The 55,980-nt window shown below is 40.7% G+C and overlaps 3 protein-coding genes and 1 pseudogene across 4 annotated transcripts; 2 read left to right on the forward strand and 2 right to left on the reverse strand.

The window, feature by feature from the left end:
• Positions 1-2,852: 2,852 nt before the first annotated feature.
• Positions 2,853-7,972, reverse strand: LOC105724653 (intraflagellar transport protein 70A). The gene is made up of 2 exons (XM_012463424.3): positions 7,885-7,972; positions 2,853-7,314 (listed from the first exon to the last, which is right to left on the reverse strand). Exon 2 carries the CDS (start codon positions 7,233-7,235, stop codon positions 5,247-5,249), a length of 1,989 nt encoding a protein of 662 aa, XP_012318847.3. The 5' UTR covers positions 7,236-7,314; positions 7,885-7,972; the 3' UTR covers positions 2,853-5,246.
• A 114-nt stretch (positions 7,973-8,086) lies between these two features.
• On the forward strand, positions 8,087-37,708 carry CRNKL1 (crooked neck pre-mRNA splicing factor 1). Of its 2 annotated transcripts, XR_010342406.1 has the most exons (15): positions 8,087-8,255; positions 9,905-10,057; positions 11,209-11,300; positions 12,132-12,290; positions 12,699-12,865; positions 15,284-15,462; positions 17,046-17,216; positions 18,194-18,385; positions 19,095-19,154; positions 19,896-19,976; positions 21,429-21,668; positions 22,798-22,899; positions 23,351-23,599; positions 24,643-30,447; positions 37,538-37,708. XR_010342406.1 is itself a non-coding variant. In XM_064375399.1 (14 exons), exons 1-14 carry the CDS (start codon positions 8,205-8,207, stop codon positions 24,808-24,810), a joined length of 2,064 nt encoding a protein of 687 aa, XP_064231469.1. In that variant the 5' UTR covers positions 8,087-8,204; the 3' UTR covers positions 24,811-37,708. The 2 variants fall into 2 exon arrangements, 1 of the variants encoding a protein (XP_064231469.1); XM_064375399.1 differs by having other exon boundaries at positions 24,643-37,708.
• Positions 27,756-44,088, reverse strand: NAA20 (N-alpha-acetyltransferase 20, NatB catalytic subunit). The gene is made up of 6 exons (XM_012463448.3): positions 43,985-44,088; positions 38,656-38,680; positions 35,692-35,782; positions 34,536-34,671; positions 29,120-29,265; positions 27,756-28,645 (listed from the first exon to the last, which is right to left on the reverse strand). The coding sequence occupies exons 1-6, from the start codon at positions 44,035-44,037 to the stop codon at positions 28,560-28,562; spliced, it is 537 nt and encodes a 178-aa protein (XP_012318871.1). The 5' UTR covers positions 44,038-44,088; the 3' UTR covers positions 27,756-28,559.
• A 2,586-nt stretch (positions 44,089-46,674) lies between these two features.
• LOC110568853 (zinc finger protein 195-like) lies at positions 46,675-48,475 on the forward strand (annotated as a pseudogene).
• The last annotated feature ends 7,505 nt before the right edge of the window (positions 48,476-55,980 follow it).

The raw sequence follows: 55,980 nt of genomic DNA on the forward strand, positions 1-55,980 counted from the left end.
GGCAGGTGGATCATGAGGTCAAGAGATCGAGACCATCTTGGTCAACATGGTGAAACTCCATCTCTACTAAAAATACAAAAAATTAGCTGGGCATGGTGGCGCATGCCTGTAATCCCAGCTACTCAGGAGGCTGAGGCAGGAGAACTGCCTGAACCCAGGAGGCGGAGGTTGTGGTGAGCCGAGATCGCACCATTGCACTCCAGCCTGGGTAACAAGAGCAAAATTCCATCTCAAAATAAATAAATAAATAAATAATAAATTTTAATGCAAAATATATACATATACATTACATACTATATATGTGTATATGTACATAATGTATAAGATATATCTATATTTTATAATATAGATATTTTATATATATCCCTAGCTCATTCATGTTCCATACAAAATAGTCAATGGGCTGAATTTCATCTATGACTCATAGTTTTCTACTAGAATAGTGTTTTAAAAATATAAAGGGAAAAATAACCATTAACCTAGACTGATAAACCTAGCTAAACAATCATTTTTAAATGAAGATGAAATAAAGACAATTCATACAAAGACTGAAAGAAATTCAAAGAATCTTGTAGAAAGAACTAGGAGATGGTATATTCTGAGAAGAATAAAATTAAAATCAGAAAGAAGTGGAATACAAGATTAAATGCTGGGAAATAAGAAGGTAAACATGAAGGTAAATCTACAAAAGCACTGACAGCAAAAAGTAAGAAAGATAATACATTTTTCAAAAAAAAAAAAAAAAGGAAGAAGAAAAGAAAAAAAAAGAGATGAACCGAATTGCCAGACAATAAAAATGTATAGAAGGATGGTGATTAGAAGCAAAGCATTCTAACATGTTTGTACGTTTGAGCTAAAGCTAACGATGATTAAATCAATGATTCGTTTGCTAAATCAATTGTTTACAGTTAGACATTTAAGAAAAATCACTTAAAAGAATATCTTTTTATTTTAATAGATATTTATTTTGTTAGGTGGCTTTATGAAAGTGATATAAAATCTCTAAATTTTGAAAAGTGAGATAAAATATCTTAATAATATGGTTAATAGAGTTATGGCAAATATACTGATGTTGTTTATAACTGACTGTAGTTTTAGAAATCTGCATAAATCTTTTTTGAAAGCAATATCTGCAATACATAATCTGCATTATGTATTACTACATACGTAAATATATATTTTCCCCAAACACCAAAAAGAGCCTTTTGCAACTGTGGAAATTATCCTAACAAATGTGCTGCCAAGTCATGTCATTATACATTTGTCCAAACTCATAGAATATACAACATCAAGAGTAAACCCTAACATTAACTACAAACTTTGGGTGATAATGATGTGCCAATGTAGGTTTATGGTTGCAACAAATGTACCCCTCTGGAGGAGAATATTTTTCAGAGTAGGAGGCTGTTGGAGGGGGAAGGAAGTACAATTACTGACAGTAGGAAGCTGCTGGAGGGGGGAAACCTCTGTACCTTCTACTCAATTTTGCTGCGAACCTAAAACTTCTCTAAAAAGTTGTCTATTAAAAAAATTATCTTAACCTTTGCTTAATTTTTAAGTTTTTGAGGGCAGGTTATTATAATAGCTAACATTTAATGAGCACTTATCTTTAATCCTAGTGAAACAGATGTTACTATCCTCGTTTTTTTTTTGTTTTTTTTTTTTGTTTTTCCTTTGGCATTTTGTCAAAAGTTTAATGGTAATGAATCAATACAAGAACAAAAGTCCTAGAAACAAAAATACTGTATTAACTACGGAAAAAGTTTTTGTCTTTTCCAGTAAACATACAAAATAATGGCACTCCTTAGCATATGTGAGTATGTGGTATTGCCTTCTGATTAAATAGTTTTCAGCAAACTGTTGCTGTTATGGTCCCATTCCTGAAGCTTTTTTTCTTGTTTCGTTTACAATGTTAGGGTGTGACTATCTCTTCCTATGGTACTTCATGACTTGAGTGGAATAGACAATTTATATTCACAGAAGCATACAGTCTCCTTTCCATATATGAAGTACATACACTATAGTGTATGGTTTTGGAAAATTTGGAAGAACTGGGACTAAGAGGTTGAGTTTTCATAGAACAGACCCTGACCCTGATTAGAAAAACTAACCAGCCAGTAGTTTACTGTTGAGACTTAACAAGATATTGGGGGTTTGTGGGCACTCCACGGACACATGTTTTATAGCAGTTGCCATGAGTGCTGGTGAAACTTTTAGTCATGTGTCCTTTATCGTAAGCATTTGACTCTCCTAATGAAATAATTAAAAATAAAATATTAGCAGCAACATACGCTTTCCCACATACCTTACTAGGGTCCTGTTTGCATAGTACAAATTTAGCCATTTGCTATTTTGAATTAAGATATTCAGTCATTGATATTGATGTGTTTTATTTCATAAACATGCAAGTTTCGCTTTTGAACAAGGACTTGGGCCCATTTCATATGTTCACATGGTATTAATATTTGCAATCAAGTTATTCGCAGGTCTCACTTCAACTAACAAATGCTGATTTTTCACACTAGAAATGTACTTAGAACTCTCTATATTCTAATAATTTTTCTTTATGAAGCAATTCCTTTTCGAATAAATATACCTTATAATGTTGTTGAAAGGATTTCAGTATGTGGTGGATCAATCTTGGCCCAAATCCAAAGGAGCTGATTTAATTAAAGAACCAAAAGAACCTCAATTAACAGTGGTATCAAGTATAGAGTGATCACCTTGTAAAGACTCACTCCCCAAGAGAATACTAAACACTATACCTATGGCTAATAAATTAATTACCTTCTGGCTAATGTCTGGCCCTATTTTTCAATATAAAATGATTATAGATTACAGTAAGGCAAATGTCCTCTAAAGTTAAGTATGTTTAATTCCCAATGTTACAGAATTTAAAATGATACAAATACTACATGTCTTTAAAATTTCAGTCTTTCGAGTTCAAAAAGTTTAAAAGAGGCAGCTACCACAAATATATTTTTAAAAGTTCACTCGATTCAACAAATTATATAGATCTAGTACTTTTGGTGAGTCCTCTTAAAATTTTTTCTGGCTTTACCAATCTGAGAGTCACTTTTCATCAATACATGTTATCTTTTTTTGCAAAAATGGATTTTTAAAAGGTTTCCAAAGTCACATTGATAATCATAGTGCTCACTCACTTGACACTTACTGTTAAAAGGCTGGTATGTATCTTTTATACCTGGTTAAGGTTCAACTTTTAGCTATCAGAGAAAAGTGTCCCTATACTTGACAAAAGGGAAAAGATAAAAAAGGGAAAGAGAAGGGGGTGGTAAGAAAGATAGATTTTTCATTTCTTATCTTGTGATACATTCTGCAGCAGTAAACACCACTATCTCTCAAGTAGACTCTTTGAAGGCAGTGGGGGGAAAACACTCAAAGAGAAATCTTTAAACTAGAGATTGTCTTCCTGTTCTATGTGGCTTTGACCTTTTCGAAAGTCTGCATGGCCTCTTCTCCTTGTATTAAATAAAACAAGAGTATAAGGACTGATGATTTGATTTGGTGAGTTAGTTATGGAAGTAGCTCTGGCATCTGTTATTTCCATTATTTTATCCATTACCTCTGTTCTGTTAACGGCAGCAGACAGTTGATTAACTACTGAGATTTGGACGTGATGGGAATCCAAGTGGACTGTGAAATACATCATGGAGCTAAATCTCCATTATATCTTCACTTCACTTGTTCCTCTGTTTCCAGATTTCTGGCAAACTGGCATCTAAAGGCCTTCACGTTAGAAGCAGGAGAGGGTCTGATTGTTTCAAGAATTATTGGGGAAAAAATACATTTTAACAGCCTGTCAATAAAACTACTGAATGGAAGGGTGGTTCATCATTTTTGGGAAGGATTAAAAGCAAATGTCCCCTTCTCCAACAAAAACAAACATTAGTATGAAATCTAAAAGGGTAGTTTAAGAAAATTATACAATTTTTAAATACTTACAAAATTATTAATTTATGCACAACCATAGCAGAGACTGGGGACCACACTATATATATTCATAGCTAGAGTTGTAAGCAAAAATTCCAAGTAAAAAGGCAAAAATCCAAATGTCTTATTAATAATCAGTATAACATCCAACAATAAGATAACAATCATTTATGGCAGGGGTTAACATGTACAGTAAGCCAAAATCCTAGCAAACATTAATATAAAACACAATTATATATTTCCTAGCTGATTTGTATATATATCCAGGTCATAAAAACAGAAAGGCAAACTTTTTTCTATATATGGCTTCTACAAAATAAGATGTTACAGCCAAAAGTAATTGTAAAGGCTTCTGATAGTTCAAATGATTGTGAAACCCCAACGAATAAAGGAATTTCTGAAAGTGTAAAATTAGAAGGTATGGAACTCATACTTTAGTCTTCTCATTCTCATTTCAGTGCTTATTTTTTCCTAATAAAATTAAAAAGTAAAAAAATTTTCAGTTTTCAAAAAAACTGAAAATATTAGTAAACTTCTACACTTAATATGTCAGTATACACAAGGAGGCAAAATCACTTCTATAAAATCAAAAATAGAAAATGAAGAAAATGTTTGTTATAAAACTTAAGCAACCAACCAAATTACAAAAAAAAAAAAAAATTAAGTCATCGACCAAACCTCATAACCTGAAAAGAACAAAGAAAAGAAATTCCCATTATACTTGTACTTCTAAAAAGGACTTAGAGAAGGTCTAAAGTAGAACTTTGTTGTGATCCAGAAAGTTAAAGGACTAAAAAACTGGAGAAATAGAGTTAAGAATAAGATTTATTAGACAGCACAGTCTATCCTGAGATGGCAAAATAGACATGGCTTTATTTACTGATTGAGAAGTGGTCCAGCAGTTATTTACATACCAGTGACCAAATGCAAACATACACATATTGATAGAGCTTTGGTCCATGGCATACCCTTTTCATAGCTCAAAGCTGAAACATCAACTCTATTTGGGGTTAACTGCTTAAACAAAGATGTCACACTTGCAACTGTCGCTTGAGGGCAAGACCAGATGGTTGTCACTAGTAGGAAGAAAGCAGAAGTGATTCAGCTTACACTGCATAGTCCCTACTCTTCTGAATTAAATGAAAAAGTCGTTCATACATAATACTTGTTATTATAATGTAAAGTGTATAAAGTTCAAAATAAAACAAATATAAAGATGCCAAGGCTAAGTACAGATTAAAAAGTGTGATAGGTAAGAAAGCCATTTTGAAAAAAGCCACTATCAGCCAGAACTACTTATTCCATCCTATAATCTCATAAATTAAAGCTTTCAATAGTCTGGACTCATCTGTGACTGTATTCTTCCCAACATGCATTCTTTCTTCTTCCAGGGGTTCCTCAATAACAGCAGGTATGTTTGTGCCATGAAGTTCACAGTGTCCTAGAAACTGGACACATTCTTGAATAACACTGTCATGAATGACTATCATGTGTTTTGACATGTTTTCTAACAAGGACAGGAAGCATCTTTTGGCATAATACCAGGTATCTGTTCCCAGCTTTTTATTATAAGGCTCCAAACTTTTGATAACTCGAGAAATACCAAACTCATAGTTTCCTTTGGCGCAATAAAGAGTTCCTATCACCAAATTCACAATGCAGAGATGGTACATTTTCTTATCTGGGTCATGATAAGAGAGCTGCTCTTCCTCCTTTTCAATCTTCCTCATCAACTCCTCTGCTTCTTCATTTTGACTTGTCATAATATAGGAAACACAGAGATTAGCCAGTACAATAGCACTGACACTCAGGATGTTATCATAATGCTTCTTAACTATGGGTTCATAGAAACCAATGGCTTCTTTGTATTTGTTTTCCTGCATGAACAGAACATGAGCCATATTCAGCTTCCACACATCATGGTCATTACAGAATTCCACAGATTTGCGGAAGATCTTCTCCACCATTGCATAATTTTCAAGGTTCCAGTAGATTTTTGCCTGAGCCATCAACACGGGAATATACTTCTCCAGGGTTTCATCATATTCATTCACTGCCTTTTTGATAGCTTCATCATCTCTATCGTCCTGTACTTGCTTAGTGAGTCTCCGAAGCTGCTCAATCAGCATCCCTGCTAGCCCATCAAGCTTAAGGAGAGCCTCTTCAGGAGCTGTCAGGCAAGTGATCATGGCATCCAAGAAGTCATAGAGATAGGGTGTGAGTAACCTGTAAGTTAAATGGGCATTTTCTGCCAGGACATCTGCTGCAAGGTCAAAATACTCATATTTACAGTAGAGCAGTAATAGGTTGCCAAAAGTCTCTGGGGGAAAGGGATTCTGCTGGAGCAAAAACTGTAGCTTTTCAAACCCTTCTGTAGGCCTGGCATCCATGTTCATTAGTGCCCGGTTGTGTAGAGTCACAGGGTCCAACTCTTCCTCTGCCCTGGGTGGCATGTGAGTGAGGGTTTCTTGGGCTACCTCATAGTTTCTCAATTGGTATTCTATGGCTGCCTTAAGGTTGAAGGCTTCCACCAAAGCAGTCTGGTGGAGAACTAAGGTGTTGCCAACACTGCGAACATCAATGCCCTCAGTGGTCATGCCCACACCTAGCTCAGGGTGCTGGCGGATACCACGCTCAATAATCTCAGTGATATGCTTCAGTGCTGAGGCATACTGCCGGCTGCTGTAATAAGCCAAAGCCAGGTTGTAGGAAAGGTCAGGTTGGTAGCCCGAGGCCTGCAGGGCCGCATAAAACTTGGAGCACGCAGCTTCATACTGTCCCTCCTTGTAGAGCAAACAACCCAGATTGACCTGGCCATCAGTCTCATTCTCGACCCCACTATCTTCTCCCCCTTCCCCACTCAGCTGCTGCTCCACCAGGCTCCTGGACCCTGGCAGATCGCCCTCGCTGTATTTGATGGCAGCTTGCAGGCGGAGGACCCGGCTGTGGTAGGCGGGGTTATCCAGGAGAAGGCAGGCGACCCGGGTGGCCTCCGGATAAAGGCAGGCCTTGTACAGGGCCTGGGCCTGGTACAGGCGGTACTGCTCCAGTTCCGGGTGCAGCTGGCTCAGCTGCTCATAGCATTCGGCCGCCAGCCCAAACTCCTGCAGGCGGTAGTAGCAGTAGCCCAGCAACGACAGGCCGGCGCGGCTCCGCGGGCTCCGCTGCGGCTCTCGGCCCAGCAGCTGCACCGCCTCGGCGTAGCGGGCATCGCGGATGAGCCGGTACACGACCGCGGTGAACTCCCCGTCGGGGATCTGCGCGCCGTTCAGGCCAGCCATAACCGCCACGGCTGTTATGTCTGTGGTTACCACGGCAACCGGAAACGGAAGACTGCCGGTTAACTTTGCTGCAAGAAATCTGTTAGGAATAAAAAGAGACTATTGATCTGCAAAGACTCTGGACTGCGGAGTGGCAGGAGTTAGGTGGGGAAAAGCTACTTCTCTGGGCCGTTCAGAAACCGAAACTCCCCATCCCCTACTATCCTTGTTTTATAGTTGAGGACATTGAAGCTAAGAAAATGTGATTAAGGCACACACAGAATTTAAACATGTTTCTTATCACAAGACTGAGTTGTTTTCTAGTTACTCTATGTATTTTCATTTTTTCCTAATATCTGATTTCGAAATATCTTACGTTATTTTTAATTCCAAATCTTAGAGTTAATTATTTGGGCACCTTAGAGTTAATTATTTGGGCACGACTATCCAGAAATCAGAAACGAGGGGGCGTGGACTCCAGAGACTACTGGCCCTAAAATGAAATGAAGCGCCAGAAAGCTTAAAGGGCGGGGAATGTAGTTTCCTCGCTCTCCCTTCTTCCCCGCCCTCGAGCACCCAGATTGGAGCTTCGTTCCTACTCCCTTGCAGGGCGCCACGGCTTGACAGAACCTCTAGCCCTCGCCCAGTCATCCCAGTTCCGGAAGCTGACCTGGGTATGCGCCCTTGACGCCCTGAACCGCAGTCCCTGCGTCGCGGCGAGGCAGGCCGGCGCTACGCACCTCACTCGCAGCTCCAGGGCGCCGCACTTCACGCGCTGCTGCAGGAGTACGCGCAGCCTGGTCACCGTGGAAACGGAGCCGCCTCCGTCACGGCGCATGCGAGAGGTCAAAGGTCAGCCTAGCGACTTTCGCTTCCGGTTCCGGGATCTTGTTTGTTGTCAGAAAAGCTTCGTGGTTTCAGTGAGCTCTCAGAGCAGATTTCTAGCGTCCGTGCGTGGGGCCAGGTGTCCCGAGGTCCGCTGCTGCAGACATGGCGGCCTCTACTGCGGCCGGGAAACAGCGGATTCCCAAAGTGGCCAAGGTAGGCGATCGCGAGGGGCCTTGTGGCAGGTGGCCTAGGAGAGGGGCATCCCTTAGCCCTGGGGGTGCCCCGGGCGGAAGAGAGTGTTCCTGCCGGGGAGAAGGCTCACCTTGAGAGATGGAGAGGAAGGATCAGCTGGTGGTGGGGCGTGGGCTCTTGTCATCGTGGAGCGCGACCCGCGTTGGCGTGGCCTTCGTTCTGGGGTGTTTGTGCAGTTGGGAGGAGTGCGGTGGATCAGTGAAGACTTATTGAGCCAAGCACTGCACTGGGCGCTCGGGAGCTACGCTCGGACGCGAACCGCAACAATACCCAAAACACGAGTTAGTGTATAAAGACGACCTTGCTAGATGTTACTGAGGCAAAGTAGAATATGCCATGGGCTTGAATAAGCAGGTCGTATGAAGGGGTCCTGAAAGTAAGTTTTGCTGAGAAAATGACCTTTAAGCTGAGACTTGAAGGCTGAATAGGAGTTAGCCCAGCTGACAGCGGAAGGCGAGAGTAGACGGAATTGTATAGTATCGTTAAGTTAATTAAATAGTAGATTCACTATCTGGTGTTTCCCTCGATAGCTGATATTTACCAAGTGCTTAACATGGGGCAGGCTTTGTCTCAAGCCTTCACAGATACGCTCCCTCAAGTATTTCTTGAGCCCAGATGACTCTCTTGAACTGGACCTTTACATAACCATTTATTTGACTCGCAGAGATAATGCGTATAGAGCAAGTAACACTATGTCTGGCACTTAGTGCTTATTAAATATGAGCTATCGCTATTATCATTACTTCACACGTGGCATTAAATAATATTTTTTATAATTCAATTACATAAACTTTTATTGGGCATCACTGGTCCAATGGAAATATAATGCATGCCACATATGGAATTTTACATTTTCTCATATCTACATTAAAAAATAAAAAAACAAAAAAGGAGACATTAGTTTTAATAATAGATATTTTATTTGACCTAATGTATCCAAAATATTATTTCAACATTAATCAGTATAAAAAATGTAATAAGGTAGTTTATTCTTTTTTTCATACTCCATCTTCAAAACCAGAGTGTATTTTACACTTACAGTCCTCCTCATTTTATACTAACCACATGTGACTCACAGCTACTGTGTTGGACAGCACAGCTGTAAACTACATTAGACTGTAAGCTTCTAAGACCTCAAGAAGCTTACAATCTAATGATGGGAAGTTATTGAATTTTGCCTTGGTCTTGAAGTGCCATGAAAAACCAGACTCAATTATCCACCAGGGGCATTAGCTAAGTTGAAGAATTCTGTAAATGCAGGTTGTAATGCTATTAATAAGATGTGGTACACATCTTGATAAAACCTCTGGTCAGAATTTTACCTAGACTGCCTCAAAGTTTATTATTATACTCATCTAAAAGGGAAAACTTGCTATTATTTTTGCCACCTTGAGACTTTTACCTATGGCTTTGTAGTAGATATCATGAATAACAAAGAAAACGTAGTATTTTTTTCTTTTCAGTCTCGTGGAGGAATGGGAACATGTCATACAAAGAGGGTATCTTGTGATAATACTAATGAAGTTCATATCCTAAAAAATGTATGCTTATTTCTTAAACCTTGTGTGAAGAGCATCTACTAAAAATAGAAATGTTTTCTTTCTTAAAAGGTGAAAAACAAAGCTCCAGCTGAGGTACAGATAACTGCTGAACAGCTCTTGAGAGAGGCTAAAGAAAGAGAACTTGAGCTTCTTCCACCTCCACCTCAACAAAAGATCACAGATGAAGAAGAATTAAATGATTATAAACTAAGGAAAAGGAAGGTCAGTCGGTATGATATCTTTCAGTCCACTAATTGTTAAGAATGTATTGGTAGTCTGGGCATGGTATTGTACGCCTGTAGTCCCAGCTACTTGGGAGGCTTAGGCAGGAGAATCACTTGAACCTGGGAGGTGGCGGTTGCAGTGAGCTGAGAACGCGCCTCTGCACTCCAGCCTGGTGACAGACCAAGACTCTGTCTCCAAAAAAAAAAAAAAGAATTTCTGTAGGGCACGATGAGGGTAGTGTTTATAGACACATGAATAATGTACTTCTGGTTACCAGATAACATTTTTATGAACTATACAAAATATGCCATGAATTGTCTGGTTAAAGTACAAAGAAATTGAATCTGCATAATTTTTGGTGCTGAATCAAACATGGGTGGAAGTTTAGCAGGTGGAACAACTGGAACTGGAAGGGGGTTTGCTTAGTATAACTGCACTGTGTGCTTCTGTCTATACCACCTTCTGTGTTAAGAATTGAGATCTGGCCAGGCATGGTGGCTCACACCTGTAATCCCAGGACTTTGGGAGGCCAAGGTCGGCGGATCACCTGAGGTCAGGAGTTGGAGACCAGCCTAGTCAACATGGTAGAACCCTGTCTCTACCAAAATTACAAAAAAATTAGCCGGTTATGGTGGCAGATGCCTGTAATTCCAGCTACTCAGGAGGCTGAGATATGAGAATCACTGAAACCCACGAGGCAGAGGCTGCAGTGAGATTAGATTGCACCACTACACTCCAGCTTGCGAGACAGAGTGAGACTTCATCACACAAAAACAAGGAATTGAGATCTGCAAAAGGACCATGAGAAAAGACTCTGGAATCTGATTTGACCTCCTCACTCTAGAATGTGGGACTGTTTTAAAGCACTAATGCTATTATGTATGAAATTCTGAGAATTACCAGAGGACTCAAAGGTAATATTCAAAAACATTTTTTATTAGGGACAAGCATAGACTATTTTAAAGTATCAGTTAGTTGATTGTAACCTTCTGTAGTGGGTTTCTTATTCCTTAAGGATTCCAGGATGCAATTTCTGTTAAATATGAACAAAATGAATTACCATTTTAGTATAAGACTTTTACTAGACCAAGGGTGGTGTCATTTTTAGTCATTTGCCCTTGGACTTGACCCTTTTTGCCTTCTTCCAGACTTTTGAAGATAACATAAGAAAAAACAGGACTGTGATTAGTAACTGGATAAAATACGCACAATGGGAAGAAAGCCTAAAGGAGATTCAAAGGTAAAATTGCTGAAAGTACAGTTTTATATATAAAGATTTGTAGGTTAACAGATACCAAAAAGGTATCTGTGCTTTAAAGCACAAGTAAAAGATTATGCCTCGGATAGAAATTTTCAACTTTGGTTCCATGGAACCCTAGGGTTCCCTTGAGGGCCTCAGGAGCACTGGGGTAGAAAAGTCCTGGCGGGGAGTGGCAGGAGAGGCTTTAGAGATATATCTTGTCACTCAGCACACACTCTGTAGCTAAAGAAGCACAATTTCATCTGTTTTCTATGTATTGAGATTTTTAAAAAAGTGTTTAGCTGAAAACCAATGGCCAAAAAAGTAAAAATTGCAATCTGGCCTTTCCTATTGTCTAGCTTTCCTCATTCTCACCTCATACTTCCTGACCCCACTGTGCCTGTGTATGTGCCTTTCCCTGAATATATCATGTATCCTTATTGTGAGGCTTGGCTGTTCTCCTTGCCTGGAATGAGCACCCCTTCCCCACCAACCTTAGTTTCCTGGTAAACTGGAACTTTCCTCAAGTTCTCAGTTCTGGAGTTACCTACTAATTAGCCTTTTCTGCCAGACATTTTCATTTCTTCCTCTCTGCTTCCTGTGCAGATCTTGACTATGACATAAATCACATTGCATGATAATTGCATGCGTGTCTTTCTATAGGACTTTGTAAGGTATTTGAGAGCATTGTAGCTTTTCATCTTTTTATGCCCAGAACCTGGCTCATGGTAGACACCTAATACAACATCAGAGCATTCCAGATAATTTGAAATAACTGCTACACGTGTTGTATACACTACTTTTGATGCCTTGCAAATCTTGCTTCGTAAGGGCTCGATCCATATACGAGCGTGCTTTAGATGTAGACTATCGAAATATTACACTCTGGCTGAAATACGCAGAAATGGAAATGAAGAATCGCCAAGTCAACCACGCACGAAATATCTGGGATCGGGCCATAACAACGCTGCCTCGAGTCAATCAGTTCTGGTAAGTTTCTGATCTAACAAAGCAGCCTTTGATAAGACTAGAAAAGTTCCACATTTTCTGTGTTTATTTACGTGGCGATAGTTTAATTTTACATTCTACTTTTTCTTTAACCATAAATGCTTTTTAATGTCCCATAGTCTATTAAGTCCTAATCATAATGTTTAATAGCTTTGTAATCAAAACTAAAATTTTGATTGCAGTTGTTCATAAGCTGCTTGTTGAACTAGGCAATTTTTAAGAAAAAATATCTTTTTTTCCAATGGTTCATCCTTTTTCAGATTTATATTTCAATGACAAAACTTATTCGATTTAACCCTTAAGAAAGATAAATCTTAAATCTTCTTCCCATTCAACAATGGAAGAACTAAAAATTACCACAGCAGATATTTTCGGGTGATTTTGTTAAAGGTACAAGTACACATACATGGAGGAAATGCTGGGAAACATTGCCGGTGCCCGGCAGGTGTTTGAGCGCTGGATGGAGTGGCAGCCTGAGGAGCAAGCCTGGCACTCCTACATCAACTTTGAGCTGCGATACAAAGAGGTGGATCGGGCCCGCACAATTTATGAGCGATATATCCTTTGGACGAGATCTGTGTGGTGCCATTATTGTCTTTGATGCTGCTGCTCCTGTTGAGATGGTTCATGGTCAGGATACACAGTCGTTAATGTCAGGCAAGTCAAAAATGCCAGTTTATCAGCTTCCCTATGTTTTGTAGGGAAAAAGATTGGTCAAAATGAAAATTTGTGATCTGGGTAACTGTTTAGTCTTTTCTGGTGAGTGCTTGGGTTTATATTTTCATGCTGAAAACTAATGTTTCCTTGTGGAAAATGATATTCCTGGGGGATTGTTTCTAGGGCCTCAAGGGGATACCAAAATCAGTGATGCTGATACCAAAATCACTGATATAAAATGGTGTAGTATTTGCTTGTAACCTATGCATAGCTTCCCATATAATTTAAATAATCTCTAGAATACTTAAACCTAATACAATGTAAATGTTATGTAAATAATTGTTATTCTATATATTTTAAGGAATAATAACAAAAAAAACTACACGTTCAGTACAGAAGCATTTTTTTCCCTTGAAGACTTTCAATCTCAGGTTGGTGGAGTTCACAGACATGGAATCCACGGCTGGAGGACCGAATGTACTAAGATTCTGGCTGCCATTGCCAGTCCTGTTTTTCTTTTTCTTTTCTTTTTTTTTTTTTTATTGCATTTTAGGTTTTGGGGTACATGTGAAGCAGGTGTTGAACAATGAGAACACATGGACACAGGGAGGGGAGCACTACACACTGGGGTCTGTTGGGGGGAAATAGGGGAGGGACAGCGGGGGGTGGGGAGTTGGGGAGAGATAGCATGGGGAGAAATGCCAGATATAGGTGAAGGGGAGGAAGGCAGCAAATCACACTGCCACGTGTGCCAGTCCTGTTTTTCTAAAGTTTGTGTCGGTCATTAGTACCATTGCTGGAGTTCATCCACGACGTAGACAAGTTCAGTGACTCTTTAGCTCTGTGGCTCCAGTGAGTCATTTAACTCCTTTGAGACTTGGTATTCTCTCCTTAAAAACAAGAATAAAAACACCTTTGTTGGGCGGTTGTGAAGATTAAATTATACACATGAAAGCACTTTTAGAAACTCAAGTACAGTCATTCCTCATTATTCACAGATTCTATATTCGCAAAATCACATACTTGCTAAAATTTATTTGTAACTCCCAAAATCACTAATTGTGGCACTTTCACAGTCTTTTGTGGACATGCACAGAGCATGAAATCCAACAAGGCGAGCCTCTGCCTTCTGATCTTAACCTCATATAACCTTGCCCAGAGCTTGGAGAAAGAAGGTCTAGTCTCACACAGCTCAAGGAGCTCTGGCTCTGGGGCCAGTTGCAGAGTTTAAATCCCTGTCAGTGGGACAGCCTCAGTCCAGTCACTTAACATGTCTGAACCACTTTTCTTACAAAATAATGAAGATAGAGTCTGCCAGGATGAGTTTTTTTCAGGATTTAAGATGATCATGAATGTGAGATTGTATATATACATGTTTCCCCTAGGCGCAGTGGTTCAGTACTCAATAATTAAATGTTCGCAGTGACTAAATAGACCATAACTACCACAAATAATGAGAATCAACTTTATTATGCAGTATTAAGATCTTTTTATTTTTTTACTCTTCTCTGTTCAGGTGACAATGTTAAGATCTTAATTATGTCTACTAATTTTAATACTATTAGCTTGACAAAAGCTTTTATAGCACTTGCTATGTGCTGGGCATTATTCTACATACTCTACAAATATTGTCATTTAATCCTCATAACAGTCTTGCAGTGTAGGAACTTCTCCATCCTATAGGTGAGGGAGTCGAGGCCTGAAAGATGAAGTAGCTTGACTAGGCTCTCATAGGTGCTGATGGAAATGGAATGTGAACCTAGAGGGGGAGCTTCAGAACTGATGCTCTTAAATTCTTTGCCGTATTTGAATATATTACCACTTTGGAAATTAATGATTTATTCAAGGAAGATAGATTAAAATGGCAATTCAAAACTTTCTGCTTTGACCATTTATGGTGCCATGTTCTTTTGGCCAGAAACTGTGCTAAGGGCTTAACATACATTTTCTCATTTAAAGCCAGCAGTAATCCAGTGAGGCTGGCATTATTCTCTGTTGACCAGTGAAACAGCTGAGACTTAGACAAGTTCAATGACTTATCCAAGATCACATGGTTAGTAATCTGGGTTGAGATTTTTCTTTGCTTCCAAACTCGAGTTTGTACCCACTACTAAAATCTTAACTAAGCACTGGAGGAAGATAGAATGAGAAGGTGTGGCCCTACCCTCAAGTAAGCCACCGTTTAGTTCTACACTTTTGTATGTGTTTTATTCCCCTAGAGTTGTAGTTTGAATTGTTGGGGTTTCCAGGCTTTGGTATGGTTTTAGTGTTTGCTTATTTATTTAAGCCAACCTGGTATTTCCTTAATTCCCTTGCACTTGTCCTTGTGCACCCTGATGTTAAGAACTGGATCAAGTATGCCCGCTTTGAAGAAAAACATGCTTATTTTGCTCACGCACGGAAAGTGTATGAGAGAGCTGTGGAATTCTTTGGCGATGAACATATGGATGAGCACCTTTATGTCGCCTTTGCCAAGTTTGAAGAAAATCAGAAAGAGGTAAGTATGCTTAAAGAACTTCGTTACACTGTAAAACACCTTAGCAAAGATTACATTTTGTACATGGTGGGTTCATTTTCATTTTTTCTTACGTACCCTTGGAGAAGATGTTTTCAAAATACAAAAACGCAACTTCTCACAGAGAACTGCATTAAGACTTTTAGTCTTAATTTTCAAACAAAGCACAACCAAATTAAGACTTTTAGTCTTAATTCCCTTTAAACTGAGAGCTAGTCATTTGGCATCCTACGTAAAGGACTTTACAGGTAATAAATATGGGAAACAAAAAGCATAAAGCCCCAGAAGAGGAAACAAAATTTAGAATGGAAACAAGAGACTGCCCTACAAATAAGGCGAGGAGCTTGAGACCAGCCTGGGCAACATAGCAACACTCTGTCTCAAAAAAAAAAAAAAAAACAATTGAGTGGGCCTATTGGCACACACCTACAGTCCCAGCTACTTGGGAAGCTGAGGCAGAAGTATCACTTGAGCCTAGGAGTTTGAGGCTACAGTGAGCTATGGTCATGCCATTGCACTCTAGCTTGAGTGACAGCAAGACCCTATCTCTTAAAAAAAAAAAAAAAGGGAGTTCAAGTAATACAGAATTGAGAGAGGTAGGCTGAGATCCATCCAAATACAGGTTTAGCATTCCCAGTCTGAAAATCCAAAACTCAAAATGTGAAACTTGTTGAGTGCTGACATGACACTCAAAGGAAATGTTCATTGGAACATTGAAGACTGGGTTTTTGGATTGGGGATGCTGAACCAGTAAGTGTAATGCAAATATTCCAAAACTGGGAAAACATCCCAATCCGAAACACTTCTGGTACCAAATGTTTCAGACAAGAGATACTCAAAAGCATAAAGCCACAGAACAGAAAACAAAATGTAGACCTGTACAAGGTCTTGCACAGACCATGCTAGGGAGTTCAGATTCTGTTTGAGCCAGTAGGAAGCACTGAAAGGTTTTAAACAGGACGGTGATTGGATATGATTTATATTTTAAAGAGAGTCCCTGACTAATTCATGGAGAATGTGTGGGGGTGGATGGCAAAAGTGGAACCAGGTGGGGAGACTTTTGAAGTGGTCCAGGTAAGCAGTGGAGCTTGATGGCTGGAGTCTGGAGAGAAGCGAAGGGCTGCGTGGAAGAGGTTGAAATGGCAGGGCTTGTTCAGGAGTGAATATGGAGAATGAGGAAAGGAGAGGAATCGAGGAACACCTGAAGGTTTTGGCATGAGCAAATATGTGACTCCAGGTTAGGCGTTGCCTACTAAGGTTGGGAAGATGGGGAAAGTCCCAGGGTGAGTAGGGAGGAAACAGAAGCTGAGTTTTGGGCCTGTTTGAGATGTGCAGTGGACATCTAATTGGCGGTGTTAGGTAGACAGTATTAAATGTGGAGCTCAAAGCAGAGTACCAATCCATCCTGACAGTACTTTCAACAAGAGGGAGAAAAACATTTACTTTGGACATTATGAGGCCTCAAAATCTAATTTATAAGTAATATTTTGTTACATATACTTTCCTTGTTGTGACTGGCATGAGAATATTGTGTTATAGAAGGTAATCATCCTCTCTGCATTTAGTTTGAAAGGGTACGAGTGATTTACAAGTATGCCCTTGACAGAATTTCAAAACAAGATGCCCAAGAACTCTTTAAAAATTATACCATCTTTGAGAAGAAGTTTGGTGATAGGCGGGGTATTGAAGATATCATCGTGAGCAAACGGAGATTCCAGTACGAAGAAGAAGTGAAGGTGAGCGCTGGTGTGGATGGTCAACTCTGCAGATAGCCAAGATGTGCTCACCAATACTAGCAACACTAAAATAAATAACAGCAAGTTAGCACTACCAGTGATTATCCTCTTGATGATGTGCCTGTGATCAATTGGCAGCTATTTCAGACAAGTAGGAATAAACAAGGGTGATAGAAAAGGCAAGCAAACAACACTTGGATTTGCTCTGCCACTCACATGTTGAAAGTCATTTTGTTGGTTGCTGATTATATGTAGAACTTGAGCAAAAGAAATGTGGAATCCATTTGAGCTCATTGTTGCAAGGAGGTGGAAGAGTCAGAGATTGGTCCAAAAACCTGTTTTTGCACATCACCTTTGAGCTTAACTGCCTGAACGAAAGATTTATGCTATACAGGGTTGTATTGGCATCTCTTTTTCTGTAATATGCTATTTTGATTTCAATTCAAAGAGAGTAGCATTTTCCTTCAGTATTCTGCTGTGTATTTAAAAGTACTTTTGCTTAGTCTAATTAAGATACCTTCAAGCAAAGGACTAAGTCTGTTATTAAATGAGGTGGTAGGTTAGCAAGATATATTAATGATAAATTACTGTTAATTGGAAAGGCAAGTTTAACAATTGTGAGCATGATATAATTCTATTGTAATTTGGTTACAGACATAATGATATGTAGTCACATATATAAGCAAATGCATTGATAAGAAGAGGCATGTAATTATTGACTATCTTGAAAGTGATGGCTGTAGATGAAGGGAGCCTTGCTGTGGGATACCTGGCCAGTAATCTATCCTCTGTATTTCTGTTCTTTTCTATATATGCATCTCAGGGATGGTGTTTTTAAAATGAGAGAACATGGAAAATTTAGAAGAAAAGGTGCTAAAATATAGAAAATCAGGCTGGTGCCTTTTTTCAGCTCACTTAACCTGGCAAGCACAGCTCTTGGTTTTGTTTTTTATTTATTAAACTGGTTATCTTTCTAGGCAAATCCACACAATTATGATGCATGGTTTGATTACTTGCGCTTGGTGGAAAGTGACGCAGAAGCTGAAGCCGTGCGAGAAGTCTACGAAAGGGCCATTGCCAACGTCCCACCCATTCAGGAGAAGAGGCACTGGAAGCGCTACGTTTATCTTTGGATCAACTATGCACTCTATGAAGAATTGGAGGCAAAGGTGAAAAAAAAAACCAGAATTATGCATCAGCTGTTGATGGTTTTCTCTCCTCTGTATTCACAGCTCACTTATTGTGGATATTTATAATTCTTGAAACCAAGAAATGTAATTTTACATTTTTGAAGGCTTCTATTCAGTCATACAGTTACATATTCACTCTGCAACATTCTAAACTCTGTGCTTGTTGTGGTCACGCATGAGGGGTTTTTATTTGTTTGATTTGGTTTGGTTTTTACTTGAGGCACAACAGGATATCAGTTGGAGCTTAAAAGGGAATGGTGAACCAGCCCTTAGTTTAATTAAATATAGTTTCCTGGATTTTCTCATTAATAGGAATAATCATGGCTAGATTATGCATTCTTGCTTTTAGGAAAAATCAAGCGGCATTTTTAGAAATCAGTTGTATTAACCTTCTGGGGTTGATCTGAGACTATGAAACATCTTTGTTTCTGCTATCAGGCAAAATGGCTGTCTACAAAGAAGGGCTTAGAGTTTGGTGGCTGTCTTGTTGGTGATTCTTAAGCTGAAGTTTGATGGCTGTTCATACTTTAGATCATAAATGAAATCGGGGTTTGCAAGTAATAACTTGAGAAACATATTCAATGTTGGGGGTGTACATTTTTACTAGTATCAGTAAAATTAGTAACTAGTAAGATGAGTGTTAGCAGCAGCCTTCAATATTATGTGAAAATTTCTTATCCTAATACAGGATCCGGAGAGGACAAGACAGGTATATCAAGCCTCTTTGGAACTAATTCCTCACAAAAAGGTATGTTTGCTCTAAAGTGTTCATTACAAACAGGTCAATATCCTCGTTTTACTTGTGAAGTAATTCAGTGAAATAATATTGATTGATAAAATACTCCCCTGTGCTAGGCACCATGGACTAGCGTAAGACTGAGATATGTTCCTTGCCTCTGAAAATAGCTCACAGTCTAGGTTGAAGGACAACTTGCATCGTCAAACAAATAATAGAAATTCAGAGAAGCCTAGGTAATTCGAATAGTCTGAGTGGAAGGAGAAAGACATCCATGCAGAGAGCACACAACATGTGTAGGGGACACAGAGGCGGATTGTTGGTAACAGTGAGTGTGTGCATGCACGGATCAATGTGCCCCTTCTGTAGATGGTTGAGATGTTACCTCTGCCTTGTTTCCCAGCATGGGAAATAAAACGTGTTTCCTTCTGTAGAAGTGTTGACCGAGTTCCTTTTTAGAATGGAGGTAGGACATTCTGCCCACATACAAGCATGCCCACAAAACAAAGTCTGTTCTGAGGAGAGGCTACCATGTCATGCATTATAGTATCTGGATCATGATTTGTGTGTTTCTAACTTCTGTGACATGACTGAGGTCTTCTTTGCTTGTAAATAAGCAGAGTGCATCACTCTTACTCTGAAGTTTTAGAGAAATTGAATTACCAATGGCCTTGGTTAATTGAAGTGTACTTTAATTTAATTTAATTTGAATGAGGCTTTTAAGCTAGATACTTTTGTGCTTTTGTTTTCTAGTTCACATTTGCCAAAATGTGGATACTCTATGCACAGTTTGAAATACGACAGAAAAATCTGTCATTGGCCAGAAGAGCATTGGTAAGTAAAGAAAGGATCAGGATGTCTCATTAAGTTCTCTGAGAAAGAAATTAAAATCTTGGTGCTTGGAAGTTATACAATTTTACTTTAAAAAGTGACAGAAATATGCCTTTGTAGCCTGGGAAATGTTAGAAAACATGCATCCTCTGAAAAAACACTGACTAATCATGCTTAAATCATTCTTACTACCTAGGGCAAATTAACATTCTGTTTCAACATTGGGAACTTCTCTAGCTACCAGTTACTAGATCTTTCCACAGACTAGAATTGGTAGTCTGATCCTGTGCAAACTTTTTGGTGTATTAAATGCACTTTTTTTTTTTTTTTTTTTCTGAGACGGAGTTTCGCTCTTGTTACCCAGGCTGGAGTGCAATGGCGCGATCTTGGCTCACCGCAACCTCCGCCTCCTGGGTTCAGGCAATTCTCCTGCCTCAGCCTCCTGAGTAGCTGGGATAACAGGCATGTGCCACCATGCCCAGCTAATTTTTTGTATTTTTAGTAGAGATGGGGTTTCACGATGTTGACCAGGATGGTCTCGATCTCTTGACCTCGTGATCCACCTGCCTCGGCCTCCCAAAGTGCTGGGATTACAGGCGTTAGCCCCGCGCCCGGCCTTAATTATCTTGGCTCACTGCAACCTCTGCCTCCTGGGCTCAAATGACCCTCCCACATTGGCCTCAGAATGCTGGGATTACAGGCATGAGCTACCATGCCTTGTCCTTTTTATTTATAGATATTATGCATCTGACATCCATATTCCCTAGGATATCCTGAGAAACTTTCAAATCTTAGTTTATTTAGTTGCCCAGACAATTCTGGAACACTGTCTCTTGCTGAATGAATTAGAGAGTTTCTTTCAGCCTTTTGTCGAGAACCAGTAAACATTGTGATATCACAGAGGGAAAGAACAGTAGGCCATGTTGCCTTTGCAAGAATGATAGACTGGACAGGGAAAATGTGGCACATATACACCATGGAATATTATGCAGCCATCAAAAATGATGAGTTCGTGTCCTTTGTAGGGACATGGATGAATCTGGAAACCATTATTCTCAGCAAACTGACACAAGAACAGAAAATCAAACATCGCATGTTCTCACTCACAGGCGGGTGTTGAACAATGAGAACACATGGACACAGGGAGGGGAGCATCACCCACTGGGGTCTGTTGGGGGGAAATAGGGGAGGGACAGCGGGGGGTGGGGAGTTGGGGAGAGATAGCATGTGGAGAAATGCCAGATATAGGTGATGGGGAGGAAGGCAGCAAATCACACTGCCATGTGTGTACCTATGCAACAGTCTTGCATGTTCTTCACATGTACCCCAAAACCTAAAATGCAATAAAAAAAAAAAGAATCTTCCTCAGCAGAGAACAGGCTTCAGGGCAGTACAATAACTGCACAAATTGAATCCACTATGGTATCACAGTGGTCTGATTATTTTATTTTCCAGGGAACTTCCATAGGCAAATGTCCAAAGAACAAATTATTTAAAGTTTACATAGAATTGGAGCTACAGCTTCGAGAATTTGACAGATGCCGGAAGCTTTATGAAAAGTTCCTGGAATTTGGACCTGAAAATTGTACCTCATGGATTAAATTTGCTGAATTAGAGACAATCCTTGGTGATATTGACAGAGCACGGGCAATCTATGAATTAGCCATCAGTCAGCCACGTTTAGACATGCCAGAGGTGAGCTCTCAAGTCAAATATACTTTGGTTTGAGATACTTGTTTAGTCTTACTTTAGGTGACCATCTAAATATAGGTGTATTTTAGAATATAAAGATGATCTAACTAACTTAGTCTTTTCTACTCAGATTAGGCTTGTAGGTGGAAAGGCAGGATATGGGGGACAGGGGAAGTAACCCTCTACTTAGATACCAGAGCACAGTAGACACCTAGGATGATGACGAGGATGACTTGGGATATCATGGGGTTGGGTGACTCCCCTTCTCCAACAGGGAAGCCTAAAGGGGCTGGGGAAGAGGGCAGGCAAAGAAGTAGCCAGCAGGCTGGCCCACTCAGAGAACAAGGAGGGTGAGGTGGGAATTGTACATCCCTGTATTCTCTAAACCAGGATATCCTTGCAACTACTGTTGTCACTGTCCTGAAAGTGCTCTCCTGCCTTCCGTAGTTAAGCTTGACCCACAAGATAGCACCAAACCACAGCCAGGACCAATATGAATCTCCCAGGAGCCGTAGAACTCACCCAGCTATTTTTTGTTAATCTCATGCACTAACATGACCCTGCATTTAATGTTTTGGCCCCCTGACTACATTAAGGCAGGGCTTTGTGTATCACTGAGTTCATCAGTTGTCCTTGGCTCCTCTACCCAGAACGCCAGTTCTCAAGTGTCCAGGCCACAGTTTATTCATCCTTATGCCCTGCCAGCCTGCATTGAGCCAGTGGACACCTGTTCAGAGTCAACTCAACAAGCATTCACTGAACAGGTGTCCACTGGCTAAACCTGGGCCTGTCTTCTCTCTGGAAGCTCAATTGCACATGGCTGGAATATGAAAGAGTACCTGGGAGATAACCTGGCAAATTTCTCAGCTCTTGATGGGCATTTGAAAAACTTCCAAAGAGAATCTCTAAGACTGAATCCAAGGCCCTTTTTCTGTAATCTGGAATTCTAGCCAAGTTTTGGCCAGCTTATAGATAACCAGTGTTATTTATCTTACCCACTTGTGTTCTTCAGTTGTTCAGTAAAAATCCCATGTTTCTAGATGTAGATTAGAGTGATACTTAAGCTGTGCTTTAGATGGGGGCATGCTGCTTTGTAAATGTCAAGACTGACCAATTAACTTGTCTTTTTTAGGTGCTTTGGAAATCATATATTGATTTTGAAATTGAGCAGGAAGAAACGGAAAGAACGCGAAACCTTTACCGACGGTTGCTTCAACGGACACAGCATGTCAAGGTATTCTTCCTTTGTAGATGATCTTTTATCTTTTATTTTGCTTGAATCGGTCCTGAAGAAAATACTGTATTTCTTATATTTTAAGTGTTTGGGGTTTTTTTTCTTTTGTTTAATGACTTCCTTGCTTTTTAAGAGAAACGTGAGTCTCAGAGGACTTTGGAATGTTTGAAAGTTAAGTTTATACCAGGTCATTGTTTATGCTGCATGTGAAAAAAGTTGAACTCTTTTTACAGTTTTAAGACTGTGTCAGACATTTAATTGTAGAATGTAGAAATAAATTGCTTCAGTGTTTATATGGAAGCATATATTCATTGTTTTGATCTGTGAAACACTAGTGATGAATGCATTACTTTCAGATGTCATTAACTGGGAATTCGCTTTATTATTATTATTACATTATTGTCTTCTGAGTGACACGGTTAATTTGGTTCAATAATACCTTTTTTTAAAGGTATGGATCAGCTTTGCTCAGTTTGAGTTGTCTTCAGGAAAAGAAGGAAGTTTGGCTAAATGCAGACAAATTTATGAAGAAGCTAACAAAAGCATGCGAAACTGTGAAGAAAAGGAAGAGAGACTTATGCTGCTGGAATCTTGGCGAAGCTTTGAAGAAGAATTTGGAACAGCATCAGATAAGGAGAGAGTAGACAAACTCATGCCAGAGAAAGTCAAGAAGAGAAGAAAGGTCCAGGCTGACGATGGGGTAAGAACTCTGCCCTGGGACTGTTCCTCTCACATCACATGAGTAGAAACACATCTGACTTTGAAATTTGTACTTTTAAGTGGCATAAGTACATTGTTAAAATGGAAGCACACCACCTGGAGTAGGAGATGGTTGCAATCTGGCTGTTGTGGAAACACAGGGTAGAGCCTATGGTCCAGTCAGAGGTGGACAATGGGAAGGAGTTGGCAGAGGTGTTTTGGTGATGGTTGAGTCTGGGAACTACATGAAGTGTGATATTTTTAGAGCATTAAATAGGAAGTCAGCATGGAAGAAGCTGGCTCTGAACCTTCAGATAGGAGCCAATCCAGAGAAGGCTTGTAGGCGCTAAGAAGGAGTTTATTGGGAGTCAGTGAAAGCTATTTTACATAAAATGACTTGACCAGATTGCTGGCATCTCCTACTGGCAGACTCAAGGGGCTTAGATTGGAGAAAGACCCATCAGGAGGCAGTTTTTATAAGCCAAATAAGACATGGAATTCCACCTTCAAAAAAAAAAAAGGCAGGGCTTTGTGTATCACTGAGGTACCACCTTTGAGGAAGGTACCACCTTCCTCAAAAAAAAAGAAACTACAACAGGGCCTGTTAGAACAATATTTGGGAAATGAAATCAGTGACTGATAGGTGAGGATGGGAGGGTAGGGAGTTGGAATAATAATGCACAGATGTGTGGCTTTTGCTATTGGATGAATGTTATATAAAAATGGTTGAACATTTTCTTAAATGTAAGACTGCACAATGGAGTTGGAGACACTCAACACCTTGGTTGGCTATAGAGGAGCTGTGCTTAGAGTTTTAGAATTTCTTCTACCAGTTCTTCAGTTCTCACTGAGCTGCAGTTGCTGCTTACTCACTCTCAGTCTTTCAGACCCAGCCCTTGTTCTTTCCATAGTAGACTTTGATATTGTTTTGTAAAATGGAGGTAAGTTGAACTTCACCTCCAGGTTTCCAATAAAAATTCTTCACTCTGATATGTCAGTATATCAGCCACGTTTGCTTATCTTTTAATCGTTTTATTTCTGTAGTCCGATGCAGGCTGGGAAGAATACTTTGATTACATCTTTCCAGAAGATGCTGCCAACCAACCTAACCTCAAACTCCTGGCCATGGCCAAACTATGGAAGAAACAGCAGCAGGAAAAGGAGGATGCTGAGCACAGTCCAGATGAGGATGTCGATGAGAGTGAATCCTGATCTTTTTTTCATATTGACAAATGTTTTGTTATTTTTATAAATTAATTGTTTGGAACTTTTGTGACTCCCAGAAGTTCTTATATATTTCACCAGTAAGAAATTGATTGGTATCTTTGATAGCTACTTTTTAAGTTATTTTTTAAATGCCCTTGGGTTATCTAGTGGTGGGGATTGCAAGTAAAGGACTTTTTAACTGCTGGATTTCTTTTTCCAACTGAGACCAAACTTTTCTAATGTCTGTACACATCATGCATTAGGAAATGTAATTAAGGTAACGTTTAGCTTCTATTTTGGGTGAACTTGCAGACTTTTGAGCCCTTTTTTTTAGCTTTTTGGTTACATTCTATAGTAACTTTTCATATCATAACCATAGTTTATGCATTCATCTGAAACGTGTAACTTCTTCATGTCTTCAGAGTCACAGACTTGAGTTCATTTCCCAGCCCTGCCACTCATGATTATGTAACTTAATTTTCATTTTCCTCATAAAGTGGGCCAATACTTTGACAATTCATTTTAAGATTATATTATAAAAGGAATATACCTGGTGCATAGTAAGTGCTCAGTAAAATGTTTGTTCTAAGCCACTTTTTATTTTATTTTTATTTTTAAAGATGAGGTTTCACCATGTTGGTCAGGCTGGTCTTGAACTCCCGACCTCAGGTGATCCGCCCGCCTTGGCCTCCAAAGTGCTTGGATTACAGCCGTGAGCCACCATGCCCGGCCACGTTCTAAGCCACTTTTAAAAATAGTTTCATTCTTTGTAGAAGTGAATGTGAGTGGATTAATTTACCTTACCTTCTACTAGTGGCCAGTTATATTAAGTGCTTTTTAGAACATTACTTAGAAAATAATTTGCAGTGATTATATTTCTGAACAAGGTTCAGAAAACATTGTTTACCAAGAATAATTTAGTCTAATTTCAGTTAGGCACTCATCAGTTCTCCAGAGTGGTAGAGCTTCGTAATAGCTTGTTTGAAGAATAATGGCTTGTTTACATGTGTGCTACAATAAATGATGTCCTATGTTCACATAAATTTGGGAAACTCTGGACTAAGACTTAAGTCTCATTAATCAAATCTCTTTATAGTTAGGCTTCTGTACATTATATATCTCCAGTAGCAGTGTTGCTGTATTCGTTCCCAAACTTAGTGGACAATGGAGTTATTTCTACCTAGATTACTAGTAAACATCTCCGAGTGTGCTACAGTAGAAAATGTCGGGAGGCCGAGGCGGGCGGATCACGAGGTCAGGAGATCAAGACCATCTGGCTTAACAGGGTGAAACCCTTTCTCTACTAAAAATATAAAAAATTAGCCGGGCATGGTGGCAGGTGCCTGTAGTCCCAGCTACTTGGGAGGCTGAGGCAGGAGAATCACTCAAATGTGGGAGGCGGAGGTTGCAGTGAGCCGAGATTGTGCCACTGCATTCCAGCCTGGGCGAGACTCCGTCTCAAAAAAAAAGAAAAGAAAATGTCTACTTCTCATTGCTGACATGTTAAACTTACTCTTGGTTTAGAGCATGGGTAGAAACACCTAAGGTAGCTCTATGCTAAATAATGAAAAGTAGCACAAGAATGAATATATTTGCTGATATGTTGCTCACATTCTCAAGCAAAAAACATTTGAGTGCATTAACTGATCTGAGAGTGTATTTCTTTTAGCTTGGACTGTGTTTCTGAAGCACATTTTTTCTTTGTTCACTGCCCAAGGACTAGAAGTATATTTTTAAGATTGTTTTCCCGTAAAAGGACCTTTAGTAAGCAAGTTTATTATTAAATATGCAAATATCTTATTCACCCAAGGGAATAAAAGCTACTTCATAATGTTACTAAATTTCATCTTGAAAATAGCATACAGTGTTAAGAGGACAGAAGAAAATAGGGCTGTTAAGATAAAAGGCAGTTCTGTTTTCAGCCTGACTGCTTTAGTCACCGGACCAGCCAGCATCAGCTGCTGCGGTGTCAGATCACATCTCAAGTAGAGGTCTGTCTAATGAGTGAGCAGGAGAACATCATCTTAATAGCCTTTGGCTCATCCACAAGTCAGAGGGTGAGATGAAAACAGGTCAGAATGCAAGTCACTTAATCACAGTCTTCCTAGAATTATCCATTAATGTTGCATGTATGCATAAGAAAATAATTCTGTCATGTTCCCAAGGTAAATTATAACAAGCATGTGCCAGTGTGAAAGTTTGAAGGAAAAAGCTATTCTCTAACAGGAGAACATAAAGATTCATTTATGTCCCACACTCAACTCCACCAAAATAAATCCTTTCAATAGTTAAAAGTTTAATAATTTCTTGTGGGTTTTTCTTAAGTCTTTCACTAACCGGATATTTTCACATATTACAGAGGATGACACTACAGATAAGGAATTCTTTTTCCTCTCTAAAAATAAAACAACCTCAACAGCTTTTTTTTTTTTTTTTTTTTTTTTTAAGAAGGGCAGGATTTAAGCAAAGCATTGTGAAGAGGAGAAAAGCTCTAGGACTAACAGTATGAATGCAGGTGACTGGGAACTCTTAAGTATGCTGGGCAGTGAATGCTTCAAATGTACATTTTTAAAATACTACATGTGAAAGTCACAATTTAATTAAACAACATATCCTAAATGATGACCTTTCACAATCCTGATTAAGTTTTTGAGTTATTTTTGAGGCTGGGTCTCACTCTTGTTGCCCAGACTGGAGTGCAGTGGCATGGTCTCCAGCTCACTGCAACCTCCACCTCCAGGGTTCAAGCAATGCTTGTGCCTCAGCTTCTGTGTAGCTGGGATGCCTACATTGTATTATTTTTTAGTATAGATGGTATTTTTAGTATAGGTTTTGGGCAGGCTGGTCTCGAACTCCTGACCTCAAGCAATCAGCCCACCTTTGCCTCCCAAAGTACTGGGATTACAACTTTCAGTTTTACAAATGACTAACAAACTTCCAGAAAACATTCATAGAGTCAACAATGTGTTTTATTATACATCTTAGATTTATACATTTCATATATGCTTTTAAAGCTTCAATTAACAGTTCAATACAAAATTTAAAAACAAATATATGCAGCAGTGGTTCTCAGGCACAGCATTTAGGAGGAGACAGGAGCAAGTCTTTTCCCTAGCATACACATAGCGACTATTATGAACCATAACAGTGGTTATGTTTCCTTCTGACCTAGCTGCGTTTTCGACTGAAATTTTTTTTTTTTTTTTTTTTGAGACGGAGTTCCGCTCTTGTTACCCAGGCTGGAGTGCAATGGCGCGATCTCGGCTCACCGCAACCTCCACCTCCTGGGTTCAGGCAATTCTCCTGCCTCAGCCTCCTGAGTAGCTGGGATTACAGGCACGCGCCACCGTGCCCAGCTAATTTTTTGTATTTTTAGTAGAAACGGGGTTTCGCCTTGTTGACCAGGATGGTCTCGATCTCTTGACCTCGTGATCCACCCGCCTCGGCCTCCCAAAGTGCTGGGATTACAGGTGTGAGCCACCGCGCCCGGCCTCGACTGAATTTTGTTACAGTGAACAGCTTTCATAGGTATGATATTGCTAACTGGAAACAATGAGATTTAAAATAAATTGATAACCTGTATTTTCTTGAATCATTAAGACTTAAATGATTAATTTTCTCCTAATAGAGCTCCAGAATCATCCAATGAAAATAATATTGTCCATAAAGCATCCAGAGTATCTGCCCAATAAAGCATCTAGAGTATCTGCCTAATAAAGCATCCAGAGTATCTGCCTAAGAACCACTGCCCAGGGTTATTCAATGTCTTCAGGCCTCACAGGATGAGGTAATGGTATGATGGATTTCTTCTCTGTGTCCCTGGAAAGTGCTTTCCTCATATCTGTAAAGAGGCAAAGTTTAATATGAACACCCAAATGTACTATATCAAATTTAATGCATATAGGTGAAGTTCCCATAAGAGGTTTATCCTCTACCCCCACTTCCATCAGATTCTAAGCAAAACGTATTTATAAAGGAGTCTCCCAATTGCCGAGTCTCCCAATTGCCAAGTATACCAGATGCTAACCAAACCCCACCCAGGATTCAGCTCACAATACGTTCTTTCTTGTTAGTAAAATAACATGTCCATAACATAGTAAAACAGTAACGTATAGAAATTAACCATTGGTTAGTTAGTAGGTAAGTTAATTACTACTAGTAATAGGTTCATAAAGGTAGGTTGAGGGAGATTTAAATAATCAAAGTCAAGTATGATTCTTCTACATTTATTAAAATAACCAAATACTACAATCTGTCGAATGAATGTAACCATTTCGACGACTTTTTGAGGATAGTATCATGGAAGAGAGCTTACCATAAGCGTCCTCATCAGGCTCTCCATTGCTGGCTGAGTAGTACTCTATGACTGTCCTGTATACACTGTAGCCCAACTGCTTGTACATGTTGACTGCAACTTGGTTAGATACTCTTACAAAGAGATCGACAAAAAAACCACCCTTTCTTTAAAAAAAAAAAAAAGGAAAATGTTAGAATGTGGGAAACCCTAGAAAGTAACAGAAACGTATTTTTTAAACGTGTTTTTACCTTGCTTTGACTACTACTCAGAATGGTAGTAATAAGACGTTGCAGCTGATTACATGGTAATAGAAATTTACATTACTTAGGATTTATGACAATTACTTTGAAGACGACTTTCTGTTTGCATGCTAGTATTTCAAAAGCTACGACACGTTTTCTTAAAAGATAAAGGCAGATTCACTACCTATTACAGTTTCTCCTGTTTATGAACTTTATATACATGGAACCATACATTCTTTTGTCTTTTGCTTCTCTCAGTCAACGTTGTTAAGCGTCAGCTTCAAGAGTGGCTGGGCTTGTTCACCACAAGCCATTCATGGTCCTGTTGATAAACGTTTCTGGCTTGTACTATTACCGACGATGCTCCTATGAATACTTTTGTTGAATGTCTCACGTAAGGTCTGCAGCTAGGAGTCTCATTGTTGTGTTACAGGGCACAACTTCATTAGTTAATGCCAAACTTTTTCCAACTGGCTTGTACCAACTCACACTCGCACAGAAGCAAGTAAGCCTTCATTCCACAGTAGCAAGGCTTTGTGCATCAGATGTTTCTATTTTTGCCCATTTACGGTGTAACTGTATCTCAGATTTTAATCTGTATTTCCAATTACTAACAATGCTGAATATATTTATTGATTGGCCATTTAGATTTCTCCTTCTGTACAGTGCTTACATCTTTCACACAATTTCCCCCCGCTTCAGTTCTCTGTGTATTCTGAATATTCAATACGGTGTAATGTCTTTGCAAATATGTTTTTCCAATTTGTAGTTTGTCTTGTCATTATCCTTATGGTATCTTTTGATAAAAAAAGTTACTTCACTTCAGTGAAGTTGAATATATGAATCTTTCCTTTAGTTAGTACTTTTTATGGCCTGTTTAAAAAGTCCTTCTACACTGGGGCCACAGAGACACTCCCATATTACATTCAAAAGACTTCTTAGTTTTGCTTTTCACATCTAGGTTTTTAATAAGTCTGGAGTTGATTTGTGTATGGAATAGCGGTAATCTGAGAAATTTTTTTTCCCATAGGGACACCCAATTGTCCAGCCACCTTTACTGAAAAGTCTATCTTCATACTACTGATGTGCAATGCCTCCTCTGTGGTATGTTAAAGTCCATATATTCTTGGGTCTGTTTCTTAAATTTTGTAGCACTGGTCAAGATAACTACAGCACTAAGATACAGACTCACTCCTTACACTCTGATAGCTGAAGGGGCCTATCACCCATTTTTGTTGTATATCTTACCTCTTTTTTGCTCTTCAGAAGTTCTATAAACAATACTTGGGATTTTGACTGCAATTACATTGGAACCATATCCTCTAATCCAGTGATAGTTCATTGTTCCACTTATCAGGGCTACTTTAAGATCCCTCAAAAAAGTTTTAAAAATGTCAGAGAGGTCTTGCATAGTACTTGCTAGATTCTTCTTTAGTACTTAATGTTTTTTCATGTCATGGCATCTTTTTCTAAATTTTACTGTTTTTATATATACACACACACACACAATTGATTTTTATACTGACTTTATATCCAACAACTTAGCTTACCTTTTATTAATTCTAAACATTTATTTACAGATTCTTGTGGATTTTATATTTGTATAATCATATCTGTGCAAAATAAGTTTTGTTTCCTCTCAATTCTAGTATCTTTTATTTTTCCTGCTTTCCTGTGCTGTCTAGAATTTCTAGTAAATTATTGAAGTGGGACTAACTTGTCCCTGATTTCAAAAAAGTATGCAATGTATTACTACTAAATATATTTACTACAGATTTCTTGTAGATATTTTTCAAATTCAGGAAGTTCCCCCTTCTATTTCCTAGTTTGCTAACAGAATGAGTATTGGATTTTATCAAGTTTACTGCACTTACTAAAATAACAAGTGTTCTCCTTTAGTGTGAAGTTGAAACCACCTTGCTCCTGATGTGTCATCCTATTTACGTAGTCCCAAATCCATTTTGCCTATTATTTTTCTGGGATTTTGTATCTGAATGAGAACTTCCTCAAATTTTCCTTTCCTGTATTTTGTCAAGTATTGTTATCAGGGTTATCCTGGTCTTAGAAAAAAGTTGTGTTCCCTTTTTTGGTTTGTGCAAAACGGTTTGAGTAAAAGTGACCTTTCAGTCATTATTTCTTAAACGTTTGGTAAAGTTGGCCAGAGAAGCCACAGCTTTCTTGGTGAAAAGATTTTGGGCTACTGACTGAAATTCTTTAGGGCAGAGGTTGGCTGACAACCTGTTTTTGTACTGCCTTCAAGCTAAGAATGTTTTTTTGCAATGGTTGTTCTTAAAAAAAAAAAAAAAAAAAAAAAAAAAAAAAAGCCTATGTAACCAAGACCTTAGATGGCCTGTAATGCCTGAATATTTACTATCTGACCTAGGAGAAAACTGCCGACTCTTGTTCTATACCCTTAACGAATTTCTATCACATTGTTCTATCAATTAGAAAGAAGCATGTTTAAATCTCCCATTAGTATAATTATTTGTCTATTTTTCCTTGTAGTTTTGTCAATTTGTGCATTTTTACTTTGAAATGATGTCACTAGGTATACCATTTTTAATTGCTTTTTTGTTTGAGACAGTTTTGCTCTGGCGCCCAGACTGGAGAGCAGTGATGTGATCTCGGCTCGCTGTAACCTCTACCTCCCAGGTTCAAGCAATTCTCCTGCCTCAGCCTCCTAAGTAGCTGGGATTAGTCACGTGCCACGATGCCTGGCTAATTTTGGTATTTTTAGTCAAGATGAGATTTCACCATGTTGGCCAAGCTGGTTTGGAACTCCGGACGTCAAATGATCCGCCTGCCCCGGCCTCCCAAAGTTCTGGGATTACAGGCATGAACCACCACAACCAGCCTTGTTACTTCCTTGACTAAATATTTTATCAATATGCAGTGACCCTTTTTTATGCTGGTAATAATTATTCAACTATAATTTAACTATTATTAATAAGTATTCTAACTTTATTTTGGTTCGAATTTATAAGGTAATTTAAAAATTCACTTTCAATCTTTCTGTATTTATTAAAAATATTTTTATATTTTACACATATTTCCTATAAAGAGAATACAGCCTTTGTCTTTTAAATAGAGTCACTGTAGCTGGCCGGGCATAATGGTGGGTGCCTGTAATCCCAACTACTTTGAGGCCGAGGCAGGAAAATCATTTGAGCCTGGAAGGCAGAGGTTCCAGTGAGCCAAGATCATGCCACTGCACTCCAACAGAGCAAGACCCTGTCTCAAAAATAATAAAATAAATAAATAGTCTTAAGTCCATTAACATTTACTGTTGTACTTACTGACAATATTTGGATTGTTGGCTACCATTTTATTTCATGCATTTTGTTTTGCTGGTTTAGTTTCTTTTTTCTCATCTTTGGGATTCATTTTTATCATTCAATTTTTCTTCTCTACTTGTTTGGTTTCTATTTTTAATGTGTATATTATGTATATATGTATATAATGTATATAAGCATGTCTATATGCATTCCATATGGGTATATGTATGCATACCCCTACAAATAAAGACTACTTAAATCTTAGCAATTATTCTAAAAAATGAAGGCTTAGAAACTGGAAAGGAAGACAGCTTAGTGGTTTTCTAGTCAGAAAGAGAATCTATCATATAAACACCTTAAATTATATGTGCAAGGTCACAGGTAGTTACAATCCACTTTTTTTTGTTTTTAATACTTTTAGTTCTGGGATACATGTGTAGAACGTGGAGGTTACATAGGTATACTGGTGCCATGGCGGTTTGCTGCACACATCAACCTGTCATCTACATTAGGTGCTCCTAATGCTGTCCCTCCCCTCCCGGTGTCCATGTGGTCTCACTGAACAACCCACTTTCTAACTCCCTGTTCACTATACAATAATGCCAAATACTTTTTTTCCCCCAACATAATGCCATTAATAAATGTGTGTAAACTATAATCATGCTAAAATTTTTCTTCCTTTCTTTGTTTGGTCTAGGGAGAACTTTAAAAAATCTTAAACATTAGCAATGGCTTCTTTTTCAGCTAACACAATTTCTTCTCTTCTCTGAATGAGTCTGAGCTCCTTTGCCTCTAGTTTGGCTTGAAGCCTTTGTTAGGCCAGTTACTTCTTTAAAACTTGCCTTTATTAAATCTAATAATTCGTTGGAAATTAAGCTCGAGAACCCTTCTCAGCAACTATTCTCTTTCTCACCACACTTTTAGGCAGTTACGGTGGAGAAAGAAATGGCAGCGTGACAACAGGTCAAGCTTATATACACATATCTATTCTAGAATGAAGATAGGAGGAGCGGCTTTCTCTTTTATTTATTGTATTACTTTTATTGCAGATAATGAAGGGGTTTGATACATACAACACTTCTCTTAAAAAAAAAAAAAGATGCCATGTTGGCAGTTCCCAAACTGTGCATTGAGGTGCCCTAAAGTGTCTCAAACTCATACAGCCACCAAAGGATATCTGAAATGTTCAGGGAAAACAGCAAAACCTTACATGGCAGATACTGGCAAACTAGTTTGAAGTAGTTCACAGATTCAACATTAGATCTGCCTCTTAATGACATAGTATTTCTATGAAGCTGAGTTTCTGGCAGTTGTTGTGACTAAAAAAAATACTAGATGAAAATCAATGTGAAGCGGGAATGCAGGTGGTTGTGTCAAGTCGTTCAATGTCCAACAGGTGCACGCATCTCATTAGTAGCTAGCCACAGTTACTTAAGAATGAAATAAAAATATATTTTATTTCAAGTTTTTTAAAATGGGTATTAGCTGTTAGGCTATAAATACTTATTAAACATTTAGAATATAACTACTTAAGACTGACTATTTCCTTTTGGCCGAGGAGCACTGTTAAAAATTTATTCCGATGCCAAGACAATGTTAACAGATGTTAGGAATGTGTGTCACAGTGGCGGGAACACTAAATGAAACCTTGAGCGCTAGCCTTTGGAACTGATTCCATCAATTCCTCGGCTTGTAGGCCGACAGCAGGTCACTGCAACACTTTGCCTTAATTTCCTCAATGGCAAAATAGAAAGAATACCACTTTGACTATGTGACAGGATTTTTGTGAGGACTACTGGAGATGGAAGAAGATGAAATTCCTGTAAACTATAAAGCGTGACAGTTATTCAGCCTGAAGGGAAGAAAATGGTTAAGGGTCCACAAATCACTAAGTGTATTTGAAAAACCGAATCTCACCTCTCTGAAATCTCCTCTAATAACTCCATAAGTTTAGCAGCCAAACCAAGGCGTCGAAATTCTGGGGCAACAGACAGAGCTGTGACATGCCCGTGCCATTCTTCCCTAGCTACTGAGCCTTCTGCTTTACCCATAACTGCCAACAACAAAAAAATCACATTCAGTAACTAGGCATTGATTTACACATAATTATAGAATTACTGTTCAGTACATTTTTATTACAAAGGAAACTAATAACCAAGTTTTAATTTTTAAGTACTATCTGAGGTCATCCAGCTAACAGACAGTGCTTTTATTTGAAATTCACTTGCAAATTTAACACTATATGTAGTTCTAAAATCAGAATTAGAACAGGTTAAAAAGGAATGATAGACTTAAAACACAACTAATTTTGAACAAAGAACCAGAGTACATATTTTTCAAATATCTACATTTCATATGGGTGTGGCTATGTGTGGGTACATGTAGAGGTACGTATGCAGTTCAGAGCTAAAGGTTTTGTTAGTAATGCTGCTAATTCAGTGAAGATGCTATGATACCTGCATTATGTACTAAATAAACCATGTAGAAATTTAACAAAAGTATTGAATCAAAGATTTTTTTTTTTTTTTTTGGAGACAGAGTCTCACTGTGTCACCCAGGCTGGAGTGCAGTGGCGTCTCCGGCTCATTGCAAATTCTGCCTCCCGGGTTCAAGCGATTCTCCTGTCTCAGCCTCCTGAATAGCTAGGATTACAGGTGCGCAACACCACACCCGACTAATTTTTTGTATTTTTAGTAGAGGTGGGCTTTCACCATGTTGGCCAAGCTGATCTCGAACTCCTGACCTCAAAGGATCCACTTGCCTCGGCCTCCCAAAGTGCTGGGATTACAGGCGTGAGTCACTGTACCGGCTTTAGAATGAATTTTTTTTTTTTTTTAAGAATGAAAGATTTAAGAAGACTAAAACCATGTCTTTCTGATTCACTGCCATTATCGCCTGGGCCTAGCACCATGCCCAAAGCAGAGAAGAGATCAGTACGTTGTTGAATTGTTGAAGAGGAAATAAAATTACAAGCATCATGGTTATATTCCAATTCTTCAGTCTAAAGCAATCGGTTGAAACGTATATTAAAATCTTTACCTACTCCACAGAATACTAGTGGTATTATACTTACTATAACCCATTAATTCTCCACCAGGTGCCTCTGCAACAATGAAGTACTCTGGCCAGTGGGCGAGGTACTGTAGGTAAAAAGGAATCCCATACTAGAGTGCTGTTAAGGAGTGTGAAAAGTAATGGACAGTAGAAAGTTCTTCATTAAGGGATATTGTAAAAAATAAAACGTTTCCTTTAAAAAGCATACTGTTATATTATCCCCAGCTCTATATAAGTCCTATAATCATACATACCATTATATAAAATACTTAGGTTATCACTGATATTTAACAAAATTGCCTGGACATATAGCCTCGAGTGTGGAATGGAGACAGCAGTGTCTAATAGAAAGCAGAGGATCAGAACCCCAAAGTTCTACAGTGTACTTCCCTACTGACCATACCATATCTAGTCTCTGCATTTATAATCACCTGATATTTGTTTGTGGTCTGCCTCCTCTTAGTCAATGAATGTCATGTTCCCTCTATCCCTGGTGCGTGGTACATAGTAGATGTTCAATACACTGATGCTTATGTAATTGCATTGAAAAATTAATGGCTAGCTCCTACTTTGACTTCAGCTATGAGACTGTGAAAATAACTTTACAACTAAGTCCTTCCAGAGGCAACTTAATTATCCAGTTTTTTCCTCTCCACTGATTCAAATCCTGCATTTTTTAGTAATGCAGATACAAGATGTCTTAAGGAATCAACTATGTTAACAGTAAATGCCTGCATAATTTGCTCATGACTTAACTCTTCAACCTTGGGATGTTCTTACTGATATGTACTCATTCCTACATTTCTCTTCTTTTTACTCTGTACTTTAATGGATGAAAATGTATTTCTTGTTAGTATCAACTTTTTGATGCAATTTATAAGAGGATACCATCAATAATACATACACGCATTTTTTTTAAGTTCTGGGGAAACCTGTTCAGTGTGAAATTCTTCAAAATCTCCTCTGAAGGACCATCATTATTTTGAGTACTCCTCAAATATAACCCCTTAAGATGGCAGGCCAGCCAATCTTCCTGCCAGCCAGCCACTGACATACACCACAACCATCTCTCTGTTGGCTAACAGAGGAGCTCCAGACACCCCTCCCTGCCATCTACCTCTAGGACCTAACAGGTTACTTTCAAACATGGGCTCACCTGGATTATGGGACTTTCACTGTCGATTTTAAATGTCACTGGAAGCACACCATATAAGCGGATTTGCATTCTAAAATATTCCCTTCCTATATAGTGAAATTTTTGTGTCATTCAAAATTCTTCAAAAATCTTTAAGTGGTGATATCATTAGTCATAATTTAAAAAATACAGATGAACACTTTGGAGACTTTTTGCTTTTCCCATTCAGTTTTGTTTCTGGTATGTAGTCCTGTTGCTGCGTGTACCTGTGAGTTAATTATTACTGCTGTATAGTATTTCCTTATGTGAAGAGACAACTTAAATGGTGGGTATCCTGACGATGGACACCTGGGTCATTTCTAGTTTCTCAAAAAAATGTTTGAAATCCTTCTTCAGTACAGCTTAATTTACTTAACCATCTCCTGATTGTTGTATGTGAATGTTATTCCAAATACTTAGTAACTCTCCTGCAATAAATAATTTTTGTAATGGTATAACTTAGCAAACTTTTTCTGTAAAAGGCAAATAGTAAACATCCTAGGCTTTGCGGGCCATACAGCCCCTGCTGGAACTACTCAAACTGCAAAAGCCACAGACAAAATATAAATTAATCAGCATCATGTGTCCCAATGAAATTTTATTTACAAAAATGGGCAGTGGGCCAGATTTGGCCTACGGGCTTTATTTTGTCAACCACTGACAAACTGCTTCTATTTCTTCTTATTTTCAGTTTTCAGGAAATGGAATTACTATTTCTAAAGTGCCTTCCAGAAAGATAATAGCAATTTATACTGTCACCGGCAATTTATGAGAATGTTCCTCTCACCTCACCATCATCAGCACTGAGGTTCATCATTTTTTAAAATCTTGGTTGATGTGATAAATAAAATATGGCATCTCATTTTGGTTTTAATTTATGTCTTTTGACTGGTGAGACTGAACTCTTAACACCTTCATTAAGCTCCTATATGCCCTCTTTTGGTAAATTACCGGTTAGCAGAACCCTCCTACCCACCTACAGTAGACATAGAGCATAACCCAGAATCCGAACTTTCTGTTGTAAGCCATTGGAGATGTGGGGTTATCTGTTACAACAGCATAACCAAAGTACCCTATCTTCACATCTTTGCCCCATTTTTCTATTGGGACCACAATAAATACTGCTAATTGTTACTTTAAATCCTCTATCCGCTTTAGTAACAAGTCCCAATTTATAAAGCGGGGCACATTTCTGGACTCTAGATAGGATTCGGTGGAGCATGAAACAGGTGCTGTGCTGGTCATTGAGACCGAGGGGCCTGCGCAGGATTTCCCAAAGGTACTCTTAAAAGGGAAGAACACTTTCATCTTCCCCTGTTTTGATTCTGCTGCTGGAAACATGGCTATGATGCTGTTTGCTCTGGCAGCCTCTGGAACAAGATTAAGGCCACCCTGGGAGTGGTCCAGTGCTTAAACTGCAAAGGGCCTAGCTGTTGGTGTCTTCATGGAACCATCACCTGCCTGGGACTGCTTACCTCCCGACTTTGTTCACACTAGAGAAATGAAGCCACCTTGTTGAAGTCACTGTGCTTTCTGTTGTATACAGCCATGCTGACTCCAGAGAGGCAATGCTGGCAGGGGAGCTATGATGTTACAGATTTATATGAGGTCGTGATATTAACAGTTTGTCAGCAGATCTAAGACAACCCTTGTTCTCAGTTTCATTTTTTAAAATTGCTTTCAGTGTTGCTTATGATGTTTCCTGACCTACAAGTTTTTAAATTTTTCAGTACTCATCTGTTTTCCTTTTCTATTTTCTTTACTCTCAGTAAATCTTTATTCAAATTTTTTTTTTGTAAAAAAGGATACAGTTTCTGTAAGTGGATCCAAGTTACTAGAAGAAATGAGAAATATCATTAGTAAGCAGCGTTTACAATAACCAGTTTAAATAAGCCTGCTAAACAATAATATGCCACAGGAAAACAAAACATGCTTACTTGACAACGTTAAGGCCAACTTTAGGGCTGAGGAAGATGATTTAATCTACCTAATAGGCATAATAAGCTGTCATAGCAGCTATTAAGGTGTTTATACATTTTTTCATTTAACTGCTGCCTGCCTCTTTAAAATTGAAGTTAATAAATCTACATCTCGTATTTTCTAAGTGGCAATAAATCGCTAATAGAACTGAGGACTAGCTAGGGATGTATCTCGCAGAGACAGAAGGTCAAACTCGCCCGCTGCAGCATCCTCCATGGATCCTCCCTGCCTGTCTGTCTTCCCTGACAACTGCTCTTCTACTCCACGCTCTAAACGTGGTCACTCCCACCACTGTTTTTGCTCCCCACTCCTCTTTTACACTCCCACCTCCCTGTCCCCACCATCCCCATTCCTTTGCGTTCCATCACGTGTTCTTAGTAGATGCCTCCCGACCTGGCTCTGATGCTGTGGGCGCCTCACCAGCACATCCCAGCACACCATTCCCAAATGTGCATTCTGAAAACGTATCTCCTCCGTCCTAAAACCATTCTGTCCCCTCACTTCCCTATTTTATTAATGGAGCCACTATTTTGTCAGGCTCAAAACCAGCTACTTTTGAACTGTTCCTCTTCCGATTTCTAGTCAAATTCTCCTCTGAGACCCATAACGATGCTAGGAATAACACATTTCTGTAGTCCAGCAGTTTTTAAACCTTTTGGTTTCAGAACTCCTTTACACTAAAAAGTTACTGAGGAACCCAAAGAACTTTTGTTTATGGGTAATATCTACTGATACTTAAAATTTTTTAATATTAAAATGTTAATATTTTTAAAAATTAAACATTAAATTTTATTATTTAAAATGTATTATTTAATTTTTAAAATTTAAAAATAATAAATCAGTTACATGTTAACACAAATAACTTTACAAAAAAGTCACTATACTTCCAAAAACAAAACAAAATCCAGTGCCAACAATGGCACTGTTTTAACAATTCTGCAATGTCTTCCTTAAAAGACAACCGGATTCTCAAGCATTTGTTATGCTTGCTGCTGAAAGATCACACCTCGGGAACTCCACGGTGTATCTGTGAGGGAAGGACAGTGGAAAGGTGAAAACCCTTCTTAATACATCATGAAAATAGCTCTGACCTCACAGAACACCTGAAACAATCTTGGGGACCCCCAAACCCTTACCCGCACCTTGAGAATCGCTGCTCTAATACAGCACAGGGAGTCACTCCCACACTTCTCAACTGCTTTATCTCCTCCTGTCTGCCCACCAGTACCCCGACTCCACCCTTGCCATCTCAGGGGCTTCCTATTTCATCCCGAGGAAAAGATAACAGGAAGAAGAAGCCTTCAACGAAGTCCCCCAACTGAACCTACGCACACAGGCTTCTGCGCCCATATGCTGCTTGCTCTCCTGTCACTAGGCACGAAGTGCGGTGAGAGACCCCTTCAGTACTCAGGACCCTCCTCCTGCAATTCTCTTTCCCTCCTGCATCTGCATCTTCAATTTCTCTTTCCTGGAAGAAATGTACAAATATGTGCACTGAGCCATCAGGTGCTCTTGAACAGCTTCCCATTCCTGGGACAGCCTGAAATGCTGTCTTCACTCAGCTTCAGAGACCACGGGGTTTTCCTCTCACCTCACTGAGCCACGTGGTCTCCTTTACTTGAACACTTGATGCCCTACGGCACCATCTTACAGTCTCTTAGCCTTTTTTTTTCTACACTTATGTCAACCCCCAAATTTCTGTCTTTAGCCCAGACCGAATCTTGAGACGCCCATGCCCAGATGCCTTCCTGGCTCCTCCACCTGGGTTTCCTGGTGCACTTGGCAGAGAAGCCCAGGCCTTGCCCTTCTAACTCTGCTGTTATCCTCTTACCCTCCCACGCACGCTGTCTGTTCCAGCCACGAGGCCCACCTCCTATTTGAAACAGGGTGTCTTCACTTACAGTTCCCTCTATCTGGAAGCTCCCCTGCCCCCCAGTGTTCATGTAACTCATTTCCTAACTTTCCCAGGTCTTTCTTCAAGGGCACTCTCCCTCAACACGCAAACTGAAGCTGAATCCCCACTCACTTCCAACTTTCCTTCTCTGCTTGTATTTTCCTTTGTAACTGAAGCTAAGTTCCAAATGACTTCCTGCACAATATTAGAGCAGTGATTCCTAAGGTGTGGGTCAGGATTTGGGGGTGTCCCCAAAATTGTTTCAGGTGTTCTATGAAGTCTGAGCTATTTTATGATACACTAAGGTTTTTAGAGGGGAAAATGTACATTCTATAAAGACATGTTTTTATATCTCGTTCACTGATACGTCTCTAGCTCTGGCACACAGTAGGCACTGAAATATTTTTCCAAGAATAAAATATGTGTCAAATTAATTGCAGTATTCTACATCCATGGATTCTTTTAATTCCAACTGCAACATCTAATCTGAGTGATTCTCAGAGTTTTCTACCAAAATTAAAGAGGTAAGAAAATAGAAAAAAATGAGGTCACAGTGTAGTGGCTCACAACTGTAATTCCGGCACTTTGGGAAGATAAGGTGGGAGAATCACCTGAGCCTGGGAGTTCCAGACCAGCTTGGGCAACAAAACAAGACCCTGTCTCTACAAAAAATTTTAAAAATTAGTGGGATGTGGCAGCACGTACCTGTAGTCCCAGCTACTCAGGTGGCTGAGGCAGGAGGACAGCCTGGGCCTGGGAGTTTGAGACTACAGAGAGCTATGTTTGTGCCACTGCATTCCTTTTCTGGGTGACAGAGTGAGATCCTGTCTCAAAAAATAAAAGAAAATGGTGAATAAGTGGAGCTCCCCTACTGGCACATTCTGAAGAGGCCACATGATTCCCTGAAATCTAGTATTTTCTTGCTAAGTGTTCCTGTGTATTTTCTTTCTTTTCGTTTCCATATAAAACTGTTGTCCTTTCCTAGATCTTCAGTTAAAACTGGTTCTCCATGAAGCTCTGCCTTAACTTCTCCTGAAGCTTCAAGACACCCTGTCACCTCCCACGCTGCACCTCCCAAACTGAAGCTGCTGTCATCATCTCTGGGCCACTGCCAAGGCCTCATAAATGGCTTACCTGCCCAGTTTACCTGCTCTCATCACATCACAGCCCACAGAGCTCAGTGGTTAAGAATTTGAATCCATCACCTGGATTTTACAGTGAACATTCTGCTACACTGGCTTCATCATCCTTCCCTGCCCATCTGTCAATCCTAGATCCACTTTTTAAAACAATAGGGCAGTATGTGAAAACTAAGAACCAAGTGGTTCCGATTCAAGCATCAGGAGGATAGAAAGAACTATGGGATGAGATGGCTGGGAACATTTCAAAGAGAGGGTGAGCCTTTCCAGAGGCTCCAGGTGGGTTAAGACCCACTCAGAGCAGTGGGTTGCAAATGGAATGTGCATGTCTTAACACGGTTCCTGTGGTCAGGGACCAAGTCTTTCAGAACCACTGCTCCAGAGCCAATCTCTTTGGATGAAATTCCTTCCTTTACTCACTCCCACCTGGGCCAATTCACTTGCTCTTGCCAGGCCTTAGTTTATTCATACACAAAATGGGGGTGACAGCACCTCAAATAGTTGTAAGGATTAACTGGACTATGACATGAGCACTCAGAACAGTGCAGGAGATAATGAGTTCAACACACGTCACTACAGCTATGACTGTAGTTAGACCAGACTGGCCCAACAGAAAATTCTTTCCACAGGATCAAGTGTAAATCCCTCCAGTTACTGCACTGTTAACTGACTGCTCAGTGACAGAAACCAACCACTAGATTCACACTGATCCCAGCTGTCTGACTGCACTTCAAGTTTCCCCACTTTCACTCCCCGCTACTCTGGAATTTCCTTCTTCCTCCCTTACCAACGTGTTATCCATCCTTCAAGGTTCACCCACTCTTTGAAATGTTCCCAGTTATCTCATCCCACAGTTCCTTCCATCTTCTTCACACCTGAATCGGAACCACTTGGTCCTTAGTTTCATATGGTGGGAGCTTATTTTTTTAAAACGGATTTAGGACTGACAGGCAGAGAGAGAACCAGCATAACAAAATGTTAACTGCAGAATCCAGGAGAAGTGTCTATAGAAGCACATGGTGAAATTCCTCCAACTTTTCTTTTCTTTCTGAAACGGAGTCTCCCTCTGCCGCCAGGCTGGAGTGCTGTGGTAAGATAGCAGCTCACCGCAACCTCCGCCTCCTGCCTTCAAGCGATTCTCCTGCCTCAGCCTCCGGAGTAGCTGGAACTACAGGCACCCGCCACCACGCCCAGCTAATTTTTTCTATTTTTTAGTAGAGAGTGGGTTTGACCATGTTGGCCACGATGGTCTCAATCTCTTGACCTCGTGATCCGCCCGCCTCGGCCTCCCAAAGTGCTGGGATTACAGGGGTGAGCCACCGCACCTGGCCTCCTCCAACTTCTCTAAACGTTCGAAAATCTTCATAATAAAATGTTTTCTTAAAAAAAAAAAATAGTACCTGCAAATCAGAGGTCTGGCCTTAAATCGAATCCAAAGAAACTGAATCCAGGGCTCTGCACACAGCGAGCCTTCCCTAGGATCTGCCCTGACACCTCATAGAGGAAAGGTGTCTACACCGGAGTGTGCAGCTACAGTAACTAAACTTGCAATCACTAGCCCATGACTGAGACAGTATCCACTGCAGAGGGCACAGTGATCAGCGTTATTTCATTTAGCTACAATTTAACCACGGCCACCAGGTGGGCTTCACGATGTACGCATCCCAGCAGCTGCTGACCCGTTTCCGACCCTCGCAGGCCCCCTCTGCGGCCGGGCCTGCGGCGGTGCCCACTGCCCACAAGAGGCGCGGCCCAGCCAGCAGCCAGCAAGCAGCCGGGCGAGGAGCCCAGGTCCTAGGCTCCAGGCCGCGCCCCCGGCTCGCCCCATCGCCCCGGCGCGTCCTAACAGCCACCCTGAGCGGCGGCCCGAGCGCTGCCCCAGGACCCACCAGCTCGCAGAATCCAGGGATAAAGTGTGAATACTTTGGCCAAGGTCGCCAAGGCCAGCGCGTGTCGACCCCGGGTCCACCCGTCCCTGGACCCTGTGACCCCAGAGAGGCGCCTTTGTCGGCCGGCGGGGGTGGTTCTCGCGGGTCCCCGCCCGGGTTTGGGGTCCAGCCGGGAGGGCACGGCCGGGAAGCAGGGCCGGACCAGGAGCGGCTGGCCCTAAGCGCATCTCACTCACATGTTGTTGAAGCGGAACAGGTCGTCGCAGGTGAAGGCCCGGAGCGTGGTCATCGCGCCGCCGCCACTTCCGAAACCCGTACGCCAAGACCCTGCGCCCGCCCCGCCGGAAGTCTCCCGGAGCGCGGCCGCCGCGGAACCCAGGGGCCGGGGTACTGCTTCCGGGCCACGAGTTGCTCGACAATGACAGCAACGAAGCAGCTTCCTCTGGCGGCCGGCGGCGGGAATTGCCAGCCAGCTCCCGTAGGGCCTCCGGGGCTCTAGCTGCTCAGAGCTTCGGATCACCTCCCGGGAAGCGGCTGCAAAAAGCAGGCCTCGACACCTGGCAAGGAAAAAAGCTGCTGGGGATGCAGAAACCCAAGCAGAAGAGCGGGGTTCACAGCCACCCGGTGCTGCAGAGTAAATGAGGAATGGGAGACCGCTTGTCCCAGGGATGCGAGTAGCAGATGTCATCTTAAAATGTCAATACCACGTTTAAATACAAAAAGAAGGCCGGGCACGGTGGCTCACGCCTGTAATCCCAACACTGGGAGGCCAAGGCGGGCGGATCACTTGAGGTCAGGGGTTTGAGACCAGCCTGGCCGAACGGAAGGAAGGAGGGAAGGAAGGGAGGATGGGAGGATGGGAGGATGGGAGGAAGGGAGGAAGGCGCGTGCCTGTACTTGGAGGGTGCAGGAGAATCCCTTGAATCTGGAAGCGGAGGTTGCAGTGAGCGGAGATCTCACTACTCCACTCCAGCATGGGTGAGACTCCATCTTAAAAATAAATAAATGAATAAATGCAAAAAGAAGTGTAAAATTGATTTTGATAGTACACTTTATTTTACTCATTTATTTTTCCTATTTGGGAAAAATATTTTTCCCTGTCCTCAGTTTATTATACCTGAATATCATTTCAGCCTGGTCTCGAGGATTCTGGGGACAAATTCACTGGTAATCTCATAAGAGAGCATGTTTATGAATGACATATTGCTTTTCACTTGCTGCTTTCAAGATTCTTTTAAACCTCTGTGACTTCTGAAACTGTGCTGATCGTGTTTTACATCTCTTCTTGCTTATACTATTGATGTGTTGAGCTTGTTTTTTTATCTCTGTTCTTACTTTGGAGAAGTTTTCAGTAATTATTTTCTTTCCTATGTTCAGTTTCTGAATCCATTTGTTATACTTTATATCTTTTTATTGGTATTGTCATTTTCCTGATTTTACTTAGTTTTGTGTTTTCCCATTTTTATTCATTGAGCATTATTCAAATGATAATGTAATTTTTTTCAGTTAATTTCTGCATCTCCATTGTTTTAGGGTTGATTTCTGAACTTTTTTTGATGTCTTTAATTGTGCCACATGACCCTAATGTAAGGCTGGTTGCCCCCACTGGGAGGTCGGACACTCCCCCCACCTCACAGGGAGCTCAGACGCTCCCCCCTCCCTCGCAGGAGCTCGAAGGCTCCCCCATCCCTCACGGGGAGCTCGGACACACCCCCTTCTCTCGCGGGGAGTTGGGACACACCCCCTTCCCTCGCTGGGAGCTCGGACACACCCCCCCCCCACCGGGAGCCCAAAAAAAGCCCCACCAGAACATACCCGATACCATTTTGTCCCATCCGGGCCCCACTCCTTGCCTACCATTTTGTCCCATCCGGGCCCCACTCCTGCCTACGATTTTGTCCCATCCGGGCCCCACTCCCCGCCATTTTGTCCCATCCAGGCCCCACTCACCTTGGGCACAACCAATCAAACGCCTCCACTCCCTATAAAACCCCATGTCTGAGCGGAGTCCGAGCAACTTCTCCGGCCTCTCCTGTGGGATGGTGGAACCTCGTCCAGGAACCTGAATAAATCCTTCACATTGGCTCTTCTTGTGCTGGCCTCAGTTTCTTTCCTTTTAAACTCGGCAAGAACAAACTTTACACCTAATACTTTGAACAGGTAATCTTTGATTGAGATTCAAGCATTAATAAAAAGCTACCTGCCACAACTCTTTTAATGTGGCTTTCTCCTGGGGTAGTCTTAAATTGGCCCAGATGCTAGAAGCCTCTTAAAACCAGTTCTGAAGATGTGTTTGTGTGGAATTGTGTGTGTATTTTTCAGTAAAAGAGGGTTTCTCTGGATTCTTGGTAGTGGCCTGTGGTCACCTGATCCACCTGTTGCTGGTGGTGCTGCTGCAGCCTTCCTGCTGTGGTCACGGGGATTTCCTTTTGGTCTCAGAGACCCAACCTGTCATTCAGAGGACCCCCATTTCTTTCAGCACTCCATGTCATCGGGGGCAGAAACCAGACTTTGCCATAGCTTCAAAAGGACAAACGTAAAAACACTTGTGTTAGTATTTTCTTTTTTTGTTGAAGGAGAAGCCAGGACTTGAGGGTTTACTCTTACAGGCATTCTGCTGTACTGCAGAGGAAAAGGGGCTGTGGGGGCAGGGTTGAATATAATCAACATTTTTTTCTTCTTATGATGTGTCTCTTAACATTGTGCCCACTTGGTGTGCTGCAAACTCTGAAGTGGTTCTTAGAGTTCAGATGCATTTTCTCACTACTCATTGTTACTTTACATATTACAAAAAAATTAGGGCCTGCAGTATTTTTTGTGCCATTTAGCTAATGCACTCAGTATTATTTTATAGATAAGATTCATAAAGTGTATTCGTCTGTGTCTAGTAAGTGGGGAAAGTTTTGTTTATTTTTTTTTTTCAGCTATGTTGTCCTATTTTACCCAAGACCTTTTGTCAGAGCAGAACATACAAGATGCATTCCCAAAATCAATACTGAGAGGCTATGGAAATGGTGGCCTTGATAATTTCCACTGGAGGAAAGACTGGAAAAATGTAGATGAATGTAAGTTGCAGAAAGAAGATTATAATGCACTTAATCCAATGTTCATCAACTACTCATAGCAAGATATTTCAATGTAGTAAATGTGTTAAAATCTTTAATAATTCCTCAGATGTACATAGACATAAGTCATACTGGAGAGAAACCTTTCAAATGCAAAGAATGTGACAAATCCTTTCAAATGTTCTCATTCCTAACTAAACATCAGAAAATTCACACAGAAAAAAATTCCAAAAATGTAAAGAATATGGCAAAACCTTTCACCAGTGCTCACACTTTACTGAGCATGAGAACATTTGTACTAGAGAGAAACCTTACAAATGTAAAGAATGTGACAAGGTTTCTAAAACTTGCTCAGCCCTTACTAAAGATAGATTTTACACTGCAGGGGAACATTAGAAATGTGAAGAATTTGGCATTAGTATTTAATTCCAAATTATGGCATTATTTAATGCCATATACTAATGCGAAATTATTTCATGCCATTATACAAGTGGCATTAGTATTTAATACAATTAGTATTTGTCAAAAGTATTTCAACAGTGCTCCCACCTTACTGATGGTAAGGACCATGGCACTGAGAAAAAACTCCACAAATGTGAAGAGTGTGGCAGTGTCTTTATCTCTTGCTCAAGGCTGTCTAATCATCGGATGATTATCGCTGGAGAGAAGCTCTCCAAGTGTAAAGAATGGTAGAAGCCCAAGTCTTTCCAAACATCAGAGAAATGATATTGGAGAGAAACTTTTCAAATGTGGGGAATGTGACAGCATCTTCAGGTGGTTCTCAGACCTTACTAAACATAAGAGAATCCACACTGGTAAGAAACCAGACAAATGTGACGAATGTGGGAAAGCCAATACCCAGGCCTCACACCTCAGTGAAGATAGGAGGATTCACACTGGAGGGAAACCCTACCAATGTGAAGAATGTGGGAAAGTCTTCAGAACTTCCTCAAGCCTTTCTAATCATCAGAGAACTCATTCTGAAGAAAAACCCTACACATGTGAAGAATATAGCACCAACTTTAAGCAGTCATCAGACCTCACTAAACCTATGAAAACCCATACTGGAGAGAATCCTTACAAATGTGATGAATGTGGAAAAAACTTTACCCAGTCCTCAAATCTGATTATTGTACATCAGAGAATTCATGCTGGAGAGAAATCCTACAAGTGTGAAAGATGTGACAAAGCCTTTACCCAGTTCTCACACCTGACTGTACATGAAAGCATTCATATTTGAGAAAAAATAAACAAATGCAAAAATAGGGAAAGCCTTTAGTAACTGCTCACTTCTTACTTTACATCCGAGTTCGTACTTAATCAAGTTATTATAAAGATAACGACTGTTGAAAGACCTTTCATGAAATACAAGTTTCCAGAGCACAAAAGGGTATTTCTGCTGGAAAAAAAAAAAAAAAACATTAGAAATATGTTTTATACTAGATGGAAGCTTTGCATCAGCTGCTTAAACTTTGTTCAAATTCAGAGAATTTGTATTGGAGACAAACCCTTCAAATGCCATAAGTGTGGAAGAACATTTGTACAGAAACTATAGCTTAGAAAACACCAGGGTTCGTACCAAAAGATATTTTTCAAATGCAGTAAATGGGCAAAATAAGCAAAATCAAGTCTAAGTAAACATTAGGGAAAGAGAAAGGAACAGGGCACTGACAGGCTCGGACATGGACTGAATCAGTGTTGAGTCTGCAGAGTAATCTGGACTTGAAATAGATCATTCATTCACACTTACGTTTAATAGAAGGATGAGATTGATTTTTTTGTAGAGTTATAAGTGCATTCAAGATACACTTTTTTGCATTGAAAAAATGTTAGTTTGAAAAGCCAATATTGATGTAATTCAACTCTCAGATCAATTGATGCTATGTCTTTATTTCTCGTGCTGATGTGAAAACACATGGTTAATGGTTGCTGCATCAGAGATATGAGAAGTTATTTGATATTAAGTGTGCATCGCTGATACACTGTTCCACAAAAGGTGAAAGATGCTGAAATGTAAGATGTGTGAGTAAAATCTTGCTACAAAGGCTCTTTGTAGTTGTCTTATATACCTGTAAGTGATTCATGAGTTAAGTGTTTAATATTCTTCTGCATTGTAGGAAGAGAGAATCATTTTGAATTTTATAAATCATTGGTTTTAGCAGCTTTTCATTATGGTAATATACCGCAAGTTTTGAAATGCTTTTTAAGATTCTATGTGAACTTAATTTGTTTTTAATTGAACACAATTGTGTTAAATGCGTTAGGTCTGGTGCTCATGGAATAAAGTGTTATCCTACCAAAAATCAATTCCATCTTACGCAACGGTGTCGATAACAGACGGCAACAATCTACTATCAGATGGCAGAGTGGAGTAACATCTTCAGTGATCTTCATTCCCAGTGACTTTCTAACTGCAAGTAACTGGAAGAATATGGTTCTCATAGTTTTTTATAGTTTTCTTTGTAACTTCAGAGTCATTATTGTTATAATAAAGATTATACAGAAGTATAAATAAATACATATATTTCTGAGAATTTAAAATTGTTTCCTGTAATTTTTCTTGGATGTACAACCCCTCTGCCCTGCAAAACACATAGAGAGTTTAAGTTGTGATTTACATGGAGGTAAATATACAAATATATAACTAAAAATAAACGAGCCTGGGCATGGTGGCTCACAGCTGTAATCCCAGCACTTTGGGAGGCCAATATGGGAGGGTCGCTTCAGCTGGAAAGTTTGGGACCAGCCTGGGCACCATAGTGAGTGACACCTGTCTTTTTTATTAGCTGGGAGTGGTGGTGCACACTTTCAGCCCCAGCTACTCGGGAGGCTGAGGTGGAAGGACCATGCGAGCCTGGGAGATGAAGGCCGCGGTGAGCTATGTTCGTGCCACTGCACTCCAGCCAGGGCAGCAAAGTGTGCCCTTGTCTAAGAAAACAAGAACCAAACACAATAGAGATAAACTTTAGGGTTAAGAGAGTTACGGAGCACGTAATTGTGTGAGTGCGTGTCTACCTGTTTTGAAAGTGCACACAAAGAAAATAGCAAGATTGGATTCAAGCAGATCATTTTAATAGTCTTGATAATTTACTAGAAAACCACAAACCTCAAAGGTTTTGAAGGAAATCTCGATTCTCTCCTTTGTGTTGAATTCATTTCTGTATAATATTCTGGCTCCCGGTTCAGAATCTCCTCATGCAAATCCTCTGTCTTTACTTGCCTGTTATTCATGCTGGACCTACACGTAATGTTCCCATCCCATTGTTCATGCAGTCGTATTTCCATGACCTGCCCAGGGGTGAGAAGGAGAATTTCCATAAAACTTAGTGGTGGTCCCGTAGTAATTCTCAGATGTGAGTATCTTCACAATGAATGTGTTAAGTTATATTTTATTTAACTAGTACATTTGATTTAATTCTTTCAATTAGACAACCTAATTTAAGCCCATTTTTCCTTAGATATTGTTCTTTTACTTTTTATAATTGATATGGTTGGCTTTATTTATTTTATTGGGCCAATTTGTTCAGGTAGACACTGGAGATGCTTCCTAAGTTATTGGGTTGTTTTGATATATAAATGAAGTAAACAAATATAGTGCTAGGTGAATGGCACACTTTGTAATTAGGAGTAAATAATTCTGTTGAAGTGAGTTTGTGTCTCCAAGTTAGAGACTGAAAGCATCCATGGTGAAGAAACGGTATTGATTTTGCAGTGGAGAAAGGACATCTGTTCCCAGGCTACACAACTGGCTCTTTCCAAACGTGTGAAGCGGAATTCCACTTGTTCACTTTTCCAATAGTCTGCAGTCTTCTGCTGCCTCTTTTTGTTCATCCTAATTCTGCTTTGCATCGCAGTCCTCACTGCCGTCTGTCCCTCAGTACCTTATCCACCTCCTGCATGTATTTGTGCTGCAACACTTCATCAGCCTACTGCAGCAGTTTGTCCCCCGGGACCCCATCTTCTGCCTGCAGGCTTCTGTCCCTCAGGACCTTTTTAAGGGCCAAGGAAACTAACAATGAGAATGGGTCGGTTTCAGTGGAGCTGTGGCCTTGGCCTTTAAAGCGAGGCCACTTTTGGCAGGGAAATCAAGGCCCATCCTGAGCTGCTCTGGCATCATCTCATCCCCAGCACCCTCTCCTTCCCACCCATGATTCCCAGCTTTGCATCTCTCAAGCTTGGCATGCAAACTTTTCCCCCTTCCCTGTGTCCCTGCTGCCTGAGCCCAGACACCACCTCTCAGTGGGAGTGAGAGCCCCAGCTTCCTAATAAATGAGCTGAGAATGATGTGCTTATGAGGTCATTTTGAGGACTAAGAGATGAAGCGTGTAAAGAAAGCATCTTGCAAAATAGCTGGCAGGTGTTAGACCCTCTTACTCTTCTGGCTGGTTAAATGAAAATATTCCCACTCAGAAGATCAGCAGAAGATATTCCCCAAAGTTTATTCAATAAACATTAGGTTGTAACAGCTCAGGCCTGGGATTTCCAATCTCTGTTACAGAAGACAAGGGAAACCACTTGTCTCCAAGATTAAAATTCAGGTCCTTACGGGATGAAGAAATTAGAGGAATGCATACACAGTTAACCTCTGAGATCTGTATCTGCGATCTGTAGGTAATTATTCTCCATGACATGCAGACACAGATGCAGCCACTCATAGAAGCGTTCAGCAGGGACATAGTTACTTCATAGCAGACAAAATGTATATTGGGGAAAAAAAAGGATCACATGGAAATAAACCAAAATCTTTTTACCTTACAGGACAATTTCAAAATTAGAAGACTCTCCTGAGCCGTGATATCTTGGCAAAGTTTCCAACATGTTTTATGCTCCAGGCCTGGTGCTGCCTCCTCTCCCTGTCATTTCCATAATGTCTCCCTTAATAAACATTTGCAGTCCTATCTGTCTGGGCGTCTGCTTCCTGGAGGACTGGCTCACACCCCAGAGCGTACCAGGTGTGACTCCTCGTACGCTATTCAAACCCAGGCAGATACTGCCTTGCTGGCCACAGAAGCAGGGTTAGCCTTTGGGTGGTGTTGACTGGGAGGGGTTGAGGGGGCCTTCTGGGGTGGGGAAACATCCTGTATTAAGCCGTGGGTGGAGGCTGTGCTCACTGATTTTTAAAATAGTCACTGTGAGCCTAGTGGCTGCCAGTGGTGCCTTGTGAGCAGAGAGACAGGAAGAGATTCCCATGAGGTCTCCAACTTCTCATGACAGGGAGTAGAAGGGGGCCCAGCAGCAGCTGTGGAGCCAGTGAGGACCCCTAGAGGCTCGGAGTTTGTCACAGCCCTTTCCCCACTGAGCCGGTTGCCCCCAGGAGCACCAACTCCAGGCGACTCTGAGAGAAGCTGAGCTGGGAGCAGACATTTCTCAATCAGCCCTCTACCCCCCACCATCTTTCTGTAGTTTTCCAATTACAGCACCTGCATACCTGTGGCCCACATCTGTGCTGCCCCCGGGCCAACGTAGAGTGCATCAGCCGATGCCAAAAGCCACCTGCCCTGGCTCCATGCTTCCATGCCACCAACGGCCGTGAGCATAGCCACCAATTTCCGCCTCTTCTGGTACCATGAAGATGAATCTTGACAGTGTCAGCTTTTCTTCAGAATGGGAATCGGCAGAATGGCTACAGAGACCTCTTTCTGCGCATCAGGAGATCCACACAGAGGCCTCTCTGGAGGCTGCCATCTCTTCTGACGGATCCTGCCTTCCCAGCCTGGCCAGCCTCCTGAGGCGGATGCACTCTCTCCACACAAAGTGTCTGCCAGCCTCCAGCTTCCAGCCTCCACTTGAATGGAGGCAGTTTCCCCAGTGAGTTATTTCCTCTGAGCTGGAATAACAGACTGAAGGAAGAGGCCCTCGGCAAACTGTGGATGACCTGCCTGTGTGATTGCTGGGGCTGGAGGCTCCAACCACAGGCACTTCATCCTCATTACACACCTGTAGCTTCATATTGGTTATGAACAATTTCTCTTTGTCAGATGCATTTTGAAATTTTTCATCTAAGGGGCAACTGAAAGTGTTTAGTCCCACGAATATCAACAATACGGTAAACATATGGAGAGTGCACCCACATGTCAATTCTGAAATAATTACAGGATTTACGTATTTGAGGAAAATCTCATGGCTCTAATTACGTAGAATTCACAAGGAGGCAGGTATCTTCATGCAGACACGTATTAACAACAAACAAGCAGAGCACAGTTGGGGTGTGCACCCCAAAACTTGGGGTGGAGATGAAAGGGCGAGGGGAACTGTGGTTGCGGACTGTGATTTAGGGGTTCCAGGAAAGACTCACTGAGAATTAAGAGGTTTTAGTAATTGAAAGGATGTATTTTGTGTGAGGCTGTAATGAAACATAATTCCTAGGATGCAGGGAAGAGCTGAAGCTACTGAGGAGGGAAGTCTTGGACATGTGGGTGGAATGAGATGAACAGTGATGGTGAAACCACAAGAAGGAAAGAGGCTCAGGACAGAGAACAGTGGGGAGGCGTGGGAGGTGTCTCAGAAGAGGAGAGGTGCATGGCCCAGGCCCAGGGGAAGACCTGCTGCAGCATGGAGGCCAGTGGGAAAAGCAGAGGCAGAGGCTGGAAGGAAATGTCCAGACCGGGGAAGCAGCTATAGCCGACATCTGGGAACCTGCTTAACATTTGACGAAGGAAGCGTTGACGTCATCCATGGCTTGGTGTGTATTTCGGCTATATATTTATAGCTCTGAAGTCTGAATTTCAGGCCACGTTTTAGTGATTAAATGGTTTGTGTGCAGTATTGTACCTATCCTGTAGATCACCATCTGGGCAATGGGAATTTTTTAAATAAGAAGAAATAGTTCAGGCACCAAGAAAGGTCAGGGGCAGCAGCACACCTGCTCCCAAGATATGCCAGGTTTCTCTCCAAACTTCTCACATTTTCATTCTTTAATAAAATGCAATCCATGGCGAGAGTTAAAGAAAAATTGTTGACTATGGTCAATCATTCTAAGTACCATTTTATAATAAAATCAGTAGTTCTAAACTTTGTCTCTGCTTGTGCTCAGTCACGATGTTTTTAGCAATTTCCTACTCAATTCATCTATTTTATTTTTATTTTTTGAAATAGAGATTCACTCTTGGTGCCCAGGCTGGAGTGCAATGGCGTGATCTTGGCTCACTGCAACCTGTGCCTCCCAGGTTCAAGCAATTCTCCTCCCTCGCTTCCTGAATAACTGGGATTACAGGTGCCAACCACTATGCTCAGCTAATTTTTGAATTTTTAGTAGAGATGGGGTTTCACTATGTTGGCCAGGCTGGTCTTGAACTCAAGCGATCTGCCCGCCTCGGCCTCCCAAAGTGCTGGGATTATATGCGTGAGCCACCGTGCCTGGTTATCCATCTACTTCTAAGATTACTCATTTTTTCCGCCTGCTGTCTATTGCTACTAGGCTCTGGCAGTGGCTTTTTCAGCTACACTCAGTGAAGCCTCTTTCCGGGTTCACCAAGAAGGAGAAGGTGGGTGCTCCCCGCCGCCAGTTCCAATACCCAGTCAGGAGCTAGATCTATGACTGCCTTCTGCTGATCTCGAGAATGTGGTGTCAGCTTTTCCTTAGACCCCAGTGCCAATTTTTTGTTCCCGTAACTCTGGGTTTTAAAAACGACATGGTTTGTGTTTGATGGCCTTTTTAATGAAACAGAGAAAAGAGAGACCAATAAGTTACAGCTTATTTCCTGAGAGATCTTATCAACCCTATGGTTATTCTTCCTCTTCTACCCCATGGGCTATGAGGGCACACACAAACACAGGCTTCTACATTACACACTCACACAAGCACCTGCCTGAAACACATGCACTGCTTCACACACTCAAATGCACCTACCTCCCACACACACTTGCCTTACACACACCTCTGCCTTGCACACACACAAGCACATGCCTTGCACACACACACACACACAAGCACCTACCTCTCACACACATGCACCTGTCCTTACGCACATTCACATTCACATCCACTCCCTTACATAGACACACAACACCCTAATACACACACCTGGACACACACAGTTCCTCTCTCACAATTCAGAGGAAGACGTCTTTACAACTAAACTCTCATATTCAAATAAGATTCATCGTCCTGCCCCTTCATTCCTAGTGGAGCTTAAATATAGCATGAGAGGGAGAGTCTTTATTAAAATAACATTACAAATGAAAATAAGGAATGAGCATTTATATTTGCTTCAAATGAACCCATACACATTGCAGGGTGCTCCCCAGGACCATAGGATGGGACTGGAATCAGCGTCCCCGAAGCTCAAGCCCCGGTAACTTCGTGGCACGTCTGTCCTTGATAGAAATGTTTTTAACTAAATGAGAGCAAATGCTCGAGTAGATCTGATTATCTGTGTTCCCTACCTCGGTGAAATGTGACCATCCAAACTGATTTGAAATGAGCTCTCATGTAGTTAGGCCTTTCTTTGATATCCTTGAATCTGAGTGAACCACTTTGATTGTCATTGTCAAATCCACGTACTGATCCCCTTGCATCCCCTTCCTGTTTGGTTATTGCAAGCTCTCTGCATGAAACTCCCACGGGGAGGCTGAGGTGGGGTTGCTGGAGGCCAGGACAGCTGACAGAGAGAGCTGGGCATGTGGTGTGGCATTTTGGAAGTAGAGCATGCTCACTGTCACTTTCTGGATAAATTCTGCAATAAAGGAGGATACTTCTGCTGTTCCCCAGTGCATTGGAGTCTCCATGGAACCTGCAACAGCCAGGGCTCCAGCAGGAAAAGTGCACCCACAATAGCACACCCCGGGAAAGGCTGGCGAAGCTTCTGCCTTTTGAAGAATATAAATAAGAACATTGAAAGGCAGTTCACAGACTGAAAGAAAATTTTGCAGAACATATATTCAGAATATAAAAGGAAGTGTGTAGACACACACACAGACACACACACACCACGCACAGACATCTTAGTAATAAGGATGAAAAAGGACCCAATGCTCAAAAGCGTTCAAAGATTTGTACACACTTTACCAAAAAAGATGTATGAATGGCCAAAAAATAGACGAAAAATGCTCTTAATCAGCAGTCCCCAGTCCTGTTAGAAACTGGGCTGCACAGCAGGAGGTGAGCAGATGACAAGCAAGCATCACATCTGACCCCCACCTCCTGTCAGATAAGCAGCGGCATTAGA

The sequence above is a fragment of the Aotus nancymaae genome, unplaced genomic scaffold (assembly GCF_030222135.1).
Source record: "Aotus nancymaae isolate 86718 unplaced genomic scaffold, 86718_ANA_hifiasm-v0.15.2.pri h1tg000001l, whole genome shotgun sequence".
Taxonomy (NCBI): domain Eukaryota; kingdom Metazoa; phylum Chordata; class Mammalia; order Primates; family Aotidae; genus Aotus; species Aotus nancymaae.

Coding starts and splice junctions, on each gene's coding strand:
- LOC105724653 (XM_012463424.3), bottom strand. CDS start 7,235: ATGGCTGGCCTGAACGGCGCGCAGATCCCCGACGGGGAGTTCACCGCG.
- CRNKL1 (XM_064375399.1), top strand. CDS start 8,205: ATGGCGGCCTCTACTGCGGCCGGGAAACAGCGGATTCCCAAAGTGGCC. Junction 19,155..19,895: donor AACTAATTCCTCACAAAAAG/GTATGTTTGCTC, acceptor TTTGTTTTCTAG/TTCACATTTGCCAAAATGTG. Junction 19,977..21,428: donor CATTGGCCAGAAGAGCATTG/GTAAGTAAAGAA, acceptor TTTATTTTCCAG/GGAACTTCCATAGGCAAATG.
- NAA20 (XM_012463448.3), bottom strand. CDS start 44,037: ATGACCACGCTCCGGGCCTTCACCTGCGACGACCTGTTCCGCTTCAAC. Junction 34,672..35,691: donor TGGAGAATTAATGGGTTATA/GTAAGTATAATA, acceptor TGTTGTTGGCAG/TTATGGGTAAAGCAGAAGGC. Junction 28,646..29,119: donor GCCTGATGAGGACGCTTATG/GTAAGCTCTCTT, acceptor GCCTCTTTACAG/ATATGAGGAAAGCACTTTCC.